Source organism: Phaseolus vulgaris, chromosome 5 (genome assembly GCF_000499845.2).
Source record: "Phaseolus vulgaris cultivar G19833 chromosome 5, P. vulgaris v2.0, whole genome shotgun sequence".
Lineage (NCBI taxonomy): Eukaryota > Viridiplantae > Streptophyta > Magnoliopsida > Fabales > Fabaceae > Phaseolus > Phaseolus vulgaris.
Window position 1 is genome coordinate 21,437,173 of NC_023755.2, and position 71,543 is coordinate 21,508,715.

At 36.3% G+C, this 71,543-nt stretch overlaps 5 protein-coding genes, 1 long non-coding RNA gene and 1 other non-coding gene across 9 annotated transcripts; all 7 read right to left on the reverse strand.

Moving 5' to 3' along the window:
* Positions 1-17,336: 17,336 nt before the first annotated feature.
* LOC137834121 (uncharacterized) lies at positions 17,337-18,944 on the reverse strand. Its single transcript, XM_068642184.1, has 2 exons — positions 18,453-18,944; positions 17,337-17,909 (listed from the first exon to the last, which is right to left on the reverse strand). The coding sequence occupies exons 1-2, from the start codon at positions 18,942-18,944 to the stop codon at positions 17,337-17,339; spliced, it is 1,065 nt and encodes a 354-aa protein (XP_068498285.1).
* A 1,128-nt stretch (positions 18,945-20,072) lies between these two features.
* On the reverse strand, positions 20,073-22,409 carry LOC137834122 (uncharacterized). Its single transcript, XM_068642185.1, has 2 exons — positions 21,764-22,409; positions 20,073-21,310 (listed from the first exon to the last, which is right to left on the reverse strand). Exons 1-2 carry the CDS (start codon positions 22,407-22,409, stop codon positions 20,073-20,075), a joined length of 1,884 nt encoding a protein of 627 aa, XP_068498286.1.
* A 603-nt stretch (positions 22,410-23,012) lies between these two features.
* LOC137835287 (nuclear/nucleolar GTPase 2-like) lies at positions 23,013-35,035 on the reverse strand. 2 transcript variants are annotated; one of them, XM_068643732.1, is made up of 8 exons: positions 34,281-35,035; positions 34,050-34,183; positions 33,820-33,949; positions 26,082-26,210; positions 25,765-25,905; positions 24,933-25,033; positions 24,595-24,652; positions 23,013-23,850 (listed from the first exon to the last, which is right to left on the reverse strand). In XM_068643732.1, the coding sequence occupies exons 3-8, from the start codon at positions 33,829-33,831 to the stop codon at positions 23,476-23,478; spliced, it is 816 nt and encodes a 271-aa protein (XP_068499833.1). In that variant the 5' UTR covers positions 33,832-33,949; positions 34,050-34,183; positions 34,281-35,035; the 3' UTR covers positions 23,013-23,475. The 2 variants fall into 2 exon arrangements, with proteins under 2 accessions (XP_068499833.1, XP_068499832.1); XM_068643731.1 differs by lacking the exons at positions 33,820-33,949; positions 34,050-34,183; positions 34,281-35,035 and adding exons at positions 26,360-26,454; positions 26,549-28,402.
* LOC137834123 (nuclear/nucleolar GTPase 2-like) lies at positions 34,026-34,510 on the reverse strand. Its single transcript, XM_068642186.1, has 2 exons — positions 34,267-34,510; positions 34,026-34,183 (listed from the first exon to the last, which is right to left on the reverse strand). The coding sequence occupies exons 1-2, from the start codon at positions 34,508-34,510 to the stop codon at positions 34,026-34,028; spliced, it is 402 nt and encodes a 133-aa protein (XP_068498287.1).
* A 20,522-nt stretch (positions 35,036-55,557) lies between the features above and the next one.
* Positions 55,558-55,631, reverse strand: TRNAN-GUU (transfer RNA asparagine (anticodon GUU)). Its single transcript has one exon. It is a non-coding gene; the product is annotated as a tRNA-Asn (tRNA).
* Positions 55,632-55,897: 266 nt separating this feature from the next.
* LOC137835285 (uncharacterized) lies at positions 55,898-56,376 on the reverse strand. Its single transcript, XR_011085061.1, has 2 exons — positions 56,243-56,376; positions 55,898-56,136 (listed from the first exon to the last, which is right to left on the reverse strand). It is a non-coding gene; the product is annotated as an uncharacterized lncRNA (long non-coding RNA).
* A 349-nt stretch (positions 56,377-56,725) lies between these two features.
* On the reverse strand, positions 56,726-59,998 carry LOC137835284 (beta-glucosidase 18-like). Of its 2 annotated transcripts, none has more exons than XM_068643727.1 (12): positions 59,756-59,998; positions 59,502-59,568; positions 59,329-59,387; positions 59,169-59,244; positions 59,010-59,084; positions 58,698-58,785; positions 58,266-58,518; positions 58,072-58,187; positions 57,730-57,982; positions 57,513-57,615; positions 57,197-57,305; positions 56,726-57,104 (listed from the first exon to the last, which is right to left on the reverse strand). In XM_068643727.1, the coding sequence occupies exons 1-12, from the start codon at positions 59,900-59,902 to the stop codon at positions 56,858-56,860; spliced, it is 1,593 nt and encodes a 530-aa protein (XP_068499828.1). In that variant the 5' UTR covers positions 59,903-59,998; the 3' UTR covers positions 56,726-56,857. The 2 variants fall into 2 exon arrangements, with proteins under 2 accessions (XP_068499828.1, XP_068499829.1); XM_068643728.1 differs by having other exon boundaries at positions 59,502-59,637; positions 59,756-59,897.
* Between the last annotated feature and the right edge of the window lie 11,545 nt (positions 59,999-71,543).

Sequence of the window (71,543 nt, forward strand, 5' to 3'; positions counted from 1 at the left end):
CTTTTGGGACTTGTTACGATGCTTACCAAACTAACGTTTCACATGAGTCTTTTCCTTTCATGGTGCTCAACCCACCTCTTGTGAAACTCACCAATTAGGGTGTTGATTTTCATTTTTGATTGCAGTTCTAGTATTCTCTACTTGTTGCCTTGCCTCATTTTTTTTAGATATTGTGAATTGAATTGACTTTTTAGCATGGCAAAAAACTTCTTCGATGATGGTCACAATTCCAAATCTCTCTATAAAATCCTAAAATGATTATCTCTTATCATGTCAAATACTCATAAGAGCCACAAAAGTGAGATCATGGAGTTGATTTGTTATGAACTGGGTGGCGAATCTGATATTCAATATGATGAAGATGTCAATGGATTTTGTTAGTAACTATGCAATCAATTGAGGGTCAAACCTTTCAATGAGATGGGAAAAACTTGGCATGTGATGACCTCGCTCATAATGTCTCACATAGATCACATAAATGTGTGCTTGTTTAGGTCGATAAGGTCATCATAATATTAGAACTTTTCTATCTTTGGAATAAGAGAACTTTCATGATTTTTTTTAATTAGTACAATCACACTCATTCAAGAAGTTATGAGTTTGCACAAAAGGCTTATAAATTGACCTATGGCATGATGGTTTTGGTCTTATAGTTTTTGGCTTCCTTGTTGATCATATGGGGCACCTAGAAATGTACCTCATATGACCAACATTTGTAGTGACTTTAAATAGTAGTGTTTTATCTCTTTAGGATTATAACTCTTAAACTTTTTTTTTTTTTGTATTTTCTCAAGTTCCCCTCTCTTCTCTAAGATGGTTGAAGAGGGGTCGGTTGACATCTTTGTCGATTGGTGATTTAACAAAAGGGATCTTTATATCTCTACATTTGGTTTGAGACTTTATAATAGATGTTGATAGTTTATTCTTGATTGACATTCATGGTTCTGGTTAGAGTCATTGTATTGTTTGGTGGAAGATCGTTTAGTCTATATTGGATACCAAATATACTTATATAAAGTATAATATCTTTCCCTTTGTTATCCATCCACATGTTAATGTTTTGAAAGGTGATAATTGGATGTAGCATATGGATATATTAAATGCTCATAAATAATTCATATTGTTTGGATTGATGTCTATTTGTAGCTTTTGAGTTGGACTTGGAATGATGGTGAATAATAATATCTTTTGATTATATTTAAAGAAAAAATAATTCTTATTTATGCCTTAACGTTCTTAGTTAACACTTTTCATGACTTAGATGATACACTATGCTTTAATTAAATAAATTTTATTCCTAATTTCACTAAACAAATATTTTATTTTCATTTTTTTTATATTTAAAATCACTATATTTTATTCCTAACAGTTACTTTTAAAATAACAGTTATTTCTTAAATTTGATTTGTTTTAAATATCATATGTTAACATTATATTATCTACATCTTTGTGGTAATAATTTGACTTTTCATTAAAAAAATACAAAAATTAAAAAATTATATAATACTAAATATGAAAAGTAATAAGAATTTTATTTTAAAAAAATTGAAAACAAAGAAGAAAAAATCTTCCAAACACGAAATTTAAAATTCATTTATTTTACTTAAAAACATATTTAAATCTATATAATTTATGTAATATTCTTTTATTATTTTTTTAATTTTGTATAAAAAACAATTAAGCTTTAATAAATTAAAATTATATAAGTTTTATTTTAATATTTTTATAGAAAAGTGGGGAAATTTTAAGGAAAATAATTAAAAGTTAGAGCATTGTTGTTATTGTTATTATATCAAGCTTTCAATTTTCTAATGAAGAATTTTTTTTTATCAGCATTCTAATGAAGAATGTATAACATGTTTGAACCTAAGTGCATATCAAATATCACAATAACTTTTATTATTACTTCGATTGTAATGATTTGAATCCCCGTCGCATTAAAGGATTTATTTATTTTTACAAAGTACTAAATACTTAGTATTTTTATAATTAAATATAACTATTAAATTATGCAATATTATATGAATAATTATACATAAAAATTAAATATGCATAAATATATTATATGATAATTTTATTTTTTTAGGGTTTAGGTTTAGATAATTTTATTTTTTTTATATTCTATAAAGTTCATCAGACATGAAAATGATGTTTAGATAAAAAAATTAATTATTTTTTAAATTACATAAATTTATATGCGTAACTACTGAATCAAAATTATTAAAATTTAATATTCATAAAAAAAATTAAGTGAATTATATTCATTTCCCTAAAGTGTTTCTAGAATGCTATATAATATAGTGATTTTTATCATTTACAACAATGCACCAAACATTATTATATTTTTAAAAACATAAGAAAATATTAATGTAATGCATAAATACCAAATCTAATCTATAACTAGTATCAGTAATTGTAACATCCCTAAATTTTTACCCATATTTAATAACCATAATTTATTTAAAATATCAAAATAAATATATAAACATAATATAAATATCTCTACAATTCTTTTATATAATGTTTCAAAATATATTTCTTTTCATAGAACTTTAAATATATACATAAATTTAAGACATTCAAAAGAAAATAAAATTTTTCATCATCAATCTTCTCACCGAGAAACTCAATCACATGTAACATCATCTGCTCCCGTGTAAATAGACGATCATCACAGATAAAGAAACAAACACAAACAAATAACAGGCTAAGCTATCTATATATATAAAAAATTCTATATAATTTCAATTTCAAATTAATAAATATAAATCATCAAGTTTCATACAATTTCTCAAATCACCAAGTGTCTATTAAAATTTAATATTCATTTTTCATATGTCAGACTTCCACTACTTTACTTCCGGAAGACTCGTGCATTGACTTAAACTCAGATATTTGCAATTGTCATAACTATATCCCTGTGAAATCCACTCAGCTATGCACATAAATAATCTTAATATCATCTCTCTTCTAGTATGACATGGTTAACTCATATTGATGGAGGAGGACCAAGCACATCTAGCCATGAAAGCCAAAGCCCAACATTAGACCATGAAGAGCGTCTAGACCATGATGAACGTCTAGCTAGAAGGATGGAGCGTCTAGGACGTGAAGAGGAAAGGCTACCCATGGAGCGTCTAGGAGGAGACCTAGACCGTCTAGGACCTATCACAAGGTCAATGGCTAAGCATATTCAAGCCCAATTGAATGAAGCCACGGATGGAAGAGAGAAAGCTTTGTACATGTTGCATAAAGGCCCATTAGGGGTGCTTAGTAATTAGAGTAGTGTAGAAAGCATATTTGAGTGAAACATTCTAGAATGTGTTTTGCTTGGCCGGTCACGAGCATGTGCCATGTGCCTTGTCATTCTTGCATTTCATTTGGCTTTCATTTCATTAGACATTAGCTTAGTTTTTACGGTTCTATAGCCTATAAATAGGAAGGCTATCTCTTGTATTTTCCAAGTTTATTGTGAGTAAAGTTATGCTGCCATTTTGTGCCAAGCTTTGCTTCTCCCTAGAATTCTAGGCTCTAAACTTCATCTCCTTCACCTCTCCTTGGGTTGGCCGAACCTCCCTAGCTTCATACACATCATGCACCTTCAAGATCAACACCACTCTTAGGAGGATCTTGCTCACACACCTTCATAGCTTCCGCACCACTTTTTCTTACATGATTCAAGAAGACCTTCATGAAATGCCATCATTTGGTATCATGAGCTATGGTTCTTCAAGATGAGTTGCTTTTGGTCTTTCATTTTTAGTTCTTCTTTACTTTCATGTTGTTCATCTTATTTTCCATAATTGTCTTGCTGTTTTTTACATTTTAATTGTTTTGGTGTGCTTTGTGGAAGATCCAACCGAAGCACTTTTGTTCAATTGATCTTGAACAAGTTCTTGTGCAAATTGTGATAGGATTCCATACACCTTTGAGTTGCTATTTTCTTTTAGGCTTTTGAGTCTTTATTGCTTTCTTATTTGGTTCATATTATGCTTTTGAGTCTTTAATTTCTGAATCTTATATGTTTTGTCAAGTCATGTTCATCCACAATGTCAACAATTCTTAGTAGTCCTTTATTTGGCTTGATTGTTTCTTGATTTTGGGTATCTTTAATTGCTTTGAATCTGCTGTTCTTTGATCTTTTGGTGCCTTTTTAATTTTAGTTTGAGTTCATATTGTGTTTAGATCCTACACAATTCTATTTCACAAATTTCCATTGTGTCTAAACTTTGGTATCTTGCTGTTTTTGTTTCCAGTTTCCAGAATCCCCTGTCAGATTTTCTGTGCTGACTGTTTTGATCCAGAAAAATATTTTCACTCATAGGAAAATTTTGATTCTCTGGAATTTGCAAGTTTGAAGTGTTATAGAAAGGACAAAAAAAGAATTAGTCCAAAAGAATCAACAGAAAAACAATGATAAATCTTTTAAAATCAGTGTGCAAATCTGAGGCGCTACAGCTGGCGTAACTAAACACCAAAATTGCAAAATTTATTAAAACAAATTGGTGCATGCGTTTTGAGTGATTCCAAAGCCAGATTTTAGCTAAGATCTTGAATATCTTGCATATCAAATTTCAGAATCATATCATAAAAACACAGCTCAGCATAAATTGGGGAAAAACACGTTTCTGGCCCACAACATTTTCCAGTGGTGCTGTTTTTTTATTTGGTCATCTAATTCTAGTGCCATTCTTAGGATTCTTTTGTGTGCCTACCTTTATTTTGGTACCTTTTATTTGCTTGCTGAATATTTCTTGGACCTCTTTCTAGTTGTCATAATCTAACTCCTTTTGGTGGTACTGTTTTATTCAATTAAATTGTTTCTTGCTTTTGTTCTTTGACCTCTAATTTGGGTGCTGGAATTTATTCTCCTTTGGTGCTTATGTGAATGGAAACTTGACTTGGTTAAGGTTTAGCCCTTTGATAGGTGCTGGAAATTGGAGAATCAAGACCTTCATTCTAAGGGGAAGACAAAGACAAAGCCGAAGCAAACTTTCTCAAAACACTACACACATTTGGAGGGCTAACAAGCAAAAACAACAAGAGGGAGTATCACTAGCAAAAAGAGTTTCAACAAAGGGGGTTTTTCTTAATTTCCTTACAACTTAATTTGTGTTAATTACCTCTTAATTATGTTTTAGACGGTGAGTGTGTCTTCAAGGGCTCAAAGTGTCCAAGAAGCCTCACCTAGGACCGACTAGTATAGAATTCTTAATTAGCAATTGTTGATTGTTTGTAATTGCCTTTTCTTTTGCTTAGTAGTGACGCTTTGCATGCTTATTTTGTGTTAAACCGACTAGCTTTGTTAAATTAGTTAGCATACATTGTTTTCTTGCATTGAAAAACAAGTTTTGATTTCTCAACTTAATTGTGTTCTAAGTAGTTTACTAAGAGGAAGTTTTGTGTGGAGACATTGAGGGATAGTTTTTGGCTAAGGCAAAGGCTTGGTACTTAAGTAGTCCTTTGTGACTCACCTCCCTTACCTGGAAAACTACCTTTTTTGACTTTCCTAAATTTCCTCAAGGTAAAACACTTATATATACAAAAAAACTTTAGCCATGTCTTCTACTCCTCACTCTCCAAAGTCTATAGAAAGTGAAGTCAAATCTATAAAATCTCTTTTAAAAGAAGTTTCACAAGCTGTACAAATGATTTCCTTTAGACAATTGGAGAATGAGAATAAAATCAATGAATTGGCTAAAGCCCAAGAGGAGAAATCCCAAAAATCACAAAAATAAAAAAAAACTCATACTCATGCATCTAGGAGTAATGAGTCTCTAAGGGAGGGAAGCCTTAGAATTAATGACTACTACCAACCACCCCCTAGAAGGAATAGGCAAAGGGAGCAAGAGGTGCCAAGGGAAACTAGAGTAGACCTACCTCATTTTCATGGAAAGGAAAATGTAGAAATCTATCTAGATTGGGAGATGAAGGTAGAACAACTCTTTGCTTGCCATAGGGTAAGTGAGGAACGTAAAGTACCCTTATCCGCCCTTAGCTTCCAAGGGAACGCCATGTATTGGTGGACCTCTCTCGAAAGAGAAAGGCGTCTTCATAGGGAACCTCCCATTACATATTGGAATGACCTTAGGGGAGCCCTAAGACGCCGACACATACCTTCCTACTACCATAGGGAGTTGATGGACAAGCTCCAAAGACTCCAACAAAAAAACATGAGTGTGGAAGAGTATAGACAAAAAATGGAGCTCTACATGATGAGAGCCTCCATTAGAGAAGAGGAGGATACCACAATAGCTAGGTTCCTTAGTGGCCTATCACTTGAGATAAGAGATAGAGTGGAGCTCTTACCTTATCAAGACTTGAATGATTTGGTTCAACTTTGCATTAAAGTTGAGTAACAAATTTTACGCAAAACATCAAGTCAAAAGGTGAGCCCTTACTCTAACTTTTATCCCAAGAAAGAGTTTAGAAGGGAGGGTAGTACATCAAAGGAAAAACCAAAAGAACCTACCAAACCTTTTACCAAAGAAACCTCCACCCCACCCATCCGAGCTAGAGATGTCAAGTGTTTTAAGTGCTATGGTAGAGGGCATGTGCAAGCACAATGTCCAAACCAAAGGACTTTGTTTCTTAAGGGTGTAGACGAGTACACTAGTGGTGAGGATGAGCCTAGTGAGAGAGAGGAGGGGGGAGAGGATGAGAGGGTAGCTCCACTAGAGGGAGAATTGCTTATGATTAGGAGAACCCTCAACAATCACCCTAGCACATCCATTGAAACACAAAGAGAGAACATATTTCATACAAGATGCAATGTTTTAGAAAACATATGCTCTCTCATTGTGGATAGTGGATCTAGTTGCAATTGTTGTAGTGCTAGGATGGTGGAAAAGCTTAAGCTACAAGTAGTTCCTCACCCAAAACCTTATAAACTTCAATGGCTTAATGAAAATGGGGAACTACATGTAGACAAGCAAGTGGAAATCAAGTTTTCCATAGGGAACTACAAAGATAAGGTTTTATGTGATGTAGTACCTATGGAAGCTTGTCATATTTTATTAGGGAGACCATGGCAATTTGATAAGAAAACCTTGCATGATGGTCTCACTAACGAAATTTCCTTCACCCACAAGTATAAAAAGTTTGTACTTAGTCCCTTACCACATTCTCAAGTGGTAAAAGACCAAATACAAATGAAGCAAAAGAGGGATGAGGAAAACAAAAAAAAAAAAGAGCGCTAGAAAAAGAGAAAATCCTTAGGGATAGGAAGGCGTGGGAGAAGAGTGTTCCTTCCCACAAGGTTGGTCAACAAAAAAAGCCTCTTGAAAACGTTTTTGAAAATTTGCTTCTTGTTGAACAACCAAGCCTTATCTTTTGTAAAGGAGCACTTACATGCACTGCCACTAGTAGTGAACTTATGAATTTACCTCCTCAAATAGAAAACCTTTTAAGTGAATTTGAAGATCTATTCTCCCATGAGGGGCCCATTGGGCTTCCTCCTCTTAGGGGGATAGAACATCAAATTGACTTCATTCCGGGGGCAAGCCTACCAAATAGGCCTGCTTATAGAACCAACCCCGAGGAAACAAAGGAGATAGAATCACAAGTTCAAGACTTGTTGGAGAAGGGTTGGGTTCAAAAGAGCCTAAGCCCTTGTGCTGTACCTGTCTTGTTGGTGCCCAAAAAGGATGGAAAATGGCGCATGTGTTGTGATTGTCGAGCAATCAACAACATCACCATCAAGTATAGGCATCCAATCCCAAGGCTTGATATGCTTGATGAATTGCATGGGTCAACTCTATTCTCCAAAATTGACCTTAAAAGTGGATATCACCAAATTCAAATCAAGGAGGGTGATGAGTGGAAAACCGCTTTTAAGACCAAATTTGGATTATATGAGTGGTTGGTGATGCCCTTTGGGCTTACTAATGCCCCAAGTACATTCATGAGGCTTATGAATCACACCTTGAGGGATTGTATAGGTAAATACGTAGTAGTTTATTTTGATGATATCTTAGTATATAGTAAAACCCTAGAAGACCATCTAAGTCACCTTAGGGAAGTTCTTCTAGTGCTTAGGAAAAATAGTCTTTTTGCAAATAGGGATAAGTGTACCTTTTGTGTAGATAGTGTAGTTTTCTTAGGCTTCATAGTAAACAAAAAGGGGGTGCATGTAGATCCCGAGAAAATCAAAGCCATCCGCGAGTGGCCAACTCCACAAAATGTAAGTGATGTAAGAAGTTTTCATGGGTTAGCTAGCTTCTATAGAAGGTTTGTGCCTAATTTTTCTAGTCTAGCTTCTCCTTTGAATGAACTTGTTAAAAAAGATGTTGCATTTTGTTGGAATGAAAAGCATGAGCAAGCCTTTCAAAGGCTAAAAGCTCAACTCACCAATGCACCCATTCTATCTCTCCCAAATTTTTCCAAAACTTTTGAGATAGAGTGTGATGCATCGGGGGTAGGCATAGGTGCGGTTTTGTTGCAAGGTGGACACCCCATTGCTTATTTTAGTGAAAAACTCCATGGTGCCACCCTCAACTACCCCACCTATGACAAAGAGCTCTATGCTCTTGTGCGAGCCCTAAAGACTTGGGAACACTACCTTGTGTCCAAAGAATTTGTAATCCATAGTGATCACGAGTCTTTAAAATATTTAAAGGGCCAACACAAGCTCAACAAGAGACATGCTAAATGGATGGAATTTCTTGAACAATTTCCTTATGTAATCAAATACAAGAAAGGAAGCACCAATATAGTGGCCGATGCTCTTTCAAGACGGCATACACTCTTTTCAAAATTGGGTGCACAAATTCTTGGATTTGACCACATAAGACAGCTTTACCAAGAAGATCAAGAACTCTCATCCATCTATGCCCAATGTCTACATAGAGCGCAAGGAGGTTACTATGTGTCCGATGGATATCTTTTTAAAGAGGGAAAACTTTGCATTCCCCAAGGAACACATAGGAAACTCCTTGTCAAAGAATCACATGAGGGGGGACTCATGGGCCATTTTGGAGTTGATAAGACTCTAGATCTTTTAAAAGCAAAATTTTGTTGGCCACACATGAGGAAAGATGTCCAACGACATTGTTCTAGAGGCATCTCATGTTTAAAAGCAAAGTCTAGAACAATGTCGCATGGACTCTACACCCCTTTGCCGATTGCAAATGCTCCTTGGGAAGACATTAGCATGGATTTCATTTTAGGACTTCCTAGGACTGCAAGAGGCCATGACTCTATCTTTGTGGTAGTGGACCGTTTTAGCAAAATGTCCCATTTTATTCCATGCCACAAAGTAGATGATGCTCAAAATATTTCTAAACTCTTCTTTAGAGAAGTGGTGAGACTCCATGGTCTCCCTAGAAGTATAGTGTCCGATAGAGATCCCAAGTTTATAAGCCACTTTTGGAAAACTCTTTGGGGTAAACTTGGAACAAGACTACAATTTTCAACTTCTTGTCATCCTCAAACGGATGGGCAAACTGAAGTAGTTAATAGATCTCTTGGAACTATGCTTAGGGCTATCATGAAGGGCAGCCACAAATCTTGGGATGAGTACCTTCCCCACATTGAATTTGCTTACAATCGAGTAGTTCACAAGACTACTAATGCTTCTCCTTTTGAAGTAGTATATGGTTTTAATCCTCTCATACCCATGGATTTGATACCCCTTCCTAATCCACAAGATTTTGTGCATAAGGAAGGAGTAATCAAAGCTGACTTTGTAAAGAAAATGCATGAGAAGATTAAACTCCAAATACAACAACAAAATGAGAAGTACACAAAATACAACAATAAAGGGAAGAGAGAAATAATTTTTTAGGAAGGAGACTTAGTTTGGCTTCACCTTCGCAAAGATAGATTTCCAACTCAAAGGAAGTCCAAACTAAGTCCCCGAGGAGATGGACCCTTTCAAGTCCTCAAGCGAGTCAACAATAATGCATATAAATTGGACCTACCTCTTGAATATGGAGTACATGACACTTTTAATGTGATTGACCTTTCTCCATTTGTAGGTACCAATGACGATGACGAGTTGGATTTGAGGACAAATCCTTTCCAAGGGGGAGAGGATGATGGAGGAGGGCCAAGCACATCTAGCCATGAAAGCCAAAGCCCAACACTAGACCATGAAGAGCGTCTAGACCATGATGAGCGTCTAGCTAGAAGGATGGAGCGTCTAGGACGTGAAAAGGAAAGGCTACCCATGGAGCGTCTAGGACCTATCACAAGGTCAATGGCTAAGCATATTCAAGCCCAATTGAATGAAGCCACGGATGGAAGAGAGAAAGCTTTGTACATGTTGCATAAAGGCCCATTAGGGGTGCTTAGTAATTAGAGTAGTGTAGAAAGCATATTTGAGTGAAACATTCTAGAATGTGTTTTGTTTGGCCGGTCATGAGCATGTGCCATGTGCCTTGTCATTCTTGCATTTCATTTGGCTTTCATTTCATTAGACATTAGCTTAGTTTTTACGGTTTTATAGCCTATAAATAGGAAGACTATCTCTTGTATTTTCCAAGTTTATTGTGAGTAAAGTTATGCTGCCATTTTGTGCCAAGCTTTGCTTCTCCCTAGAATAGGCTCTAAACTTCATCTCCTTCACCTCTCCTTGGGTTGGCCGAACCTCCCTAGCTTCATACACATCATGCACCTTCAAGATCAACACCACTCTTAGGAGGATCTTGCTCACACACCTTCATAGCTTCCGCACCACTTTTTCTTACATGATTCAAGAAGACCTTCATGAAATGCCATCACATATAACATGTCAAGTTAGTTATCTTTCAAACAACTTACCCATTCATATGAACCTCCTGCGACTCTCATCACCTGAATAACTTCATCTATATGATTTCATTATCTCAGTAGAGTAAGAATATCTCCTTCTAGACGAATCTCTAGTCAATGCACATCCTAAACAATCTTACACGGTATTTTCTTTCCTGAAAATACTATGTCTTGATTAAAATTCATATTTTGAACCTCACAAAATCCAACATCAAACAATCAAATCATACCAAATTTTATAATTTCCAAAACACAACACAATTCATCTACTAATCATATAAATATCTAATTAAAGAAATTTTCAATTAAATATACATGAAATAAAAGTTTACATAATTTATAAGTAAAATTATACAAAAATATATAAACCAACCTTTTAAAGGAAAAAGTAAAATTTTAGTTTTTTTTTTACAGAGATTCTAGCTTGAGAAAGAATTTCTCGCTTGAGCGAGAATGAGTCTCGCTCAAGCGAAAATTCTCTCACTTGAGTGGAAATCTAGCCTAGAGCACCCAAAATTTCATCTCTGGTCTCGCTTGAGCGAGAAAAGACCCGAGAGCACCATTTTTTTTTCATTTTATTCTCGCCTAGGCGAGATATGCAGAAAAATATGCATAGTTCTGCCTAATTTCACCATTCAGAGTCAAACAAAAACAATTTCAACAACTCATTCATTTCAAAAGTAACTTGCACTAATCAACTATACAAATCAACTAAATTTTCATATTCAAACCAAATCTTCTACCATAAATCATCTATATCAAAATCAACATTTTTCACATTTTATTTCAAATAATACCACATTACTCATAAACAATAATTCCTGCAAACCAAAATTAAAATTGGTGACCACGTCACCCCACATCCAGATCTTTTAGCCTAAGGTTGTATTGAAAATTTAAACTAGCTTCCCTTACCTGAACTAGAGCAGATGCTCCCTAAGAAATCCAAACTACCAAAAGCTCAAGGGTAGCCTAATTCTATCAGAGATTCTGATCGGGCAGTCTTGTAGATCTCGCTGCCAGGAGTTTAATGACGGACTCTGATCGTCAAAATGACGAGCGAGGATGTTAGAATCTTAGAGAGAAGAGAGAGAAAAGGAAAAAGGAACTTCTAAAGAGATGGTAGTTCTTTTGAAATGAAACCTGAATAACTGAATTTTATATTTATATGTTCTTTTTATTTTAATAATAAAATATTCAGGTGTCATTTAAAATATATCACTTCTACTCTAAGGTAATTTTCTAGATCCTTGCAGTAATATTTTCAAAAGATTAAAAAAGAGTTAACTTGAGAACATAAACAAATCTTTTGTATATGACTAGAATGTCCATAGAGAAAAAGTGAAGATAATTTAGTTGTTGTTGAGGATCTTACATCGATTAGAAATACATAAATTATATAGTATATAAACATATGCGAATCTCATCTTATAAACTGGTTATATAATATTGAATAAGACTTAAATTCTATTAAATAAGTAAAACTTCACCTTATAAATTGATTTTATAAAATTTAAATTTAAAGTTTACTTCGTTTATAGTTGTAAGAAAAAGTGAAGATAATTTAGTTGTTGTTGAGGATCTTACATCGATTAGAAATACATAAATTATATAGTATATAAACATATGCGAATCTCATCTTATAAACTGGTTATATAATATTGAATAAGACTTAAATTCTATTAAATAAGTAAAACTTCACCTTATAAATTGATTTTATAAAATTTAAATTTAAAGTTTACTTCGTTTATAGTTGTAAAAGAAGACTCGTTTAACCTAATATTTACTTGATGAATATCCGTTTAAGGAGGTGAAAAAGCTCGACCTATAAAAGCTTGCATTTGTATGAGTAAGCAATCATGAAAGTCAGTTCTTATAATTTTGTGAGTATGAAGGAAGATGGAGTGTGCATTCATGTTTGTCCTTTTTGAATAGCAATGAACAGCTTGAAGAAGATTGGATGGATCAATGGATGAATAGGGTGATGGTTATCTTCACCAACCTTTTCTAGCCAGGCTGTTCAAAGCTTGGGTGTACATTTTTGAATTATTGGAACCCTGTTAAATGTTAGGAGCAGCCACTCTTTTCGGCTTCTACCCAATACTTACTACATAACTACATAAATCACATCAAAAGGTTGCTACCAAATGTCAACTCATTAGACCAATTTTGAACCAAGACAACATCTGGCCAACTTTTGGGCACACAACGTGGGATTTTCGCAATTTTAGGTGCATCAGTTGGCATGCAGGGACACTGTATTTATTTGGGACAAAGACACCAAATTCACAGGATTTCTGTTTTTACTTTTTCATCAATTTTTATAAAAAAAAAAAACTTATATATTTCAATTTTAGAATGAAAATGAATTTCAAAGAAACCTTATGAAGTTATCCACTTTGAGTGTCTTACTTTTATTTATCATATTCAATACATGTTTCCTATTTAACTTTTTTGTTTTCATTATTTTAAAATAGACCTAACAAATTCTATACAAATAAAGACTACATGAATTTAGATATAACTTATAGCTCTATTTTATGAGTTCTGTTTTATCTATTTTTAGTTAAAAAAATTTACATTGAAAAATCTATATTAATTGTATCCTAACTTTACTATTCCATGCAAAATTATTATCACAATTAGAAAATGAGAATTCACGGTTCACCATTCAGCTTTTAATAACATTCCCTATCACTAGTTTCATAATTTTCCTACGTATACTTGAACACGAGAAAAGTCAATAACCAAAAAGATGCTAATATACGTCGTAAGAGGTTGCTTGGTGGGAAATTCACAGTATATACCACATTTTTTCACATTTAAATTAGAAGTTATGATAGGTTCATAACCCTCTCATTTTATACCATAATGTACCTGAGTGGAGAGATGGGGTCCAGGCACGGTCGGTTAACGTAGTATAATTGTTGACGTGTCGATCTTCTTCTCCTTCGGTCGGTCGCTCCTTCTTGGTGTCTCCTTCGATCGGGCGGGGGAGGGTACCTGCGAAGGCACTCCGACGCTCAAGTAAGTAAGAGATTCTAAGTGTGATTCAGTAAGTGGATGAAAACGTACCTTTCTCTGGCTTGAGCACAGTATTTATAGGATTGCCTAATGGGCTTTCTATCCCTTGGGCTCAGGGTGGTTATGGATAGGTCTTGCCAGTCGTGCTCCGGAATACCCGGGGAACATATCTTCTCTAAGCGTGTTCTCCTTATTTTTCGAAAGTGTATCTTAACTACTTTGGCTTGTTACATAAATGCCCTTGCATTTATTATGCATTCGGTCGGTCGGCCACGTCCGTCCGGTGTCTACTGGTACACTTGCCCCCCAGGCTCGAGGTGAATAAAAGTCGAAGAGTCGTAATGATTGTTGTGCCTTTCAAGGTGTCAGGCATTAAATGTAACGGAATGACGAGACGTTTGCTTTTGGTCGGAGGGGACAGAGATCGATCTGACGGTGGAGATCGAGTGACGGTTCGACTTCCGACTGGCTGAGGCCGTAGGATGAACGTGCATCTAACGGTTGAGGGAGGGGGGGGGGATGCTATAAATAGCGTTCGCATTTGGATTAATTTTACGTTTTTGTGAATTCGGCATCCGAGTCGCTCCGAGTGCCAAGTCTATATTGCGAGCGTGTGTTGCTGAACAAGCTGTAGGTGCCGACCGGCTTTTGTTTCGGCACGTTGAGGTTAGTTATGTCGTCTCAACTCTCCTCAAATAGAATAGTGAGTATAGAGTCGTCTGGGAGTGAGGGCTCTTCGTCCGGGAGTGGTGAAAGTACAAGTGGGTCGAGGGGTCCAACGTATGACTGGGTGGATGTTAGTGTTAAGAACCTCCCTACCATTCTTAGAAAATCGGACGACCTAGATAAGGTGATAGCGAGGGCACCGGTTGTGCGGTCGGGTTTACCCTCGGATATTCTAATAGCCGAAATATGTGGGTATACCGACCGGGTTTGTCATGGGAGGGAGAATGCGCCAATAGATTTTTTCTATGTTTATACCACATTATTTACTGATTTGAGAGTGACCTTGCCGTTCGACGATTTCACCACAGACGTGCTACGGATCCTTAACCTAACTCCGACACAGCTTCATCCGAATTCGTGGGCATGTTTACAAGCCTTCCGAATGGTGTGTCAACTTTTTGAGTTGACACCCATGGCGGAGGTGTTTTTGTTTTATTATAGCACATATCTGGTTAGTCCGGTAAGCTGGGTTTCCTTGGTGAGCCGCCCGGGGAGTGTGCGCTTTGCGGCGTTTACCACATCTTATAAGAACTTCAAGGAACGGTATTTTAAGATATTTGTGGAGCCGGATGGCCGGGAATACTTTTACAATGCTAAGGGTGGAACTAGGTTTCCATTTCATTGGACGCAAAATCCCGTTGCCCTTAATCCTAATTCACGTACGGTCGTGTCGGTGCTGGGTAAGGCTGTAATGGCGATATTCGACCAGCTCCCTCATAAGTTGCCGACAAGGGAAATAATTGCATTATATGCGTCGTCCGATCCTTGGGCGGATTTTATTGGTATGTGATTGCAAATTTGTTGTGATTGAATAACTTCATTAATAGTGTTTAATTCTTGTGTGTTTTGCAGAAATCATGACACGGACGGACACATCCCTGAATGAGTATATGAACAACTTGCGCCAACAGAGGAACCGACAGGCGGGTTCTCTTGAAACGAGTGGGGCGTTAGCCGCCCGACCGACCTCAGTGGTGCCTGCTGCGGAGACCACGGCCGCAGCGAAGAAAAGGGGTCGACCCCCTAAGGGAAATCAAGAAGGCCGACCGGGGCCCTCTCGAACGGTTGCTGAACCGTCTTTGTTAACGGCCGGCTTGGAAATAGCGGCCCATTTGCAAGCGGAGCTGACAGCAGAGGAGAACGAGGTGCTCTCCACCATCCCTACGACAAAATTGATGGTGGAAACATTAGAATTGCAAAATCGGGCTCTCGTGGCGAGCCGAACGGTGATCGAAGAGCTCGAGAGAGTTACGACCGTCACCGTTCCTCGTTTGAAGTAGGAAGTAACTGAAGCCAACCAAGCTTCAAAGGCGTCGGCCGAGATGGTCGAAAAGCTGAAGGGCCAACTAGAAGAGAAACAGGCGGCAATAAAAGCGCATGAACAGCAGAAGAAGGGCTTCGAGGCGCAGCTGAAGGAGGGGGTCAACCGGGAGGAGGCTCTGAAAGCTGAAGTGGCCAAGTGCCAAGATTTTATGCTTCGCATTAGCGAAGAGTACTTCAGGTTGGGCATTCAACAAGTGTCGTGCTTGCATGGGGCGCCACTGGAGGACGACCGGTACAACATAGAAAAAATAGTGGTTGATGGAAAGCTGGTATCGGCCAACCCCGATGACAACTTGAATGAGGAGGCCGAGGCGGAGACCCCTGGCCCACAGCCGGACGCCTCATTTGAAGAACTAATGAAGAATGTTCCGTAGAGAGTTGTTGGACCCGGCATGTGGGCATCGTACAATGGTTCTATTTTGTATATTTATTACATGTTTGTGGGGTGTGTATGACCGACTGAATAGGTACTGTTGGTAAACATTATTATTGTTATTGTTGAAAAACGCGTGGGTTGTAAGAGAAGTTATGTTTACTCACATACATGTTAAATGCCGAACGAGGCGTGGGCTGGTTGGATGACAAATTCTTAGGCGTGGTAAGAATTTTGATGCCGAGCGAGGCATGAATAAATGTAAGTAGGTAATAATCCAGATGTCGAACGAGGCATGAAAATAAATATTCGATTACGCTTAAGTAATAATTTCTTAGTTCTAAATAATGAGTCGAATGCCGATCAAGGCATGATAATAGATGAATTTCCGATTACGTCTAAGTAATAATTCAAGTGTCGAACGAGGCATGAAAATAAGTGAATTTTTTATTACGTTTAAGTAATAATTTGAGTGCCGAATGAGGCATAAATGAATTTCTGATTACGTTTAAGTAATGATTCGAGTGCCGAACGAGGCATGAATGAATTTCTGATTACGTTTAAGTAATGATTCGAGTGCCGAATGAGGCATGAATGAATTTATGATTACGTTTAAGTAATGATTCGAGTGCCGAACGAGGCATGAAAATAAATGAATGATGAACGAAGTAGAAAATAACGAAAGGTATGGAAGAGATGTCTTTTGTTTTATAGTGCCTCGTTAAAACCTGCTCGGTCGTAAACCCTCTTTTAGGGAGAAACCGACCGTGCGAGGAAAGAGTACACTTCTCTTATTATTTCAACTGTAGTAAAATTTGAGATGCATGGCATTCCACGTTCTCGGTATATCTTTTCCAGATAAATGTTGCAAGTAATAAGCTCCGCCAGCCGCTGTATCTGCTATCCGGAATGGTCCTTCCCAATTGCTAGAAAATTTCCCGCCTTCCTTCCGGGTGTCGCCTCGCATCCGCCAGACCAAATCACCTTTGTGGAACTGTCTTGGTTTAACTTTGGAATTGTACCGCCTGGCTGCCCTGATTTTGCATGCTTCCTCACGAATTCTACACTTGTCTCGAAGTTCGTTGATAAGATCTAGGCCAACAGAGAGACTTTCGTTGTTTAAGTCAAGATCAAGGGTTTATCGGCGGATAGAGGGTTCTCCGACTTTGACGGGGATCATGGCTTCAGTGCCATACGTTAGGCTGTATGGCGTTTCTTGTGTAGTCGTCTGAGGGGTACAACGATATGCCCATAAGACTTCTAAGAGTTCTTCAGTCCAGTTACCCTTGGCTGGGCCGAGACGTTTCTTTAGTTCGTTCAGAATGGCCTTCTTTGCAGCCTCTGCTTGGCCGTTTGTTTGCGGATGTTCGACCGATCTGGCAATATGTTTGATGTGGAGCTTCTCGTAAAATTCGGCTAACGTCCGATCGGTAAATTGTCGGCCGTTATCAGTGATGATAATCTGGGGAAGGCCGAAACGACAAACAATATTTTTCCATACGAAATTTTGGACATTGCGAGCGGTAATTGCAGTAAGAGGCTCAGCTTCAATCCATTTGATGAAATAATCAATGCCGACCAATAGAAACTTACATTGTCCTTTGCCGGGAGCGAAAGGGCCGATTATATCCATACCCCATTGGACGAACGGCCACGGTGAGAGCATATAGTGGAGTTCCTCTGGTTTTTGGTGAGACAAAGTGCCGAATTCCTGACATTTAAGGCACTTTCAGACGAAGTCAGTACAATCACCTTGGACGGTCGGTCAATAGTAGCCGGCTCAGAGTACTTTGGCAGCCATCGTTCGCGTACCAGAATGAGTGCCACAAATTCCTTCGTGCAATTCCCGGACGACATAGGAGGCCTGATCGGGTGTTAAACACTTGAGGAGCGGTCTGGTATATCCACGACCATAAAGATCGTCGCCTATCAGGATGAACCGGGCAGTTTTCTGCTTCATGGTTTTTTCAGACCTGGGACTACATGTACCATTAAGCAGATATTCTTTGATTGGGGTGATCCAGGTGTATTCCGAGTCGATCATTAGACATTCTTGTAGGTCGATGCTCGGCCGTGCAAGCGTTACATAGATTACCGACTCGTGTACTCCTTTACTTTTTGTGGTTGCCAACCGGGATAAGGCGTCCGCGCGAGTGTTGTGATCGCGTCGGACGTGTTGCAAGGATATTTCCGAAAAGGTATTCATCAACTGTTTGACGAAGTGGTAGTACTGCTACAGCAAGCTTTCCCGTACTTCGTACTCGTCATTGAGCTGACCGATGACGAGTCTGGAATCACTTTTACAAATTAATCTAGTGATTTCCAATTCTTGGGCTAAGTGTAAGCCGGCTATAAGGGCCTCGTACTCAGCTTGGTTGTTGGAAGTTTTGAATTCAAATTTCAAAGCTTGTTCAATAACAATCTCGCTGGGTCCTTCCAACACGACTCCAGCGCCGCACGACCGTTCATTGGAGGAGCCGTCAACGTGCAGAATCCAAGATGGATGTTCGTCCTTGGCCAAGAAAGGGGTGAGTTCGGCTGCGAAGTCGGCAAGGGCTTGCGACTTGATGGCCCCTCTTGGCTGGTACTGTATATGGAATTCTGATAATTCTATCGCCCAACTAATCATTTGTCCGGCTAAGTCTGGTTTGGCCAGAATCTTCATGATAAGGTAGTTCGTCCGAACAATAATGCGATGGTTTTGAAAATACATGCGCATTCGTCGGGCTCTAATGATTAGAGCCATGGCCACCTTTTCAATCGTCTGGTATCGAACCTCGGCGCCATGGAGGGCGCGACTGACGAAATAAACTGGACGTTCTTCGGAATTAATCTCTTGGACCAAGACCGAACTAACAGCTTCGTTTGAAATGGCTAGGTAGACTATAATCGGCTCTCGGGCGTCCGGTTTCTGGATGACCGGTGGGGAGGATAAAAAAGTTTTTAATTGAAGGAAGATTTCTTCACATTCGGTTGTCCAGTCGAAGCGAGATGCTTTTTCAATAATCGGGCTATGGGTCTCGTCTTTTCTGCGAGTTTAGGGACAAACCTCGACAGAGCGGTGAGCCGGCCAATGAGTCTCTGAATTTCTTTAATGGAACTGGGGCTCCTCATCTCGGAAATGGCTTGACATTTCTCTGGATTAGTTTCTATGCCACGGTGAGTAAGCATAAAACCTAAGAACTTTCCTCCCTCAACGTCGAACGCGCATTTGTCAGGATTGAGTCGCATTCGGTGCTGACGAAGAGCTTGGAAAACTTCTTTTAGGTCGGCGACATGTTGTTTACATGAGTCAGATTTGACAACAATATCATCAACGTAGACTTCGACATTCCGACCGATCATGTCGTGGAATACATGATCCATTAACCTTTGATAAGTGGCTCCCGCATTTTTGAGTCCGAAGGGCATAACTTCATAGTAGAAATTGTCGGAGTCGGTCATGAAGGCCGTCTTTTTTCGATCGGCCGGGTGCATTTGGATTTGATTGTAACCTGAGTAGGCATCAAGGAAACTGAGGATGTGATGTCCGGCCGCCCCATCGACTAGACGATCAATGGTAGGTAGAGGATAAGAGTCTTTTGGACATGCTTTATTGAGATCCGTGTAGTCAACGCACATTCGCCATTTTCCATTCGCTTTCTTTACCATAACTACATTGGCTAGCCATGTGGTGTAATGGGCTTTCCGAATGAATCCAGCTTGTAACAATTTATCAGCTTCGTTACGTGCGGCTTGGCGTCATTCCTCTCCTAGATTTCGTTTCTTTTGAGCTACCGGCCTAGCTTCTTTATACAGTGATAATCGGTGAGTGATGACCTGTGGGTCTACGCCAGGCATGTCAGCGGCCGTCCATGCGAAAAGATCAGCATTTTTAACAAGCGTCGTGTCGATGGCCACTCGCGTCCGACTTCAGTGAGGTGCCAATAAGTGTAGCGTGGCAATCATCGCGAAGTGGGAATGGATGCAAGTCTTCTCCTGCTTCCATACGGGGATCGTCCATACGAGGGTCGAGATCAACAAGGGCTATCATCTGACGACGGGACATGCGCATTTCGGAATACCGAGTCAGGGATCGTCCTCTTTTTTGCGGGAGTCGGTCGTCTGGATTGGTCGTGTAGAGCCGCCGAGTTGGCTCACTTTTCAAACTCGCGACATAACATTCTCTAGCGGTTTTTTGATCGACATGGATTGTTGCAATGTCGTCATTTGCCGAAGGGAACTTCATGGCTAAGTGTGGGGTGGAAACAATGGCTTTTAATCTGTTGATGGACGGACGGCCGAGCAGGATGTTGTAGGAAGTTTGGGCGTTAACCACAAGATACCGTACGTTTATTGTTTTATGGAGACCGTCTTCCTCACCAAAGGTTGTATACAAGTCTATATACCCCTTAGTGTCGACCCGTTCACCTGAGAACCCTACAATTTGTTCGTTATAGGGTTGAATATCTGCTTCTGGGATGCGCATTTTCTTGAAGATTTCCCAGTATAATATATCGACCGAGCTACCTTGGTCCACCAAAGTCTTGGCAATTGCGAACTTGTCAATTTCCACAGTGATTACCATAGGGTCGTCTTGGGCTGGATCTGTGGCTGTGAAGTCATCATCAGTGAAAGTGATCGGGGGTATGTGTGGGCGCCTTCTCGTAGTAGCATGAGCGGACTGAATGTCCCGGAGATGTTTCTTTCGGGCGGAATTTGAGCACCCGCCACCGGCAAAGCCTCCGGCTATGTAATTTGTTTCGTGGTTTGGTTCGCCCAAGGTAACGGGTTCAGCAATCATATTGATGACTTCGCGGACTTGTTGACGAGGGCGGGCGTTTCGGTCGGGACTTGTGTTGCGGGCGCGTGTACGCCGAACGGGGCTTTCACTGCGTTTCCGCGAAGCCTGGCTATGGTCAGTTCGGCGTTTGTAATCATTACGGTATGACCGGTCGTCACCACGGGATGAACGGTCGGTACTTCGTGGTGGGGATCTTGAATTCCTTGTCTTCTTGACGAACTGCCGCAGATGGCCAGCCTGGATGAGCTCTTCGATTTTGTCCTTCAACGCTTGAGATCCCTCGGTCGTGTGGCCGAAATTACGATGGTACTGGCAATGCTTAGCAGTATCTGCATTCGGTGGTGTTTGATATCGTTTTAGTGTCGGAATTAAATTCGTTTGTAGTGCTTCATCTAGGGCTCGTCCCCTCGGAACAGTTAAAGGGGTGTAACTGTTAAACCTGGGGATTCGACCTCCTCTGTTCCGTTCGGACCTTGGAGTGGTTCAGACAGTCCGTTCGGTCTCGATTTCTCTTTCTTTGCTCGGGGTTTGGTCTATGAGGACTCCGGATCCGACGGCTTTGAACCGTTGGTGATAGTCAATGTGTTCCTCGATTTGCATGAATTTGGTTGCTCAAGTTCGAAGGTCTTCCATGTCTTGAGGCGGCTTCTTGATGAGACTTTCGGTAAAACGGCTCGGCCGGATGGCCGAAACCAAATGGTGTAATGCAACTTCCTGTTTGAGCCCTCGGATATTCATACATGCTTTGTTGAACCTATCTAAAAAGGTTCTGAGAGATTCACCTTTTTCTTGTTGTACCGCTAGGAAAGACATGGAGGACATGTTATGCGGTCGGCTGGTGGCATATTGAGTAGAGAATTTTGCGGCTAAGACGTCAAAGTCATCAATGGAATTCGGAGGCAGCTCTGTAAACCAGGTAAGAGGTTCTCCCTGAAGCGACGTGGGGAATACTTTACACCACACATTGTTATCTGTGGTATACAAAGTCATTTGCGTCTTGTAAACATTTAAATGCTCGTCTGGGTCAGTCGAGCCGTCATAGAGTTTAATGGCGAAGCCTCTCCACTTGTCAGGAAGTGGTGTGGTGATGATTTCGTCTGTAAAAGGATGACCCCTTTTACTTAACTTTCTTTCGACTATTTCAGTTCTGGAAGCAGGATTGGTGTCGGTCGGTGTAGGTATGCGAGAGGTGGTTCGGTCGGCCGTATGGGATTGGCCTTCTCGTTCGGGATTATCAACCTGTCGCTGGAGTTGTGCATTCTGCTCTCTCAATAAGGCGATTTCTTCCTCTTGACGGCGTCTGTCCTCTTCGTGTTGGCGACTGTCTTCAATCCCCTTTTGCCGCAATTCCTCCATCTGAGTTTGGAGGGTTTGAATCATAGTCATCTGTTCTGCCATAGCGTCGTTGTTGTTCCTTGTTGCAACCATTATACCTCAAAAATTGAAATCTTGCCTCGGCCCCACGATGGGCGCCAATTGTACTTGAGTGGAGAGATGGGGCCCAGGCACGGTCGGTTGACGTAGTATAATTGCTGACGTGTCGATCTTCTTCTCCTTCGGTCGGTCGCTCCTTCTTGGTGTCTCCTTCGGTCGGGCGGGGGAGGGTACCTGCGAAGGCACTCCGACGCTCAAGTAAGTAAGAAATTCTAAGTGTGATTCAGTAAGTGGATGAAAACGTACCTTTCTCTGGCTTGAGCACAGTATTTATAGGATTGCCTAATGGGCTTTCTATCCCTTGGACTTAGGGTGGTTATGGATAGGTCTTGCCAGTCGTGCTCCAGAATACCCGGGGAACATATCTTCTCTAAGCGTGTTCTCCTTATTTTTCGAAAGTGTATCTTAACTACTTTGGCTTGTTACATAAATGCCCTTGCATTTATTATGCATTCGGTCGGTCGACCACGTCTATCCAGTGTGTACCGGTACACATAATATTACAACTGTCATTACATCTTATTAAATAATTATAGTTTAAATATTTTATTATTAGAAAGTTATAATCAAATATGTTAAAGGTAGAATATCTGCAAATGAATGGAAAAATATTGGCTTGGCATTAAATTAGAAAATGTTGCATCATCCACGTTTACAACTTTGAATCATACGATGGTATATTTAAAAAGTAAAACAAAATTTCAACTAAGGCACAAAGCTATATCGATAAAATTAATGCTTAAATTAGTAACTAAAAATAAAACCAATGCTCAACAAACTAAACCTTCTGCCTGTTCTTAAGATCTCCTTGCACATATCTCACGAATACAAACATCAGGTTAGCCAAAACAACATTCCCGAAAGAAAAATCGATGCATTTGACAACCATCTTTGTGAGGTAGATGAAGCTGGCCTCAGAAATGATGCGAAGGGAAAAGGAGCTGTTCTCTTCCAAGCTTTAGAGGATGGAAATAGAACCAACTTATAATTTACATACAATTTTCCTAAAAGCTATAACTCCAATGCAACCAAAATTTATGACTCAATGGTTGGGTCCAGTTCAGCAAAGAAGCGGCTCAGATGGAATCTTAGTAGGTGAATCCTGTTCAGATGTGTCACTATCAGAAGCTGGAATATCTTCTGCATTGTGGTTAGGAGCTTGGTCAGTCGCCTCCCCCTTCAACTCATTCTCACTATACAAATCTTTTTGAACAGGGACACTTATTTGCTGCTGAGACGAAAGAACATCTGCGATAGCCTTAATAGCAGCAGATGCTTCATTGCCATCAACTGCATCATCTATGTCAACCCCATTAACATTAGGTTCCTCAGACTCTTCTTCCTGCTTAGGAGGAGGAACAAAAAACGGAAGTCTACCCCTCTGCCAGTCATGAAGAACCATCTTTGCTCCAGTCATCAGGTCAGGTTCACCACCCTGAAACAACCAATATAGGAAACAGTCACACAGAAGTACGATATCCTATCTCGCCCAGAGAGAGATAAACTAAAACAGAAGTCTCATTCCATTGGATGGGGTCAATTAAAAGGATCACAAGACACCATTCAGTTCAGTAGCGGAGCAAAAAGGTTAAAAAAAAAAACACCGAGCAGGTTGGATAAAAGAATCAAACAATTCATCTGATTTACACGTCTTAATGGGTCTTCTACTCTCCACATGCACAAAAAATAGCAGGTTGGATAAAAGAATCAAACAATTCATCTGATTTACACGTCTTAATGGGTCTTCTACTCTCCACATGCACAAAAAATAGCAGGTTGGATAAAAGAATCAAACAATTCATCTGATTTACACGTCTTAATGGGTCTTCTACTCTCCACATGCACAAAAAATTGAATGCAAGATTGCGGGTTTTACAGCCTCCCTGTAAACTCCCCCCCTAAAACTTGGCAAACTGCTGTCTTTGGGGGGGTTACTAAATTGCATCTCTCTCGTTTTATACAATAGAAGCAGACTATGAAGAGATGAAACGTGTTCCTTCGGTTCATTATTGGCTTTTGACTCTCAATAGGCATCCCATACTAAGAGTATACACATATCTAGTCTTTGCCGAATTCAGCAGAGCCAAAATACATTACCATAGCAGTTGCTTGCCTCGACAACAGTGCAATCATGAAATAACTTAGATATTAAACTAAGAATTCAGATTAACTAAAATACCTTCAGAAGTTTGCCACTTGATTTGCAAAGCTGCAGTAAGAAGTCATTTTCGTCATCCCTGGTGGCAACAAAAAAATCTTATGAGATGCCAGAAGAGAAAACAGGGTGAAAAGTTGCCATGATATATAATACTGTCAGTTTTCGTTTGCCTATAATTTTGCTTGTATACCATGGCATAAAAATGTTCTCTATCAACTACTACAGCTCCTTATCAGAGATGAAGAATGATCATATGATTGGCAAACTTAGGATATTTTCATCAAACAAACACATGAATACAAAAGGACACACTTAGTTAACCAGGTCGACACCATTAACTTCAGGAGACAGAGCCATACCACTCTTTTATTTTATATGCTCTCTCCAAATGTGTTTTCTTCACACGTTTCAAAACCTCACCTATATGGTCTGCAGCATCTTTCAAATTAGTTACACGCACCTGAAAGTAACATGTATTAGCATGACTGTATTGATTAATAGTAATAATATAATTACCAACTACAGCAAAATTAATTCCACTACTACAAGCAAAAGCAAGGAGTAAATTATCCACTGGACAAGAAAACAAGTATGAGTCCTAAAAATGACAATAGAATATCACGTGACCAAATAAAAGCTATGATGGTTCAGGAGATGCCAGGTTGAAACTAACTTCATCTCACTCAAGTATACTATCATATTTCACCAATGGATAGCCACCATTCTGACAAATCAACAAGGGAGAAACAAAACTAACCACCATCATATTTTAATGACATCAAAGTTTTTTAACAGAATAACTAGTGTGTCGTTACATGGATATAACACCAAATTAAGTAATATACTAGTCATTCAGCCTTTCAAAATAAAAGAATAGTTTCCTAGACTATGGCCCAACAAATCAAAACAAATAAACTAAAACAACCAAACAAAATAGATGATATCACAGGAGACAACTAGGTTGATTAGATTTCATTAACCCATGTCCCTAAACAGTTGCTCAACAATATTAGCAAATTACAACAATGAAACTATTCCTCACTTGGTGAAATTGCCTACAAGGATTAAAGGACTACATCTATTAATTAAATTAACTCTAATTAAATTACCACTAAAAAAATAGTCTAAAACAAAACATTCTTTATAAAAGCACATGACAACCAAAATTAGAGAAAGCAGAAGGTAACATACCACACCCTTTAACACAACATCTGTTTCAGAATCCTTGTTGTGGTAGACTACACCTGGACAATCAATCAAAAAGATTCTCTTTGTAAGTGTTATATACTGCCAGACTTTCGTTTCCCCTGGAATTGGAGCAACCTTGCAGACCTTTTATAACATATAATTGGATACACATTAGTCAATTTGTTAAAGTGATTATTCCACAACAATAATTTAAAACTAAACAAGATTAGTGATTCTATGCTTGCATTCATGTCCACATAAATGCACAAACAACAGCTTAAGCAAAAAATGAGAAGCATTAAAGGAGATAGAAGTATTACATTCTTTGTACGCAAAGTGTTGATTACTGATGACTTCCCAACATTTGGATATCCAAAAAATCCAACAGATATTGCTTGCTTATCCCGTTTCAAATGTGCAAATTGTCTAAGTACAGATAGAAGAGAACCCTACGCACAATAATGACAAATAAGAAAATAGCACATAGCAGGAGATGCAGAATAGCTATATCAAGTTTCAGTTATATTTCTTTCATAAATTAACAAAATTGGCACATAAAGCAAACAAATTAAATGAAGATCAGGCGTATCAGAAATACTTTTCCAAAGGACTTGTTAATGTTTGCATGGAATGCCAGAGTTGGAAATTCTTTAGACAAAACTCTAAGCCATCCCTTTGTTGCCCAAGCAGGAACTAGATCACATTGAAAAGGGGGAAATAAAATTAAGTTAGCTTTAAGTCACATAATAGCAATGTAGGGCACTTAACATTTCCATGTTTTACATACCTTGGTAATGATCAATTACCATCTCAATGTCCCAACGAAAGATCTATTGATGGAAGAGGCCCCAAATTACCATCTCAATGTCCCAACGAAAGATCTATTGATGGAAGAGGCCCCAGCACCCAAAAGAGCGTCTAGGACCACCCTTGCATGAAAGGCAACCAAGAGAGCGTCTAGGACCAACCTTGCATAGAGGGCACCCACAAGAAGCGTCTAGGCCACACAAGAAGCGAAAAAAGAGAATTGACATCCAAGAAGGTTGACGTCCAAGAAGGCCCAACAAAGTGTAGCTTAGTCTTAATTGTGGTGTAAATAGCATAGCCTTGTGAAACTTTGTTTAATTTCTGCAAATTAGGATTAAGGAGGAGTTAACCTAGATTAGCTACGGTTTCTAGAACCTCCCCACTAATCTAGGACCAGCCATGTGCAAGTTAGAAGGCCATGTGCACCCATGTGCCATGTGCTCCATGTGCCTCCATGTGCTCCTTCATTTGCATGTCATTTAGATTACATTTCATTTGTATTTGGCTCTTCAAATTCCAGCCCTCCAATCCTATATAAGGAGGTGCTTGGCTCTCATTTTGTAAGATTGAATACAGTATTGTTATGCTGTCAAATTTGTGTCATACACTACTCTTTGCCTAGCATCTAGGTTTTAATCTTCACTTCATCACCTTCAAAGGGGCTGGCCGAACCTCCCCAATTCCCCACTCTCATGCACCTTCAAGGCACCCATACTTCCTAGGAAGGCCTTGCTTCATCTCCTCCACAAGCTTACGCAAGTTCATCACCAAAACGCAAAGAAGAGCTCAAAGGAATGTCATCATTTGGTATCTAGAGCTATGGTTCTTCAAAGATGAGTATCTCTTTGCATTTTTCTTTTTGAGTTCTTCTTTCTCCAAGTTGTCTTGCTGTTTTTGTGTTTTAATATGATTTGAATGCTTGTTTATTCATTTCAATCTGTGGGTTTTGTTCAAAATTGTGCTTGAACATCTCTTTTCAATTGTGTAGGATTCTTGATATCTTTGTGTTGCTGTTTTTTATTTTTGGGTATTTGAGTGTTGCTTGAAATTTCATTTGGATCATATGATGTTCTTGAGTCTTTTCATTTTATGAATTCATAAGTTTTGTCTAAGTCACGTGTTTCCATATTTGTCAACAAATCCTAGTAGTACTCTTCTTGATTTATTTGTTTGAATGCTTGATCTGAAATCTGCTTTGTTTTGATCCTTTGGTGCTTTTTTTAATTGTAGTTTGAGTTCTTATTTGTGTGCTAGATCCACACAAATTCCATCACATTTTTTTTCCATTGTGTTTTTGTTGATATATCATTCTGTTTTTTATTCCAGATTTCAGAATCCCCTGTTTTCACAAATCTGTTTTGGCTGTTTTGCTTTATGAAAATTAAATACATCATAAGAAAATTATGAGCCTCTGGATTTCACTAAATTGAGGTGTTAGCAAAAGAACAAAAAAAGAATCAGTTGAAAAAAAGAAATAGAAAAAAAAGATAAATCTTACAAAAAGAGTGTGCAATCCTAACGCTACATCTGGCGGTTTTGAGCACTGATTTTAAAAAAATTATTAAAATTAATTGGTGCATGCGTTTGGAGTGAAACCAACGCCAAAAGTTTGTTAAGATCTTGATTTGTTTGTGTATCAATTTTCATAAGCAAATACAAAAGAGTCAGCTCAGCATAAATCTTTAAAAGTCACGCATTCTGGACCACAACATTTTTCAGTGGTGCTGTTTTTGGTTTTTAAATCAAATCTAGTGTTATTCCTTAGGTTCCTTTTGTGTGTCATCCATTATTTGAGTGTTTTTTTTATTTGCTTGTCCATTTCATTCTGAACTCCTTCTAGTTGTGTCAATATTAATTCCAATTGTAGTGGTGCTATTTTCAAATTTTATTTGTTTCTTGCTTTATTTTCTTGACCTCTAAGCTTTGTTGGTGGATTATTATTAATTGGTGCTTATTGAGTGGGATTTGACTTGAGGAGAGTCTAGCTTTACTTAATAGGTGTTGTATTGAAGAATCTAATTACCTAATTCCAAGAGGATCAAGGCAAGGGGCAGCAACAAACACCATATCAAAAATACACCATACACTTTTGAAGGTCACAAACAAGAAGATCAACAACAAGCCAAGGGAGTACACTTTAACTTGTGCAACTTAATTTCTTTGCAAATTACTTTTGTTAATTAGTAGCTTAATCACGCAATTAGACGGTGAGTGTGTCTTCAAAGGCTTCAAGTGTCTAAGAAGCCTCACCTAGGATCGCCTAGTTTAAACTTTCTAGCTTAGCATTTGTTAATTGTTTTAATTACGCCATTTGCTTTTGTTTAACTTCGCTTAATTGTAGTGTTGCTTCCCACAAGGTCATTCAACAAGAAGGAAAAGTTGAAAATACCTTTGAAAATATGTTTCTTGTTGAACAACCTCAAAGCCTTACCTTTTGTAAAGGAACACATGCAAGATTATTAGTAGATTATTTTGATTATGTGAAGGTCAAGTTATCTATAGGTATCTACGAAGATAAATTTTTATGTGAGGTAGAGCTTAAAGAAATTTGGCATGTCTTATTGAGACAACCATTGCAAAATGTTAAAATTTCCATGATCAATGGTCGTATCAACGAGACTACCTTCACACATAAAAGAGAAATTCTTCATGAAGGAGAACTCATGAGCCAAATTAGAGTTGATAAAACTCTAGAGCTTTTAAAAGGAAAATTCTTTTGATCACCCATGAGAAAAGATGTTCAAAGACATTACCCTAGATACATTTCTTGTTTTAAAAATACATTTAAGGCAATGTCTCATGAACTCTATACTCCTTTACCTTTTGTAAATGATCCATGGGAAAACATAAGCCTAGATTTTATATTAGAGTTTCCTAGGACAACAAAAGGTTTTGATTCCATTTTTATGGACATGGATAAACTCTTCTCTAGAGAAGTGATAAATCTTCATAGTTTATCTCCAAGCATAGTATTGAAAAGAGCTCCAAACTTTAAAAACCATTTTTTGAGGATACTTCTAGAAAAACTTGGAACTAAGTTGTACTCTTCAAATTTTTATCATACTCATAAGAATGGTCAAAATGAAATTGAAAACATAGTTCTTTCTACTATGCTTATAGTAATCATAAAAGGCTAACATACAATAGAGTAGTCCACAAGACTACTAATATTTCTACATTTGAAGTTGTATGTAGACTTAATCCTCTTTTCCCTTTTGATTTGTTATCATTTCCTATTCCACAAAGATTTGTGCCTAAGGAAAAAGTAACAAAAACCGAATATTTTAAAATGCATAAGAGGATTAGAGAACACATACAACAACCAAAAGAGAAATATTGTAAAAAGTTGCCAAAAACAAAAGAAAAATAAAAATGGCAACTTCATAAAATTGATTTTTATACAACTGCTCAAACTAACTCATTTGCTTTGTTTGATGATTCCCATAGATGGACGTTTGATCCAGGAGGACGAGCTTAGTTGTCAACGCAAGAGGCTACTATCAGAGATCGACACTGTGGATCTGAGGATAGATTTTCTCAAGAAGGAGGAGATGATGGACACCATCCAGCCATATACATCCACCTACTTTTGACAAGGATGAAGCAATGGTTTTGAGGACAAATCCTTTTTTTCAAGAGGGAGGGAATGATGGAAGAGGCCTCAGCACCAACCCTCTGAGAGGCCACCAAAATGCTACATTAAGGCAATCACTAGAGTCATAGTCAAAGAGGGGTCAAGAGGATACATTTTACATGTCATAGACTCTAGTGTGTCATAGTTTTTCTTACTTTTCTAGTCAAAGTAGATTGTTTAAATCTTTTTGTAAATATGATGAAACATGCAAAGTGGTACTTAAAAGGCTAAACTTAAATTTAATTAGAAATATCCATTTTTAAGTAAACTTAGGACCGGTCCAATTATCTAGACCTAATGGGCGTAAGTTCTAGACCAACCACACAAGGAAGGATTCTAGAACCTACCTCCATTTAGGTGTCACATTTCTCATGTGCTCCCATGTGCTCACATTTCTCATGTGCTTCTATGTGTTCACATTTGCATGTAATTTGGTTAGCATTTCCTCTTCATTTACATTTGCATTTCAAGTCCTCCAAAGCTATTTAAGGAGGAGCATACCTCATGTTTTGATAAGATTAATTTGAGTAATGAAATGCTGCCAAAATCTGTCATTTTTACTCCCTTACCTAAAATCTCTCTAGATTTAGGTCTTTAATCTTCAACCCTTTCACCTACCAAAGAGAGTTGGTCGAACTTCTCTCACTCTCCTACTCTTCATGCACCTCCAAGACTACCACAACTCTTAGGAGAGCCTTGTTCCACCTACAACCCATTGAACTTCCGCAAACCACCACAAAAACCGTAAAAGAGAAGAGCTCAAGGCTATCAGAGGCTTCTTAGACACTTTGAGCCTTTGAAGACACACTCACCGTCTAATTCGTGATTAATCTACTAATTATCAAAAGTGAAGTGTAATTACAACTTAAAAAATGCAAAGAAATTAAATTGCACAAATTAAATTTCAGCTGGCTAGGCTATACACTCCTTTAACTTGTTGTTACTCTTCTTTGTTGTGTCCTTCAAAGTGTATGGTGTATTTTGGTATTTGTATTTGTTGTTATCCCTTGCCTTGATCCTCTTATGATTTAAGCAATTAAATTCTCCAAAACAGTACCTACTAAGTAAAGCTAGACTCTTTTCAAGTCAATTTTTCACTCAACAAGCACCAATTGAAATTTATCCACCAACAATATAGAGGTCAAGAAAAGAAAGCAAGAAACAATTAAATTTTAAAAACAGCACCACTGCAATTGGATTTAAAGATATGACACAACTAGAAAGAGTTCAGAATGAAATTGGATAATCAAATAAAAATAGGCACACAAAAGGAACCTAAAGATTGACACTAGATTTGATTTGAAAAACCAAAACAGCACTACTGAAAATATTGTGGTTCAGAAAGCGTGACTTCAATGATTTATGCTGAGTTGGATATTTTGTATTTGCTTCTGAAAATTTAAACACCAACAATTCAATTTCTTAACAAACTTTTGGCGTTGGTTTCACACAAAGCACATGCACTAATTAATTGTGATAATTTTTCCAAAAACAATGTCCAATTACCGCCAGTTTCTAGCACCAGAATGCACTTTTTTTTGTGTGATTTATCTTTTTTTTTCTATTTCTCTTTTTCAACTGATTCTTTTTTTTGTCTTTTGCTAACGCTTCAAACCACTGAAATCCAGAATCTCATAATTTTCTTTTAACGTATTTAATTTTCATAAAACAAAACAGCCATAACAGAATTTGTTAAAGCAGAGGAATCTAAATCTGGAATTAAAAAACCGAATGAGATACTTCAAAAACACAATGGAATGAATGTGATAGAATTTGTATGGATCTAACATACAAATATGAACTCAAACTAAAAGGAAAAATGCACCAAAGGATCAAATCAATTCAGAATTCAAATTAAACACTCAAATCAAAACAAGAAACAAATGAATCAAGAAAAGTACTACTAAGATTTGTTTACAATTTTGGAATTACATGACTAGACAAAACTTATAGATCCAAAAAATAAAATGACTCAAACACATCATATGAACCGAACAGAAATTCAAGCAAGACTCAAATATCCTAAAATCAAAACAGCAACACAATTCACCATAGAATCCTACACAAAATTGAAAATAAGGTGCTCAAGAACAAATTGAACAATTTCTACCGATTGAAATGCTTAGAATAGCATCTAAATCATATTTAAAAACGTAAAAACAGCAAGACAACATGAACAAAAAGATGAACAACATGAAGATAAGAAGAACTCAAGCAGAAAAATGTAAAGAGACACTTATCTCTTGAAAACCATAGCTCTAGATACAAATGATGGCATTGAGCTCTTCTCTTTTACGGTTTTTGTGGTGGTTTGCGGAAGCTTCAATGGGTTGTAGGTGGAACAAGGATCTCCTAAGAGTTGTGGCAGCCTTGGGAGGTACATGAAGAGTAGGAGAGTCAAAAAGGTTCGGCCAACTCTCTTTGGTAGATGAAAGGGTTGAAGATTAAAGACCTAAATCTAGAGAGATTTTAGGCAAGGGAGTAAGAATGACACATTTTGGCAGCATTTCATTACTCAAATTAATCTTATCAAAACATGAGGTATGCTCCTCCTTAAATAGCCTTGGAGGACCTGAAATGCAAATGTAAATGAAGAGGAAATGCTAGCCAAATTACATGCAAATGTGAGCACATGGGAGCACATGGGAAATGTGGCACCTAAATGGAGGTAGGTTATAGAATCCTTCCTTATGTGGTTGATCTATAACTTACACCCATTAGGTCTAGATAATTGAGCCGGTCCTAAGTTTACTTAGAAATGGATATTTCTAATTAAACTTAGGTTTAGCCTTTTAAGTACCACTTTGCATGTTTCATCATATTTACAAAAAGATTTAAACAATGCTACTTTGACTAGAAAAGTAAGAAAAACTATGACACACTAGAGTCTATGACATGTAAAATGTATCCTCTTGACCCCTCTTTGACTATGACTCTAGTGATTGACTTAATGTAACATTTTGGTGGCCTCTCAAAGGGTTGGTGTTGGGGTCTCTTTCATCATCCATCCCCATCATCAACTTCTCCAGATGCACTAGAACTACGCTTCTGTTCAAAAACATATGCAAAGTACCATAACAAAGAAGGAATGATAAATAATCTCACACTAAGTAAAGCACAATTAATTTGTAGAAAGAAACTACAGATCACATAAAACAAGAATTCCCGCAAAATAAACAAAAAAGTTACTATTCAGTTTCAATTAAGTGAATCTGTTAAGTGCACCATCATAAAACAAGTAATAGACCAAGGGGTGCTTTAGATAAGAAACAAAATCTCAATTTAATAATATAACTTCTTGAGCTATTATTTCTAACTTCTACAAAAACATTTCCCATCTCCTGTTTTCTTAAGTGATCTGGTGAAATGTAGGACAAATAACTTTTAGAATAGTAAACTACTTTAGAAAAAGAGTTAACAAGACATAACTAAATAAACTTCTTTGTTCTTGAGATTTACTTCGTCGGAGAAACTTATGTAACCTTTATGAATTTTTTCACCCAGAAATAGTTTTTCTCAGAACATACACACCAGCAAACAGGTCCTAAACTTTTAAAGATAACAACACAACCCCGTTGCTCACCCAACCTACAAATTCACAGAGAAACCATCCTTACCTTGAGAACCATCAGCTTTCTTCAGCAAGGACTCGTAGTCAGCAGCCAAGAGGCTGGGGCGCTTTCTTTTGGTCTTAGGTCCAAAAGCATCTTGAAAAGGCTCTCTATCAAGCAGATGAACTCTAACTTGCTACATTCAAAATCCAAAACCATTACTAAATTAATTCTCATTTTTATATTAAAAACGCGCACAACTCTTTCACCAATCACGCAGAGCTTAACAAACAAACCTTCTGGTGATCATTGAGCAATGACAGCGGCAGTTTCTTCTCTTTAAGAATCACATTGTAATTACTCGACATGCGACTCTGCAGCTCTTCACGAAAGAACTCGAGCTCCTTCTGATTCACAACACGCGTATTCCCTGCGGATTGTAATATTCACAAGTTCAAGTTGATGAAACGCGATTATTGTTTTAAAATTAAGCATTTAAATGATTGTTGTTACGAAATTGGACATACCGAACCATCGGCGATAAGGTTGAATTCGTGTCAGGAAGATCCTTGGACTGAAACTCGTTGGAGAGGACTTTTCCTTTTCGATCGCGAACGGGCCTGGTCTTGTACATCTTGAGGCGGCGCACGGTGGCGGCGGAGCGCCTCTCCTTCTTCGAGTCATTGCTGCGGTTAACGTCGAGAGAGTGCTTCGGTTTGCCGGAGACGTTCACCTTCTTCTCTTGCTTCTTCGCCATTGCAGTCCATCTATAGAGAGATTCGAGTTGGTTTGTTACCACTGAGTTCTGTTGTATTACACACTTTTTTTTACGCTCTCCACGTGGTCGGAATTGCTAATGTGGCAAAGGGTGTGGTTGTAAATGTTATATATATATATATGATATGTAGCAAAGGACACTTTCGTAATGTGATATAATATTTGAATATTTTGTAGAGAAAGGTTTTCGAGCAGAGTTAGAATTTGGGTTTGAGAGAGAAAGACGGAGAAACTTAGGTTTGAGAATGGTGTGAAAAGTTGGATTTCTCAATGTGGAGGGAGAATCGGGTGGTTGTAGGTGGCGGCGATATTGGAATCAGGCGGTTGTTGGTGGCGGTGGTGTTAGAATCGAGTCGAGCGGAGGAATGAGGGTAAGCGACGATGTTAGAAATCGAGCGGAGGGTAAGTGGCGTTCGTCAGACGGTGAGCAGCGTTCTGGTATTTGGTTGTGCGAGAACCCACGAAGGGTTTAGAGAAATTAGGATTTTGAGAAATTTGGGATAGTAATAAAATTAGGAATAAGAAAGTCAAGTTGTTAATTGAATTTATAAATTATTTCTAATAAAGCCAATTTTTAACGAGTTGAATGAGTGATTGTCCTGTAATAGGAAATATAGTATATCCATGGATTTCTTTTTGTAATTTCGCAGAAATTCATTATAGGGGAAATTATTGAAGGATTTCAAACTATTTACCTTATATTGCATACACATCAATTACATTATGATTATTTTTTTCATCACTTTGGGTCCTAATTAATACCTTTTACAGGAATATGATCTACAAAATTACAATAGAAGTTTACATATAAAGGATTAATTATTCATTTTTTATTATGTTCTCTATTATGAACCTAGAATGTTGTTGAACCTAGAATGTTGTTGAACCAAGAGGTGTTCAAGCTTTGAAGAATCCAAATCCTTTAAAGGATGTTGAAGCCTCTGCTGTGCTTGATGTTGTTGTGCTGGTTTAAGCCTTATTCTGGGGTAGTTTATATGTTGTAATCCACCCTATGATTAAATCTAAAGCATTAGCATTCTCAATCTTTGTGAAAACAAAATGATTTCAAACTAAGTAAAAACAACCGATTGTTTTGTCGAAACAACCGATTGTTTGTACTTACGTGTTTTGAGAAAAAGTTTGAAAACTGTTTTGAATGGTTAAACTGTTAAGTACCAAAACAACCGATTGATTCGAGGAAACAACCGATTGTTTGTTTTGGGACCATAACAGAAAAACTATTTTCTTTGACTGAACTTTAAATGATTTAACTGTTTACGCTCCAGTCATTAAATGCTTTGACCAATCTTTTAATGCAATTTAAGAGTTTGTTAAGATTTGATAACAAACTACATCTCTGAATATATTCAGAAAAACAGATTTAAGAATTAAGAATCTTTGACAAAGTTTTTCTAAGAGAGATTTTCAAAGTGTTGAGATTGCTAAGTTGCTTGTGATTGATCAAAGTGCTGGAATAGGATTATACTTGTATTGATTTTAGATTATCTTCTGTAACAAGTGTAATCCTTGTACTCTGTTGAACAATTTCGTTTCTGTGTTTGCTGAGATTGGCTGTGTGTTCTTGAGGTGTTCAAGATCAACAATCTTAGTGTTGGCCAAGGAGAGTGTGTTTCTTGAGGTGTTAAAGGTCATTCTCTTGGTTGTTGTGTAAGTGATCAAGTGGTGATTGCTTAGTGGATATCCTCAGGGTTTCTGAGAAGACTGGATGTAGCTCTGGATTTGGAGTGAACCAGTATAAACAACTGTGTACAATTTCTCTATCCCTATCTCTTTAAATTCAGTTTTGTCAATTAAAAACTGGTATAAACAACCGATTGTTTCGGTAAAACAACTGATTGTTTTTCCAGTATTGTGCTTTTGCTTTATGTTTTGAAAAACTGAATTCTTAATCAAGGTTTTCTTGAAGTATTTTTCATTCTAAGCTTATAAGTTTACGAAAATCCTTCTTAAACAATTCACCCCCCCCCCCTCTCGTTTAAGGCCATATATTCTAGCAATTGGCATCAAGATCTTGGTTCTTGAAAGTTATTCAAGTTGATCAAAAAAAATTTCTATCTTTTCAGGAAGGTGCTTCAATCTACAAACCACCTTTATTCTGTGGATTGAATTATGAGTTTTGGGAAGCAAGAATGAAAATCTTTATTGAATCTATTGATCAAAGAATTTGGGACTCAATTGAGAATGGTCCTTACATTCCAAAGTTCAAAAAGGATAATTCTTTCATTGCAAAACCTTTGTCCAAATGGACAAATGATGAATGTAAGATGGCCCAGCTTGATCGGTCTGCTCAAAACATTATAGCTTCTGCACTAGATACCAATGAATTTTTCAGGATATCAAAGTGCAAAATTGCTAAGGAAATGTGTGAGACACTCAAGGCTGCTCATGAACCAAAGGAAGCAATGACAAAGAGTCAAGCAAGAAGGAAGAGAAGGCAAAATAAGAAAAGCCTCAATCTTTGCTTAATGGCTAGAAGGGAGGATGACTCAAGTAGTGTAAGTTCATCAAACTCCTCAAACTTTGAAATTATGGTCAATTACTTCAAGCCTTTCAAGAAACGCATGAAGAAGCCAACCGATTGGCTCTCTTGAACAATCGGTTAAAAGAAAAGAACAGCTAGCTTGAAAACAGAGTAAAGGCACTGGAAGAGGATTTAGAACATTCAAAAACAGATTTTGAAAATCTGGAAATCATTTACAAAAACTCCTCTTGCAAGTGTGATACTCTAGTTTGTGAAAATTGCGAAAATCTTGAAAAGAAGGTCCACTATCTTGTTAAAACAGTGGATAAGCTTTCTAAAGGCCAATCCAACTTTGAGAGTGTGCTAGCATCTCAAAATTATGTTTTTGGAAAATCTGGATTGGGTTTTAATCCACAAAACAAACAAGATAGATTTTCAAAATCATTTTCAAAAATGCCAGAAAAACAATCGATTGGACCATCGAAACAACCGATTGTTACATGCTTCTATTGCATGAAAAGAGGTCATTCTGTGAGGTTCTGTAAAATCAGAAAACATGCTGTTCCTAAAGGGCTTATGAAGTGGATTCCTAAGGGAAATAAAACTTTACTTGATAAATATAAACAAGATGGACCCACATTCATAAGGGGACCAAATCTTTGTACTTGAAAATCTCTTTTGTAGGAAATCTTGGAAGAGAGCAAGCAATTGTGGTACTTGGACAGTGGATGCTCCAAGCATATGACAGTGGACAAATCAAAGTTCCTGAGAATATCCTTTAAGCAAGAGGGTCATGTCACCTATGGAGACAACAACAAAGGAAGAATCCTTGGGAGAGGATCCATAGGAGATGAGAGCATCTTGGTGATTCATGATGTGCTCTTTGTTGAAGGCCTAAAGCATAATCTGCTAAGCATTAGCCAACTTTGTGACAACGGATATCAAGTGATGTTCAAGTCAAACACATGTGAAATCTGTCTACCCAACACCAAAGAGGTAATGTTGGTAGGTAAGAGAGTTAACAATGTGTATCTTCTAGATATCTCTTCACCATGTTCAATTGGATGTCTTCTATCCAAGCAAGATGAATCTTAGCTTTGGCATAGAAGAATTGCTCATATTCACATGAATCATTTGAACAAGCTAATATCAAAAGATCTTGTGATTGGGCTGCCAAAACTCAAGTTTGAGAGGGATCACATTTGTGAAGCATGCCAAAAGGGGAAACAAGTGAAAAGTTCTTTTAATACCAAAAATGTTGTCTCTTCTTTGAGAACTCTTGAACTTCTTCACATGGATCTCTTTGGACCCTCTAAAACTATGAGTCTTGGTGGAAATTATTATGCTCTTGTTATTGTTGATGATTTCTCTAGGTACACTTGGACTTTGTTCTTGGAATCAAAGAGTGATGCCTTTGCTGCATTCAAAAAGCTAGCAAGAAGACTTCAAAACACAAGAGCAGCAACATAGGTTCTATAAGGAGTGATCATGGAAGAGAATTCCAGAATGAGAAGTTTGGCAAATTCTGTGAGAAGTTGGGGATTCTGCACAATTTCTCTGCACCAAGAACACCACAGCAAAATGGAGTTGTAGAAAGGAAGAACAGGTCTCTTGAAGAGCTTGCAAGAACAATGCTTAGTGAATCATCACTTCCTAAGTATTTTTGGGCAGATGCAGTGAGCACTTCTTGTTATGTGATGAATAGGGTGCTTATAAGGCCCATTTTGAAGAAAACTCCATATGAACTTTTCAATGGAAGGAAGCCTAACATCAGTCACCTCAAAGTCTTTGGCTGCATTTGTTTCGTTCTTAACAATGGAAAGGAAAGCTTGGGAAAGTTTGATGAGAAAGCGGACCTTGGTATATTCATTGGTTATTCACTTACAAGTCATGCATATAGAGTCTACAACAAGAGGTTGATGACTGTAGAAGAATCAGTTCACGTGGTCTTTGATGAGGTAGATCGCAAAATCAGTCAGATCCCAAAGACCAGTGCTGAGGAAGATGAACAGAGCATCAGTTTGGAAAAGCTGGAAATCTGTGCAGAAAAACAACCGGTTGATTCACATAAACAACCGATTGAAATTCTGCAACAGAGTGAGCTGCCCAAAGAGTGGAGGATTCCTAGAGATCTGTCAGTGGACAACGTTATAGGGCAGATAAAGGAAGGTGTCTCCACACGTAGCTCCATCTCAAACTTCTGCAGGCACACAACTTTTGTCTCTCAAATTGAACCAAAGTCAATTGAGGAAGCTCTCAAGGATGAGAAGTGGGTTGAAGCTATGCATGAAGAGCTAAATCAGTTTGAAAGGAATGAGGTATGGTTTCTTGTCCCTAAAACTAATGAAATGAATATTATTGGTTCGAAATGGGTTTTCAGGAACAAGCTAGATGAGGATGGTGTGCTCACAAGGAACAAAGCAAGTCTAGTTGCCAAAGGCTACAATCAAGAAGAGGGCATAGACTATGGTGAAACCTTTGCTCCTGTTGCTAGATTGGAGGTTGTGAGGCTGCTGCTGGCTTTTGCATGTATGAGTGGTTTCAAACTCTTTCAAATGGATGTAAAGAGTGCTTTCTTGAATGGCTACATCAATGAGGAAGTCTATGTAGATCAACCACCGGGCTTTGAAGATCACAAATATCCCAACCATGTCTTCAAGTTGAAGAAAGCTTTGTATGGACTGAAACAAGCTCCAAGGCAGTGGTATGAGAGGCTTAGCAACGTTTTGCTATCTCATGGTTATGAAAGAGGAATGGTAGACAAGACTCTCTTCATCAAGAAGTCAAATGCAGAAATAATTCTTGTGCAAATCTATGTTGATGATATCATCTTTGGTGCTACACAAGATAGATTGTGTGAAGAATTTGTGGCTGTAATGAAAGGTGAGTTTGAAATGTCTATAATGGGATAACTATCTTTCTTTCTTGGATTGCAGGTTAAGCAAACAAAGGATGAGATCTTCTTAAGTCAATCAAAGTATTGCAAGGAGATTCTCAAGAAATTTGAAATGGAGAATTGCAAAGAAGCAAACACTCCAATGCCATCAAGCTGTTACATGGATGCTGATGCTGCTGGAAAGAGTATAGATCAAACAAAATACAGAGGTTTGATTGGATCTTTGCTATATTTAACAGCTAGTAGGCCGGACATCATGTTTGCAGTGTGTCTATGTGCAAGATATCAAGCAAATCCTAAAGAGTCACACTTCAAAGCTGCAAAAAGAATTCTGAAATATCTCAAAGGAACATCATCTGTAGGATTATGGTATCCTTCTCACTTTCCAATACATTTAACTGGTTATTCAGATTCTGACTTTGCAGGTTGCAAGCTAGATAGAAAGAGCACAAGTGGCACTTGTCACCTTCTTGGCTCAAGCCTAATATCATGGCATAGCAAGAAGCAAGCATGTGTTGCTCTCTCTACTGCTGAGGCTGAATATATAGTTGCTGGTAGCTGTTGTGCACAGATTCTATGGCTCAAGCAACAACTTGCAGATTTTGGTTTACAAATTAGCAAGGTTCCCTTGATGTGTGATAACACAAGTGTCATCAATCTTACCAAAAATCAGATTCAGCACTCAAGGACCAAACATATTGAGATAAGACATCATTTCATCAGGGATCATGTACAAAATGGGAACTGTGAAGTGAAGTTTGTGGAAACCAAACTGCAGCTAGCTGACATTTTCACAAAGCCTTTACCAAAAGAGAGGTTTTTCTTCTTAAGAAATGAGTTAGGTATTCTTGATCCTAATAATCTCTCTTAAATCTGTTTTTGATACATGCTAAAGTCTATTTGTGAAGACAAATAGGGGGAGAATTTTTTGGTTCTTGTATATCTTTGTCTAATACTGCATAAAATGTTAAAATCTCTGATATGAAAGTGTTTTCTGTTGCTGCTGATAGAAACAACCGATTGTTTCGTGTAAACAACCGATTGTTTATTATGTGTCATGCTTTAAAAGAGTAATAAACTGACTTGATGCTGTAAGAAGCTTTGGATAGTATAAATGCTTTTTCTGCAGGAACTGCTTCAGATTTAATCAGATCAAACACAAGCACCAAGGATTTGTCTTCATCAAATAAGGGGAGATTGTTGAACCAAGTGGTGTTCAAGCTTTGAAGAATCCAAATCCTTTAAAGGATGTTGAAGCCTCTGTTGTGCTTGATGTTGTTGTGCTGGTTTAAGCCTTGTTCTGGGGTAGTTTATATGTTGTAATCCACCCTATGATTAAATCTAAAGCATTAGCATTCTCAATCTTTGTGAAAACAAAATGATTTCAAACTAAGTAAAAACAACCGATTGTTTTTACGAAACAACCGATTGTTTGTACTTAGGTGTTTTGAGAAAAAGTTTGAAAACTGTTTTGAATGGTTAAACTGTTAAGTACCAAAACAACCGATTGATTCGAAGAAACAACCGATTGTTTGTTTTGGGACCATAACAGAAAAACTATTTTCTTTGACTGAACTTTAAATGATTTAACTGTTTACACTCCAGTCATTAAATGCTTTGACCAATCTTTTAATGCAATTTAAGAGTTTGTTAAGATTTGATAACAAACTACATCTTTGAATATATTCAGAAAAACAGATTTAAGAATTAAGAATCTTTGACAAAGTTTTTCTAAGAGAGTTTTTCAAAGTGTTGAGATTGCTAAGTTGCTTGTGATTGATCAAAGTGCTGGAATAGGATTATACTTGTATTGATTTTAGATTATCTTCTGTAACAAGTGTAATCCTTGTACTCTGTTGAACAATTTCGTTTCTGTGTTTGCTGAGATTGGCTGTGTGTTCTTGAGGTGTTCAAGATCAACAATCTTAGTGTTGGCCAAGGAGAGTGTGTTTCTTGAGGTGTTAAAGGTCATTCTCTTGGTTGTTGTGTAAGTGATCAAGTGGTGATTGCTTAGTGGATATCCTCAGGGTTTATGAGAAGACTGGATGTAGCTCTGGATTTGGAGTGAACCAGTATAAACAACTGTGTACAATTTCTCTATCCCTATCTCTTTAAATTCAGCTTTGTCAATTAAAAACTGGTATAAACAACCGATTATTTTTCCAGTATTGTGCTTTTGCTTTATGTTTTGAAAAACTGAATTCTTAATCAAGGATTTCTTGAAGTATTTTTCATTCTAAGCTTAAAAGTTTACGAAAATCCTTCTTAAACAATTCACCCCCCTCTCGTTTAAGGCCATATATTTTAACAAATGTAACTACCAATCATGTAAATTTGGAATTGAATACGTACCAAAATTTCACAATGACACATGTTTAAGAAATGAAACCAATATGATGGTAATGAAGATGGGACGTAGAAAACTATTGAAGTCTTCGTCTCCTTCCTTCTCGCCTTTGTGCTTCTCCTTTGGCACTCGGTCTCGGGCGAATACCGAATGGGGGGTACCTGCGGAAGACACTCTGACGCTCAAGTCAATAAAGCGGGTGATCAGTATTCGAGTAGGTGCACAGTAATAAATGACGTACCTTTCTCTTTGGGATATATGCTATTTATATTATTTTAATGGGCTTACCTTATTGGACCTGATTAGTGGAGCAGATCTCACTTATGGGTGTATTACCTAATCCTTAATGACAGATTAGCTACACTGACCTTGATTTGAGCGTTAATAGATGTATGGGTCGGCCGGCCAGGCCAGCCGTGGCGATTTCTCTCGTCTCTGTCACGTTCCTGAGGTCTCAGCCGGGTTCCACTTGTCTCGGTCAGGGTGACCGGATCTTCGGTCTTGTCCATACCAGTACACTTGCCCCCAGGCTCGAGGACGGTTATGTCCGAGGAGTCTTAAATGGTGGGTGTCGGTCGGTCCCCCTGGTCGTGCAGTTGTCTCTTTCCTCGAGGTGTGACGTGACCTCAGGCGACATGACATGACTGACATTAATGAGGGGTTTTTCGGGCAGGAAGTGTTGTGGACCGTTGGATCCAAGAGATCTAACGATTGAGATTGATCCGTCGTTTCGAAATCCGAGGCACATGGGCCCTATAAATAGGGGTCCCAACAGTGTCGAGACCTTGTGCTTTTCCTTTGCGAGTTTGTCTGATAGCCGAGCATTCTCCCGCCTATAGCTCTGAGAACCGAGTGACCTCTCGCCCCTTTTCGCAAGACTCAACCTCGCCTTTTTTTTTCTTTCTTCCACAAGGTTAGTTATGTCGACGCCATCTCGGCCGACATCTTCTTCTTCAGGCACTCAATGTGGCTCCCACTCAGGTTCATCCGAACACTTGGGCGTCCCTTCACGCCTTTCGCCTGTTGTGTGACGTTATGCATTTTCACCCCACCCCCTCTTGTTTTCTTTCCTATTATACCTCTCACCCTACCAAAAGGGCCTCTTGGCATTCTTTGGTTGGTTGGTCGGGCAGCGTGTTGTTTGACTCCTTCGCCTTCTCTTATAAGCGGTTTGTGAAGGTTATGATTCGGCCCTAGGCGATGACCTGTTTTTTGGACTCGGTCGATCGCTCGAGGTTTCCTCTTTATTGGACTTGCCAACCTTGCAATTTTAAGGTGTGGCCGAGGCAGACAGAGGGTGATGATGAGCTGGAGGTCCTCTTCCTATTTGATTCCCTCCCGAGGAAGCTTCCATGCCGGAGGCTGAACAGTGCATATACCGAGGCGGCGCGATGGGGGCCGTTAGGGGTATGGGTCTTCGTTTTGGCTCTGTCGGTTGATCATTCTTGTGATTCAGTCGGTCTTACGGCGTTTCTAACTTGTTTATTTTTTGTTGTTTTGCAGAGATCATGGTGCAAGAACAACCGACCGCTCTCAGTGCTCTTGACAAGCATAGGCAATGGGCGGCTGAGTGTAAGGGTCATCGCAACATCGAGGTGTTCCCGCCGACAAGGACTGGCAAGGGATCGACTGACCCTTCCCAAAAGTCCAAGAAATGCCCGAGAGACGGTGGGAACATCGCCACTACCACTCGCTCTCTCAGGTCCATGCCGACACCTGCACCTCGCCGAGAGGTAGCCGAGGTGGCGCTGCCCTCGCCCAGGCACGTAGAGCGTGCGGCTGGCCCATCCTAGGTCGGTGCCGGAGCCTCGCCCTCGCCCTTCGATCTTCTGGGGGTGGGTTTCAGTTCACGCGAAGGGTTCGCGTGGCCTTCCCATATGAGACTCGGGAGTCCATCCCAGGCGTCTCTCCCTCGGACCTGTTAAGGAGTGGCTTGGAGCTGATGTGCCGCTCCATTGTTCTTGTCCAAAATGGAATTCAAGGGCGAGACCGTCATGCCGAGGACGTCTCTTAACTGGAGCATCAGTTGGCTGAGGCCACTGAAGATTTGAAGCAGTCTTTGGCTGCCAATAATGAGTTGTCAGCCAGGATTGCTCAGGAGGCGGCCGAGAGGGAGTTGGCGGAGAAGGACGTTGCCGAGGCAAGGTAGCGTTTGGCGGGGAGGGAGGCCGAGACATTGAGGGCGGCAACAGAGATTACCGAGCTGAAGAAGATGGTCAAGGAGAGGGATGAGAAACTCTCGTCCTCGGCTACTGAGTTGGCCGCCCTCCAAGTTGCAAAGGATCAGGCCGAAGCTGAGCTTGATCAAAACTACGAGGAGTCGGAGGAATTGCTGAAGCAATGCTTCGACCGAGCCGTGCGCCAAGCCCATGTGCTTTATGGGGGGTCGCCGACCACTAGTGAGTTCGACATTGATTGTGAAGTTCACCAGGGTCGGCTGGTCCCAAGTGCCGAGGTGGGTGCTTTGGCAGCACAAAAGGCTCGAGGCTGAGGAGAGCGAGTGCATTGAAGTTTAAGATTAGGTTTGCCTTTGGTCGGGCTGTGGCCTTTTCTTGTTGTCTTTTTGTTTCCTCCAAGGTCGGGGTGTGGCTTCCTCCCTTTGCAGCTTTTAATATATCGCCCAACTTCTTTTTAATCGATCTATTTGATTTTGTAGAAACAATTTGCACAAGTTAAAAGTGTCGGTCTTTATTTAAATGGGCAGTCGGCAATTGGTTTGAGATTAAATCGAACAAGTTAAAATGGGCGGTCGGCCATTAATTGTGATTCCTTAATCGAACAAGTTGAAATGGGCAGTCGACCATTAATTATGATTGCTTAATCGAACAAGTTGAAATGGTGGTCGGCCATGTGATTGCTTAATCGAACAAGTTGAAATGGGCGGTCGGCCATTAATTGTGATTGTTTAATCGAACAAGTTAAAATTGGCAGTCGGCCATTAATTGTGATTGCTTAATCGAACAAGTTGAAATGGGGCGGTCGGCCATTAACGTGTGAGTTTGGGTGTGTGTCAATCGGTCTTGGCCGGGGTGTGCCGGTTGAGGCTTCGACCAGGCCGAGCCGAGAGAGAGGTGTTGACAGGGTATGCCTGTTGAGGCTTCATCCAGACCAAACCTGATAGGTCGACCTCGACAGGGTATGCCGATTAAGGCTTCATCCAGACCGAGCCGAGAGAGGTGTTGGCAGGGTATGTCGGTTGGTCGCGAACTGGGTTTCAAACTTTGCCACGAGTGTGGCAAAGCTGTCAATGGAGTTGGGTGAAAGCTTGGTGAACCAACTAAGGGTTGCTCCCTTCAAGGACGTAGGAAACACTCGGCATAATACAGCGTCATCCGAGGTGTAGAGGCTCATATGGGTGGTGTAAGCATCCATATGCTCATCCGGGTCGGTAGACCCGTCATATCGGTTTCGGTTGAAACCCTTCCACTTCTCAGGTAGTGGGACTTCAATGATGGTGTTAGTAAAAGGATGTCGGCGGGTCGAATCGGCCGTCACGGTCGTCCGGGCGGACCTGACTAGGCATGACTTGTCGTCCATCTCGGTCTCCCGGGGTGGGACCTTGTCTCTCGTCCCCTCGGCCTGTCTTGGGCTGGGGGAGAGGTGTAGGACCTGCCGACAACATTGGTCGGTATAGCGGAGGGTCCTCCCTCACCAAGCTTCTTTTTCATCTCTTTGTTCTTCCTACGGAGAACCTGCAGCTCCTGCTCGTTCTTCTGAGCAGTCTCCTTGGTCTTTCTCTTCATCTCGACCATCTCTCTCTAGAGAGACAACAACAGCATCGTCTAGTCAGCTTCAGTTATCCTCTCCATACTTCTGGTTGAGACTATCTACTTTCTTTCTTCAGCTAGTTTCTCTCGGCCCCACGATGGGCGTCAATTGTTCCTGCTAGGGAGATGAGACCTAGAGAACTATTGAAGTCTTCGTCTCCTTCATTCGGTTGGGCAGGTTGTTGGGTGATGAACTGGGGTCCTTCTCGCCTTCGTGCTTCTCCTTCGGCACTCGGTCTCGGGCGAATACCAAATGGGGGGTATCTGCGGAAGGCACTCCGACGCTCAAGTCAGTAAAGCGGGTGATCAGTATTCGGGTAGGTGCACAGTAATAAATGACGTACCTTTCTCCTTGGGATGTGTGCTATTTATATTATTTTAATAGATTTACCTTATTGGGCCTGATTAGTGGAGTGGATCTCACTTATGGGTGTATTACCTAATCCTTAATGACGGGTTAGCTTCACTAACTTTGGTTTGAACGTTAATGGATGTATGGGTCGGTCGACCGTGGCGATTTCTCTCGTCTCAGTCAAGTTCCCGAGGTCTCGGCCGGGTTCCACTTGTCTCGGTCAGGGTGACCGGATCTTCAGTCTCGTCCATACCAGTACATTACTCATTTATTTTGATTGTATAAATTACGTGTTATTGAAGGAATATACTGCTATAAGTAATTGTGGAAATGTTGTATATAGTACTTATATAAATTGGTAGTTTATTAAATTACCTGAGGTGTCTTATTTATCACCTTTTGTTATCTCGGCTCATTTTCTCCCATTTTGCAGTTACTTGGTCTTCTAGATTTTCTGTCTTATTTATCACCTTTTGTTATCTCGGCTCATTTTCTCCTATTTTGCAGTTACTTGGTCTTCTAGATTTTCTATTACTTTGCCGAAATGAAGTTTTCTATGCATCTTCTTTTCATTCAACTAATTATTATTTTTATTTGGGAATTAATTCTAAAATTGGAAAACAATTGCCCCTAGCTGCAGAAATTGTACCATGAATTAGATGCTTGGGATAAACTTCAACAAGATTTTCAGCGTGTGAGTTGGAGGATCAAAGAGGGATTTGTTCAATGCTATCAATGGGCCATAGCATAATATTCATCTTGTCTTTGTAGCAATTTTTAATCTTAAATCTGAAGCTCTTAGAGACTTAATTTAAAGTGAAGAATAATTTGGCATTAATGTTATTGTTGTTGAAAACATAGCCATCACGTAGTGTTGGCTGAAGGCCTAAATGATTGTTTATTATATATATTGCACATGTTTGAAGAAAAAGTCACTTTGATTCAAAAAAAAAAATTACCTTTCAATATATTAAGTTGTATTTATGTATTCCCTATGATATAGGTCATGGCCTTGCAGTCATGAAGGCAGAAATTAAAAGTGAAAAGAGGCAAATTAGTCACTTAAAGAAAAGATCACTTCGGGCTAGAAGTTTGGAGGTAACATCTTATTGTCTCCAAAAGTATGTTTATATTGTCGCTCAGTATTGTCCTCCTTGTTTGTTTTATCCTCAATTAAATTTTCATTCCATCCGATCTATGTATAATGCCAAATATACTGTAGAAAAATCATTTTTTTCATTCACATATGTGGGTTCATCTTGTGCATATCATGAATAGAGAACCTGCAAATGTTAAATATAATTCAGAATCTAATCTAATGTATTACAGGTTAGGGAGAAACCTGTAGATATTGTCCTTTTTTTGCATTTGGAGATAATCAATGTCTTTGGTAATACAGGTTTGCTAGTGGTTCAAATTAAATAAAAGTTATATAATTAATTAATCTCATTTTTTAATCAATAAATTTTACTAATAACTATATGACTTTTGAATAAATTTTAATAAATAATAAAAATACATTAAAAACATATTATCAACATGTTTAATAAAAAGCATTTCATCACTCAAAACACTTAATATGGATTTCCTTATATTTGTATTCATATTTTTATTATATTAATATATATATATATATATATATATATATAATTTTATAAAGCAATCCGAGAGATACATAATTTGAAGGGAGACATGGACAATTCCAACTGTAAAGATGATAATGATATTTGAAGCAAAGTAAGCACTTGCTAGGCATACAACTTTAACTGGTTACAACAAATAAAACAAGTTTCAATTCTCAATTCACATATTTCATAATTAACTGAAAATGTTTTAGATTATCTGTATGTATTTATCAATGAAGTTAAAAGTACAACCACTCTTGCTCCTACCCTTTGTATAGGTTTAATTAATACAATTTAGATTTTGTACTGCCCTTTTATAATAAGTTTTTCCTCTATAAATACATCTTATTTTAAACATGATGATACCAAACTGAATATAAAATTAGACTTAAAATCTTAAATGGAAGAAAAACAATAAAATAATAATGTATTTTTTATCAAGTGATACCATATATCAAAGCTATATTTGTCAATGGTAGAAGGAACTAAACTAACAGAAGAAAAGGAGTGTTAAAGCACTAGATAACTATAATACCAAAGAATGAGATAGTAATTGGAATTTACTGCACAAATAAAAAATGTTTAACAAGTTTGAGCAAGAGACGAGAGAACCAACATATTCACTAACCCCTTCTGCAATATGTTGTCATCCATTGTAAGAATGTGATGTGCACAAGAATACAAGATTCTATTACATAGGCACTGTCCACAAATAGCACCAGCTCCCAAAAGGATAAGACAACAGACAATACTAACATAGGAAGGCCTTAGTAAAACTGTATACATCAAGATAAAACAAGTGATTGTTCTTACTGACCAAAAGGTTAATTCGAAATGTTTTACTGAGATTCCAAGTTGCTGCAATGAAGGTATAATGCTCATGGTCATACTAACCCCAATGAGAATCTGTTGTGAATGTCGTACAATAATTAAAATATATAGGAATCTTCATGGTTATGTAACTCTAGAATAAGAAGTAAAACGATGAATCCTTCCGTCTCCATAAGGATGTTAAGACAATAGGTATAAAAGAAAGAAGAAAGCTTTTTCATTTATTTATTTATTTCATAACTTAGTTAACCTTAAAATGAATATTAGTTGTTGGATCAGTCACCAGTGAAATTACTTTGAACACGTTAAATATACAATGTTCCAAAGCCAAAAAAATCAAATATTAAAACATATTCAGTATATCATTACAAATTAGCACTGAAATAATTAAGGATATTGATACTCTTAATTCCACGATGAAGGCTCAATCATAGTTGTGAACAATACAAATTAAGGTTAGTATGAGGTTATATATGTGAAAAATATGAATTAAGGTTAGTATGAGCATAAATGAGGTAACTTTTGCAAGATTTATCAGGATCTTTTTTTCAACATATGTGATAATTGAAAATCATGGTCTGTAAAAAGAAAAGGTAGGTGAACTTGGTAAGAATAATTGGGTGAGTGTTGTTTATGAATATTTGGTAGGTTGTTTGTGTTGAGCTTTGATTTGTATCAACCAAGGACATTCATCACAATTGTATGTTGTGGGTTGTGTTTTCTTGTTGTAGGTAAGTTCCAAAGTGTGATATATAAGTAATTTGTAGAATATTTTTATAATTAGTCTATATTTTTATGATGACTTTCAAATTTGATTTTAATGATATAGATTTGGGTTATGGAGCATGCATTATTGTCAAACACCTTGGACTATGTATTTGAGAAAAAATGGAAGCGATGTTAGTTTTAAAGGTGAAGTTTGTATTCTATTACTTCCTTAGTAATATTTGCATTGTATTTTGAACAATAATGCATGGTATGTTGTTAGGAATATTTAGGAATTAACAACAGGTAATCACTCTTAATTTGTTAGACTAGAAATATGGTAATCTTGATATTTAAAGTGTTTTTGTGTAAACTAGGCACTTTATTTTTTTGTTTTGCAATGTAAATGACAACATTGAGTGAGGTGACTGATTGATTTTTTGTTGTGCAGGGTGCATGCTATGATGTCGATGGTGTAATTTCGTTTTGGTTTTTTTTATACTTGGATAACAAATTTGATATAGATGTTGTTATTTTTAGACTTTGAGGAAAACAATACTTGATAACGGTAAATTGAAAAAGGAATAGAAGACTGTTGTCATATTGTAATTACAAAATTTGAGAAATGTTGTATTCATCATTTAAGAACTTATTATTTATGTTTGTTTTTGGAGTGTGTTTACTTTCGTGTTATAAATCATTAAGGATATATGTTGACTTTTTCTTTGTTTGAAATACAATATTGGTGACCAACCTTTGTTTGTATAAGAATGCCTAACAATGATTCCTTTTTCATAATCATTTTTATTTATAATAATAGAATTCGGTTTTATTTATAACAATAGAATCTTGATATGTTTTTAATTATATTGTACAACAATCCACTACCAATGAGATTACAATTATAAAGAAACACCATAAAAAGGTAGATCATGTTCCTTATTGTTGCGCTTGATCTTGAGGGTTGGTATTATGAAATGTTATAATTGTACAAAAAGTTACACTCAAGTCACTAAATATACAAACTAGGGTAACCACTTATAACTAGACAAACTAGTATAATACTCAACAAATTTCTTGATATATGGTGACAATGAATTCATTACAATACATAAGGAATTACATTATTTACATCCCAAATAACAATTGTCAATGACGAATCCATGAACTTCAACGATATATGGTTGAATTTGTCCCATTAATTCAAAAAAGTGCACCATCGAGTAAAATGCTAACTTAATTCATATTTCTGACATTTTAATATTTGAGTAAGAACACAATTAAAAGGCTACTAAAGTGCATATTGTTCAATTATTTATAATCCAACAAATTAAAGGTATATGTGACTAACATACACTAAACAAACAACTGCCACCTTACCTATCATCCTCCCTGACCCTATGGATAAGACATTGAATTACAATTGTACAAAAACTTACACCAAGATAACCACTTATTTCTTACTTCATAACTTAAATTTTTAACATTCCTAAGTTGGTGGCTTTCATTTCGATTAAGGTCTTAGTACAAAACCAAATGAAATGAAAATGTAATGAGTGCAGATAACAAACAAAATTGGTGAAGTTTTTGGTGATTGTGCACATGAGCCAGGATTGTTCATAAACTTATACGCAGGTGTCCACATAATTGAATCAAGGTAACCACTTATTTTTTACTACATGACTTAAGTTTAGAACATTCCTAAGTTGGTGGCTTTTGCTTCCATTAACACCTTAGTACATAACCAAATGAAATGAAAATGCATTGAGTGAAGATAACAAATAAAGTTAGTGAACTTTTTGGTGATTGTGCACAAGTCAGGATAGTTCAAAATCTCATATGCAAGTGTTCACTTAATAGAATCAAGGTAACCACTTATTTTTTATTGCATAACTTAAGTTTTAAACATTCCTTAGTTGGTGGTTTTTGCTTCCATAAACACCTTAGTACATAACCAAATGAAATGCAATGTATTGAGTGAAGATAATACAGAAAGTTGGTTGAGTTTTTGGTGATTGTGCACATGAGTCAAGATTGTTCATAAACTCATACGCAGGTGTCCACTTAATAGAACCAAGGTAACCACTTATTTTTTATTGCATAACGAACATTCCTAACTTGGTGGTTTTTGCTTCCATTAACACCTTAGTACATAACCAAATGAAATGCAAATGTATTGAGTGAAGATAATAAATAAAGTTGGTGGAGTTTTTGGTGATTATGCACATAAGTCAGGATTGTTCATAAACTCATATGCAGGTGTCCACTTAATAGAACCAAGGTAACCACTTTTTTCTTATTGCATAACTTACGTTTAGAACATTCCTAACTTGGTGGTTTTTGCTTCATTAACACCTTAGTACATAACCAAATGAAATGCAAATGTATTGAGTGAAGATAATAAATAAAATTGGTGGAGTTTTTGTTGATTATGCACATTAGTCAGGATTGTTCTAACATTCTTACGTAGGTGCCCATTTAATAGAACCAAGGTAACCACTTATTTTTTTAATGCATAACTTAAGTTTTAAACATTCCTTAGTTGGTGGCTTTTGCTTCCATTAACACCTTAGCACACAACCAAATGAAATATAAAATGTATTAAGTGAAGATAAGAAACAAAATTGATGGAGTTCTTGGTGATTGTGCAGGAGCCAGGATTGTTTCAAAACCAATACGCAAGTGTCCACTTAATAGAACTAAGGTAACCACTTAATTCTTTAGGTTTAGAACATTCCTAAGTTGGTGGTTTTTGTTTCTATTAAAACCTTAGTAACTGTAAATGTACATGAGCCGAAATTGGTGGAGTTGTTCGTGATTATGTACATGAGCCGAAATTGTTCAAAAACTCATACGCAGGTGACCACATAATTGAACTAAGGTAACCAGTTAATTCTTGTTGCATAACTTTAAATTTAAAACATTCCTAAGTTGGTGGGTTTTTCTTCCATTTACACCTTAGTACAAAACCAAATGAAATGCAAATGTATTTAGTGAAGATAACAAACAAAATTGGTGGAGTTGTTGGTGATTATGCACATGAGTCAAAATTATTCAAAAACTCATGTCTACATAATTGAACCATGGTAACCAGGTAATCCTTGTTGCATAACTTTAAATTTAAACATTATCATGTTCGTGGGTTTTGCTTCCATTAACGCCTTAATATATTACCAAATGAAATGCAAATGTTTTGAGTGAAGATAACAAACAAAATTTGTAGTGTTGTTAGTCATTTTGATGAATCACGATATATTCAAAATCTCGTACATAGGTGTTCGCATAATTGAACCAAGGTAACCAATTAACTTTATGGTTACTTATACATAATGTTCTACACATTCATCTTTTTTGTGGCTACTATGATGATAAGTAAAATCAAATCACTTAATTTTTTTATGGAGTGTAAGTTTAGTTTTTCTATAGATATTTCTAAAGCAGTTTTTCAAAGTTATCAATAAATTATTATCAATTTTATATGATTCGTCTTGTGTAAAATGTGATATCCAACAATCTAAGATAGGCTCTGTCAAAGGAACTAAGGAATCATCACGATTGGGTGGTTCCAGTACTGTAATTTTTAATTTGTATAGAACAATGATGAATAAATTGTATCTTTTTTCTTACTAATTTTAGTGAAGCATTGAGAGGGAAGAAAATAAACATATGAACTAACATTACTCGTGCTTAACTTCAGTATACTTACAACAGTAGGTCGACACATACATGGTGTAAAAATGAGATGATTCATTACAATACCATGAACACTAATAAAATAGGTAGATCAGATAACTTAAAACACAAAACTTTTAGTTTCAAGTACATTGTACTTTTGTCCATTAATTTTTATTTATACCTTGATCATCCATTATAAAATTATAGTTTTAGGATAAATATGTCCAACTCTACCAAATGTAAGTAAAGTCGCCTTTGAAAGAAATCTTATCACCACATATTCATTGATGGTAGTGATTATATTTTCAAAAGACCATAGATAACTATTGTGTTAACAAAGACAAATTATATCATATTCATCCTGCAACACCAATGGAATGTTTTAGTTAGTGTAGACATCAAAACATTTAAAATGCTTTAAATATCAAATTTGAATATGAAAAATTCAAATAAAAAAAACCTCCTAAAATTTTAAATTTTCAAATATACCATAAATGCCAACACATTTGTCCACTAGTTAGACTAGATATGATAAAACATTTAATATAAGGAAAGATTATATAATCCCATAAATGACAAACATATACAAACAACAAGTCTTTCACAACTTTCTAATCTCCAATGTCTCAGCGAACAACCCTTGCAATAACCACCCCGGCCCATCACCCAAGGCCAACACACAAACCTATACACTAGTGGGAAGACAGTCACCACATGCAGAGCGGGCCAACGAACAGTTATACACCACACGACCACATGACCCTGACACCACACACAATGACAACAAAGAATAGCAAAAGAACGACATCAAAGAACAACAAAAGAATAGTAAGATAAGAGCAAAAGCAAGAGCAAGAGAACTAAAAGACGGAAACGCAGGCGGGAATGAAAAGTCTCTCTTCAAATTTCGATTTTTGATTGTAGTTGCCACATCATTCTACTTAAGCCACGTAATTCTACTACTGACGCGTCATGCCATGAAGGACTTTGTCAAATGTGTGTGGTTGACAGAGGTGTCAACATATCAGAACTCTTTTATTTTATGCTAAGAGGAACAATGAGAACATTTTTTTGGCGACAATGATTAAATTAGAGGCCCAACAAAGTTAGTAAATGGGCCTAAAAGCCCAATTAAAGAAAATACAAATATTTTTGGAAGTTTCTTTCTGCACCTCTACATTTTTCTTCCTACACCCTTATATTTTTTGAAATACCAAAATTACCCATTCACAGTTTTGAGTATTTTGGAATATTGGTTATGTAAGAAAAAATTTCCGAAATAGAGATTCCGTAAGCAAAGGGAGCTTCCAAAATGGAAAATACGGAAGATAAAAAATCATTCTGAAATATTCATTATGGAACACATTTTTTTATTTTTTTTATTTTTAGATTGGTAAATTCATAATTAATAAAATATGTTCCAGAAAATATATTTCAAAAATATTTCAGAAAGAACATTTTTAAAAGGGGTAAACAATCTTCTTCGAAAATAATGAAATGCAATTTGTTAGGTGCAGGAAGAAATAACCAATATTTTTTAAAATAACAAAATTAAATTCATCAATTTAAAAATATAAAGACGCATATTTTAAAAAAATAGACTTATATAATTTATTAAAAAAAAACCCTAATTAGTTTATTTTAAAAAAATAACTTGAATTTAAAATTTTGAATTATAAATAATTTTTTAGTGTATAAACTTTAAACAGTAAAATAAATTCTTTAAATAAAATTTATTATCATATTAAAAAATATACCTCCTCTTTTAGAACTCGAAATCGTCGAGTCATCATTTCAGTCCTCACATAGAGAGGGTTCAACAATTAAGTAAAATATACCTTTTTCATATAACATATAATTTCAATCTTAATATTTCAGTATAATAACAAGTATTCATACAGTAACTATAACATTAACATAATCATTAATTATTAAGTATTCTATTTGAGTTTTAATTATATCTATTGACAATATGTTAAGTATGAACATTAACATAAGCATTATGGCGTAAAAAAGATTTATAGTGTATTAATCTATTATTATTTTTTTCATATCAATAAACATTGTCTATTAATGCAAATCGACTTATGTTAGTCAAAATATTGTATTAAAATAGGTGTTGATACAATTTTCAAATACTCGCTTCACAATAAACTTATCAAAACATTTCCCATTTGTTTTGGTTTACATAAAAGGAAATAGAAAAGAGAATGAAATAAAAATAACTATATTTTCAAAAATAATTCGTTAAGAAAAAAGTTTTTGAATTATAACAAAATTGTTTTGTGTACAATTACTTGGCTGAACCATAACCATTAAACGAAAAAATAAAATGGTATAAAAAAAACGCTAGAAGGAGGGCTTGAACCTCCGACCTTGTGGTTAACAGCCACACGCTCTAACCAACTGAGCTATTCCAGCTTGATGTTATCAATATGTTTACAAATTATGATTTATGTTAGTTATTTTTTCGTACAAATTTAAGCCTTGTCTAGCATCTAAGAAGCCCTAATTAAGCCTTCTCTTCTTTCATGCATGTAAGTTCTTGGAGGTGAAGAAATACTGCTAGCCAAGAAAAAGACACCAAATTGTCTCAGAAAAATATGCATTTAGAAAATCCTTCCTACTTCAAAAAATAGCATTAATTTCTTTGGAATATAAGAGATTTCAAGCATATTGGTAAAAGATATTGAAAGTGTTTTAAAAATAAAAGTTGTGAAGGAGCTTGCAGTACATTGTCTAGGTTCAACAATGAATTCAAACATTTGCACTATGGTGGTTCAAATTTGTGAATTTGTCTCTCCTACAAGACCCTTTTTGCTTGCTAATGTTGTGGTTGTGGGTTCATAATTCTTCAACAAAACATGGTATAAACAGAAAGATGGCTAATTCTCCTTAGACTAGATCAATTGTGATCTGCACCCACCTGCACAAAAAATGTCTATTTTGCCCTTAACCTTCCGGTTATCTATGTCCACAACATAAATAAGGCAGTTCTGGATCTACAAGTTTGGAACTGAGATGTGCCTTACTGATATGAGTATCCGCATTCTTATTTGGACACAGACGTCAAGATATCTGCATCCATATGTCACTCTCTGAATCCTGATATTCGGTAACAACTTCGAACAATTTGCAGCTGCAACCACCACATGAAAGCGAAAATGCTTACCTGAAAAGGCAACTCTACCGCACCCAATAGTAATGCTTTGGCCTCCACCACCACCATAGCAAACCACTACACCACTACACCACTACCACCTCCACTCAAAACGCCTCCACCACAATAAAAGAGTTCCTCTGCAGTTATTTTTTTGAAATAAAGGTGATAAGGGCAGTTTAGGATTTTAAAATAAGTGTTGGGTGCAGACAAATAATCTGATGTAGGGAGAATTAGCCCAAAAAGATAAGTGCTACTCATAAGATTTTTCAAACATACTATCTGATATTGATCAAATATTTTTGTAGACTGTAAAATCACGAGTGACACTTGTAAAATTCTAAGTTCCAGAAAATTTTGAGAATTCCAACAAATTTTCAATCAACAATTAAATATGGTAAAGAGTATGTTGCTGGTATTCTAACATGAAAAATTATCTTAGTTTAGGTGTGGGTTCAAAGAGTAGCATCCATGCATTTCAGCTAGTTCAAATAACTTTGAAACCAAAAGTCATTGCATCTTTGCTCCTAACATATTGCTCACTCAAGTCTTGTTTGCTGGTGTTGATAGTGTTGTTGAGGAAACTAGAAAACCATTGAACAGAAAGTTTGGGAATCCGCTCAAGAGTGTCTCTATTCACATAATAAAGACCATATCTGATGCCATAGCCACTTGCCCATTCAAAGTTGTCCATCAATGACCATATCATATATCCTCTTACATCCGCACCTTTCCTGCACATAATAAAATCCCTCCTTGTAAACAAAGTAACTAAGAATAGGCCTTAAGCAATGTTGCTACTCCTATTCCATTCCCCATCACTCACCTTATGGCTCTAAGTAGAGCTGCAAGGTAAGCTTTATGAAAATCTACTCGTTTGAAATCTTGTAGTAGATCATTCACTGTCTCATCCGGTTTGGGTGGTGATGAATATCCTGAAACAATTTTCATGTGGTCATCCGTAAGTTATTAACTAATACCTTCACAAAAACAACCCTCAATAGTTAAGGTTCCTTGTCCCTTGATGCAAGGTAAAATGTTTGAGATTACATTACTCATTCATTGGTCAAGCAAGCAACAACCCAGGAAAATAAAAAAATGGGAGAAAATGAGATCATGAAAGGCATATAGTTTTAGCTCACCATTTTCTGTAATATACATGGGCCTGTTATGGTATCTTATCTTGATGTAGTCTACAATCTTCTCAAGGCCACTGGGAACCACAAAGAACCTTGGGTTTCCTGTCTACTTGAATAAAAGAAAATGTATCACAGATTATGTTGAATTTTTTTCCTTTATCAAACATTTAAGTAAACAGTATAACACAATGGTTTGAGCAGATGGAGGACACAGTAGAACCTGATCACCAATAGGAATGCCATCTCTTATTCCGGTTGTTTCTACAAAGCCTCTTATTGGACGATCTGCTCCTATAGGACAAGCAGAGAGGGAGCAGTCCTTGGCATAAAGAGTTCCATAGTTATTGATGCCAATGAAGTCAGAGCTTCCTTTTATGAGATTCTTCTCCTCATGAGAGAATTTTGGCAACTGGCTTCCAAGAATAGAGCGCATTTCAGCAGGGTACTCACCAAAAACCAAGGGATCTAAGCACCTACAAAATATCAGAATTTTCTTGTGCTGCTAATCTTTTCATTAATAAAGTACATAATAATTTATGATAGTACTTACTAACCAACTTACCAGGATACAACAAAAGACAATACTCTTTTCACAGCTTGTCTATCATATTCTTCGTCTCTAAGAGGTTCATACATGAAGGTATGAGCAACAATGCCAATGACTCCACCTTGCTTTTCCTGGATTAGTTTATCAATTAGAAGCCCATCTTAGCCTTTAATCCTTTCTCCCCTACTAGAAAATGTGACAACAAATACCTGAAAATGCTTCCGGTACAACTCAACAGCCTTGGCATGTGAAAGTAACATATTGTGCATGGCAATGAGAGGCTCAACATCAGAGTTACCAGCAGAGCAATTTCCAAAAGGTGGGGAGCAGTGACCAGGGGGATATGTTCCTCTTATAAAGGCAAAGTCTGCAATTAGGTTTGGTTCATTGATGGTAGTCCAGTACTTAATCCTGTCTCCAAAGCTCTTGAAACAAATTTCAGCAAAGTAAACAAAATCTCTCCTACAATAAAAGAATACACGATTTTCAAAGGTTTACAGTAAACTTAGCTTAAGTTTCAGGCTTCAGTTATGCTGAGGAATTCATCAGCTTAGAGGGCAATTTCTTAGAAAAAGTGGCAAATTTCCAAAATTTCTAGCATTTATATCATAGGGCTGAAATAGTAAGATCAGCGCATTTACTGTATCAGGGGACTAAGCCAACCACCATATTGTTCTTCCAGTTCTCGTGGCAAGTCATGATGGTGAATTGTCACAAATGGCTCAATCCCTGGAGTAAGCACACCATCTTCAGACTTAGGTACAACTTAGGATAATGTCATGCGGTTATAAACATAAATATTAAATATGAAGTTCCATAAAACAACTGTAGTTTTCTTTTCTAGGGAGAGTTAGTTCTTGTGTCTTGCCAAAAGTGAATGTCATCAATCTGAAGTCAAAACAAAGTAGCATTATTGTGGAATATAAAGAACAACGTGGGCAATTTTACTTCACCTCTAAGCAGCAGATTGTCTATGATTTTGTTGTAGAACTTTATTCCACTTGGATTTATGTCCCCATATATCCCTCCTGTTAATGAAGACCAAATTGATCAGAATATTTTTGATGAAAGATCAAAAGAACTATTTATGTGTATTATTGTTAATTACTTACTAGGTAGAATCCTTGTCCATGAAATAGAAAATCGATACACGTTAATCCCAAGAGAGGACATCAACTTGATGTCTTCCTGTCAGTAAGAAGGACACTGATTAAGTAAGTCAACGATGCTATATTATAACAAAGAAAGGTAAAATATGAAGCTGATATTTACCGAATATAGATGATAATGATCATCTGCAATGTCACCATTCTCATCATTGCTTATCTTTCCTGAAAATTTATCAAATTCCATGATGATCATTCAGGTTCATCATCATAATTTCATAACTTTATGCACAACAAGAAATGAAGATAGACTTTTCATATTCCACCGACACAATTTACCTGGAATATGACTAAAAACATCCCAGTTGCTTAACCCCTTTCCATCTTCAAGAGGTGCTCCCTCAATCTTTTATGTTCAGAAGAAAAAAATGAAAACCCCCATTATAAAAACAGCAACTTTTAAATATTTCAGAAACTGAAAAGGAAAAGTAAGGAACCTGTAACTCCAACAAAGTTGGTATATTTCAGGGAAAAAGTTTATAGAAACTCCAACGTTAATTTGAAGGCAGGGAAAGGTAAAGTAAAAGATTTACCTGGTAGGAGGAAGTGGATGCTCCGAAGAGGAACCCTTTTGGGAATTGAGATCTGCTGATTCCATCTTCTAACCCAAGACAATTTTGGACATGAGAAGAAACACTGCAAAGTAGTATCAACAAAAGAGCCAGTTGTTTTTCCAACATAATCGCTTTTGTCTGCTAGTGTTAGCCAAAATGTTGAAAAGATAACATAACTGAATCACGTGGCTCACCAAATTCTGTTGTTTAATAATGACATATCATATGATTCAGAAAACGTCTCTCTGCTAAATAATTCCCATAATTCTTTAACTACCATTATTATTTGCCGCCATTGTGGATGATTAGGAAGATGATTTAAGTGAGTGAATTTGTAGTGATTTAAGAGAAAAGTGGAAAGAAAGTGAGGTTGTTTGAATTAAGATATGTTAGATTATACTTGTGAGAAAAGTTGATTGAAGTTTATGAATAATATGATAGTCATTAAGAAATTAAGAAATTTTTATTGTTTTTAAAATGTATTAAGAAATTAAGAAATTTTTATTGTTTTTAAAATGTATAAAATATAAGCTTGTAAATTTACCTTTCTTTAAAAAATATTTAAATAATAAAATATGAATTTTTTTTTAAACTTGATTTAATTAAAATTTTATAAATACATATAAAATATATTTTTATAAAATAAAATTAAAATTAAAAATTAATTTTTATTATTGTTAATATTATTATTTAATAAATTTATTTTAATTATTATTAAATATGTAATTATATTTATATTTTTTTTATTATTGTTTATAATTTATTATTATTATTATTATTATAAAAATTATTTTAATTACTATTATTATTTATAATTTTTTTACTTTTTTTATATATTATTCCTATTTTAAATTTTAAATATATTATTATTATTTCATAGTTTTTACATTTTATACCGACCAGTCATCGGACCTCGAGAACTGGAATGGGGAGTCACGTAAGCTGGGTCCCACAAGCGGTATAAGCTAGCGTGTCGAATAGTCGTCAGACGTCGACCACAAAGGAGGGCCGAAGAGTCATTAGGTATACAGGAGGGCCGATGACTCCTCAGGCAGTGACACAACAAATGGGGTCGCGAGAGGTGGGTCCCAGAAGAACATATCAGTTATCAGTAAAAGCACCCAAAGATAAGGGGAAGCCCTAGGTCACGAAGAGTTCATGTGTGGTGTGAATAGTGCATTCAGGCGCAACACAAGTAAAGAACCACGGGAGGCGCTAAGGCCCATTAGGGTTATGATTTTCAGGGGTAGGTTGCATACATGGCACGTGAATACTTAGGGTACCCAAAGAACAGGGCCCCCAGGAGGGTTGGTGCATGATTTGGTACCTTGGTGGCCATCCTGTTAATTGTTGCACTCCAGTCAAGGGCAATCCTACGTGCTAGATTACGCTAAGACTGTGTAATAGCGGCGTGAGGACGTGACTCCAACAACCCTACTTATCACGTATATAAGGGTGTTGAAAACCCTAAGATGGTACAAAATTCTAAGTTTAGAATTATTACACACGCATACGGTTTTTGCTGCCCCAGTATTGACTTGAGCGTTGGAATGTAAACAGCCGCTAGGGCGTCCCCTTTGTCTTTGTAGGTACAAGGTGCTTCGATCTAAGAAAGCGCGAATCCGGGCGGGCGTAAGATCGTCGTTAGAGTCAACCGGCGAGAACACATTTATATTATTATTATTATATAAATATTTTTATTTTATTACTATTATATTATTATAATTAATTATTTTATTTATATTTATATTTTATAATACATATAAAATATTATTTTATACGTGCAAAAAAAATTAATTCAGGGTAATTTTAACATTTCAATGGTATGATGTAAATTTTTTTACTTTTTCATTCCCTTTCCTCGCTTGGCACAAGGGATGGATTTTTTCCCTCTCCCTCAAATCACTATTTTTCAATCCTCACAGTTGACTAGAAACAAATGAATTTTTGTTGTTGTTTTTTTATCCGAGTAAATAGTGTTAACTTGAATGCTAGTAGTATTGATTTGAGAGAAAAGTGTAAAGAAATTGAGGTTGTTTGGATTAAAGTAGGTTAAAATAGATTTGTGAGAAAAGTTTATTAAAGTTAAATGATATGATAGTTGTTAGGGGATTTTTATTTTTTTTAAATGTCTAAAATGTAAGTTTACAAATTTACCACTTCCTTAAAAAATATTTAAATAATAAAATATGAGATTATTTTCTGTAATTTTTAGTTAATTAAAATTTTATAAATACATATAAAATATATTTTTATAGAATCAAATCAAAATTAAAATAAATTTTTATTATTTTTAATATTATTATTTAGTAAATTTATTTTAATTATTATTAAATATGTAATTTATATTTATATTTATATTTATTATTATTGTTTATAATTTATTATTATTATTATAAAAATTTATTTTAGTTACTATTATTATTTATAATTTTATTACTTTTTATATATTATTCATATTTTAAGTTTTAAATATATTATTATTATTTCATAGTTTTTACATTTATATTAGTAATTTGTTTTTTTTACTATTACTATATAAATACATTTATATTATTATTATATAAATATGTTTATTTTATTACTATTATATTATTATAATTAATTATTTTATTTGTATTTATATTTTATAATACATATAAAATATTTTTTTATATGTGCATAAAAAATTTAATTGAGAGTAATTTTGACATTTTAATGGTATGATGTAAAAAAAGTAATCTTTCATTGCCTTTCCTGGCTTGGCACAAGGGATGGATTTTATCCCTCCCCCTCTAGGGCTTTTCAATCCTCCCAATTGAGCATAAACAAACAACTAATTTTTTTGTTATTTTAATATCAGTATGCGGATGCAAATAGAGCATTAGAGTGTGTTTGGATTAGGGAGAAAATGTGTGAGGATTTGAGGACGTGGATGTATGAGAATGTGAGAGGAAAGTTTGAAGAAAGTGATGGTGTTTGGATTGAAGTATATTAGAGTAGATGTGTGAGGAAAGTTTATAAAGTTTGTGAGTGATGTGATGGTTGTGATAGAATTTTGAATTATTTTCAAAGCTGTAAAATGTTACTATACAAATTTACCCTTACCTATTAAATTTTTTTAATAATGAAATGAGTTTTTTTGTTTAAAAATAAATAATTTTTCACATATTTATAAACTTAAAATTTATAATTAAAAAAATATATGTATTAAATGTAAATAGGTATAATTTAAAAATTATAATTAAAAAAAAATTATTCAACAAATTAAATAAAAATAATTTCTTAAAAATATTAAACATGTATAATAATTTATAAATTTCGAAAATAAATCAAATATTATATAAATAAATAAAAATATTATTTTTTAATATTAAAAACTCTGTAATCATGAAAAATTAAAAACACTAAAAAAAATAACGTAATTAACAATAGAAAATAATTTCATAAAAAAATATAATTAAATAAATTATAACTCATAAACATAATAATTATACACAAAAATATATTAATATAAACACAACAACAAATTAAATAAAAACATAAATTCTAAGTAATTTCTTAAAATATTAAAAATATATAGAAAATTATAAAATAAATCACATCTTATAAAAATAAAAAAATACTATTTTTTAATATTAAAAAGTCTTGCAGAAATGAAAAATAAAAGATAATAAAACAGGAGAATAAATGAGGATAAATTTAGAAATAATACACGCAGACGTGATTTTCTTTCTATATCTCTTCATTTTGAGAGAATAAGATATTTATTGTTCACATGTATATCATTTCATTTTCTTTCACATATAACCTTGAATCCAAATAGCCGAAATCCTCTCACTTCTTTACTACAGCCGAAATCCTCTCACTTCTTTACTACAGAGCAAATAAACCCTTTTAATGAAGATAAATTGTCCCTAGACTTTCCTTATCAACTTAACTTGTGGCAAATTTTTTTTTAAGTTTTAAAATAGATTTTTTTATGTTTTTAATATAATAACATTTTAGTATTTTATTTTTTTAATAAACTGAAGTATTTGGTTATCTTATATAATAATATAAAATATATTTTTTACTCAACTATAAATTTTCATATAAAAATACAAAAATGTTATATTTTTATGAGAACGCTGTTTAAAATGTAAAATTAAATAATTAATATAAAATATATGAATAAATTTAGTAAAATTATTATAATTACATATTTAATATTAGTATAAATTTAAAGAAAATGAGACACGAATGTTATCTTATAAAGGGAAAATAACTAATTAATTGTGTAAGAGGAGAAATGATACAACTAAGCTAATATAAATATTTGATTATTTAATTATAAAGCTTATAAAAAAATAATTTCAAAAAAATTACCATATTTTTATAACACTTTCTCTCTACTTTCTTTATCTTTTATCTAAACTTTTCAAAGATTTGTTTTATCTTATCGTAAATCAGAGTCCATCTTAGTGATTCTAGTGGAGAACAAGTAAATATGCCCGATCAGAATTTGTTTTAGAGTAAGTTCATCTTTGTCTATTTTTTTGAGTTGGTTTTGGAAAAAATTGATGTATAGGGACTAAGTGATGTGAGTTGATTTTAAATTTATCCATTTTAGATATGACACTTTGCTTAGGATTGAGATTTTTATCAATTATATGGTGAGAACCCAAAGAAGATCCTCACTGACACGAACTTAACCAAGTGGTTAAGTAAGTGTGAAGGTTCACTTCTAGAGGACAAAGGAAAAATACAAGTATATGGTGATTGAAGATGAAGGGTGGAAATTAAATGAACATGGAAGGAAACATAAAAGCATGATGGAAACCAAATTGAAAATGGAGGAAAATAAGAACATAAGAACACAAAGATAAATGGAGTAATGGAAAAATGGAAGAGATGAAGGAAGGAAATGCTTATGTGGTGGAAGAGAGTTGGACACGCCATTTGGAGTGTGTTTTTCTTTCAAGATAAGTGTTGATGTCTGCCACTTGAGAGCTCTCCAATCACTCAAGATGAGACCTAATGCTAAGAGGAAACAAGCCTCACAAACACCTAACACAAATTGTGCAAAGTAAATTTTCTATTCAAATTTAACATGTAAATACATGGAGTAAGGCACCATATTTATAGGAATGGGTGCCTTGGTGGGCAAGAAGGGAAAGGGTAGGGTGGTAAATGTGTGAGGGGGTTTCCTTTAGGGTTTGACTAAGTCAAAACCGCACCTTAGGCTTGTTCTTCTAGAAACTAAGTAAAAAAGCCTTCCTAAAGGGCTATAAACAAGCTAAAATGATAACTACACCCCTATTATGCTATAGGCACCTATTCTAGCCTATCTTTGCTATTTGGATCCCTAAAGTGAGCCCAACTTATTTACAACTTGTTTTATTCTTAAGAAGACCAACATGAAGAACAAAAGATGCTCTGGTTTGTGTCCATTTCTCCCTCTAAGCTAGTCACTAAGCTAGTCCAACCTTCCAGAAGGATGACCAGGAGCATGACATGGGACCCATGGCTAGGTCAAGATCATTCCATAGTCAGTGCCTCTGCCTCAGAGCCTATCATTCTCCAGAGGATCACCAGGAGTAGAGCCCACATAATTGGAGTTGAGCACCAGCTAGTTTCTTTATTTTTAATTTCAATAGATTATGGTGTACTTAGCATAACATGTGCGCCTAGGTTTTGAGTTTTTTAACCTACCTTCTAGTATCTATCCTAAAGGGTGCGACATTGACCTAGAGTCAACCCTAGCCGCCCCCCTTCTTCTCTCCTCTCACTCTTGCCCACCAAGGTGTTAGAATGTATGACCTTAAACAAGATGGGGGGTGAATTGTTTAAAGGGGGTTTTCGAAAAAATTTTAAGCTAGAATGAAATTCTTTGCAAGAAACCAGATTAGGAATTCAGTTAGCCAAGAAACAAAGCATAAAACAACAAAGCACCAGAAAAACAATCAATTGTTTCTTCGAAACAATCGGTTGTTTATACCAGCAAAACAACAACAACTGAATTTAAATGAGTTTAAATGAAGAAAGAGATACACAAACAATTTATATTGGTTCACTCTTAAACCAAGAGCTACATCCAGTCCCCAGAATTCACTGGGCAATCCAATAAGCAATCAATTACAGATTACACACAAAGCCACCAAAGAAGTGACCCTGATCCCCTCAAGAAACACACTTCCTTTGGCTCAGCACATACCAAGAATGTTGATCTTGACAACCTCAAGAGCACACAACCCTTCTTGGCTTTACAATACCAGAATTTACAAAGTATTCAGAACGAATTACACTTGTTACAGAATGAACTGAAATCAATACAGATGTAATCCTATTCCACTTTCTCTTGAGAAAACCAAAGCTGAAAAGTGAAATATCAAATCTTGAAAGCAAACTCTGAAAAACTCAAATCTATTTTTCTCTTTTCTTGTTTCTTATAAAACATTAACAAACTATTTATAGCTTTCAAATATTGGTCAAAGCATTTAAAACAGGAGCGCATTCAGTTTGAAAATCATTTAAAGCACACTCAACTAACAAAACAGATTCTGTTAGGATTTTCAAACAAACAATCGATTGTTTTGGTTTGACAGCAAGTCAACTAACCAAAATAGTTTTCAACCTTTTCAAAAACACCTAAGAGTAAAACAATTGGTTGTTTCGACAAAACAACAGGTTGTTTTTCACTTAGTTTGAAAAACACTTTAAACTTAGAAGATTTGAAAATGTTTTAGCTTTAGATTCAACAAAGAGTGGATTACACAGATAAACTACCCAGATCCTACTCTAAAACACAACAGTAACTTCAAGCAACTTCAACCTTCCATCAAACACTAGGATTTGGATTCTTCAAAGCTTTTGATCACACTTGATTCAACAATCTCCCCTATTTGATGAAGACAAATCCCTGGTTGCTTGTGTTGGACTTGTTTGAATCTAAAGCAATTCCTGCAAAACAAAGTTTAAGTAATATACAACATTTATGGCAGCAGATTAGAATAGCACATAGAGCTTGTGTTATGCTTAATCAATACAACAGAAAAAACCAGCTAAAAAAGGAAAACCAAAGCAAACCATAAAGCATCAGCAGCAACAACAAAAATATCAATCACTTAAACAGATAGAGTTTGCAGACGTTAAGACAACACAACATAAAATCTCCCACTATTTTTCTTCACAAATAGACTATAAGAAGAGATAAAATAGAAAATGTTCTAGATAAAACAGAATTTAAAAGAAATAGCAATTAAATTGTTACAGAGCAAAAACAATCGGTTGTTTCGAGCATTCAACCGGTTGGTTTTCTTCAGTCATCCTTGCCATATTGCAGCTCAAAGATTTGGTTCTGAACAACTTCAATTTTTTCATCTAGGGTCTGAAAGCGAGTGTCCATGCTCTGGAATTTATTGTCAAAGCTCTGGAAATTTGTCACACAAAGATCATGGAGATTTCTTTGATTTTCAGCAAAGCCATCAAGTCTATCCACCATGTATCTTTCAAAAGAAGATAGAAGGAATCTCACCCCCTTGATGTTTTGCACTTGTTCCAGCATCAAAGTTAGTTGCAGGTTGTTCTTCATTGTGGATATCCATATCAGTAGCTTGATCTTCTTCATCAAAATCAGCAGCTGCAGCACTAGAGGAACCACCATGATCACCATCTTTGCTCACCCATCTTCCATTTATCTTGGTGAATCCTATTTTGCTTAGTGAACCATTGTTCACTTCTTGTGTTGATTTAACCAACTCAGAGGTTTCATCTTCAAGATTCACTTCAAAATAGAGCAAAAATTTAGAGATTAAAACAACATATGGATAATGGTAATCACTTAACCTCATGGACTTTTGCATATGTTCTTTGATGATATGAATCCAGTTGATCTTGATCTTCTTTATGAAGCAGTAGATATAAACAAGATCTTCTTCTGTCAAAACAGAATGGTTGCTCCCCCTTGGAGTTAGGATCCAAGTGACAATGAGACCCAACACCCTTTAATCTAACTTTAACCCTCCAACATAACAAGTTCTCACTTGAGTTTGTTGATTCTTCAAACAACTTTTGTAGTATTGAACCTTGTTGAAATCTTCCACAACACCAAGATTACCTTTATTGATTCTAAGACCAGCATATTTCAATCCAATTACAGCAGCCTATACATCATGGGTAATTTCCATGTTTACACCTTTAACATGTGAAACAAGATTGTTTCCTTCAAACTTTAAGTTTGTGTAGAATACCCGAATTAAATCTGGATAAATGTTTCCCTTCATCTCCAAGAATCTTTTCAGCAACTGATCCTTGAGAAGCTTTCTCACATTGTCCAGCTTGTGGCTTTTCAACCAATCAAAGGAGACAACTTTTGGATTGTTGATCACTTTTGTGCTTGTCTCAAAGCGATACCTCTCAATAAGCTCATTATCCCCTGAAAACCAACCCCCAAGCCTTCCTCCTTACCTCACAACCCTTGTTTTGATCCTCTTTGATGTAGGTGAAGTGGACTCCATGACAACAAAAAAAGGAGACAAAGGCACACACTCAAGGAGAGAAAGAGATGTTGCAAGAGATGGCCCAATTGGTTGTTTTTGTGAAAGAAAACAGCTACAACAGATTTTATAGGAAATCAGATACTTTCTTTGATCCTTTGGTGATTGTGGGTTGCAATCTTCAAGATAAGAGACTGGTCCAAGCACTGCACAGAAAACGTCAGAAAAGAGCAGAAAAAAACATGGTCAACACATGTGATCTTTGACTAGACATAAAGGCTTTTGAATTTTCAAGATATGGAATATATTCCTTTATGACATCTTGTAACTTCCTCCAGAACATAATCAGGCTTTCAAGACTGGTTTATTGACTCAAGATCCTTTCATTATTGAGATCTGCAACAGACAGAAAGTATAGAGAAATTAATTCAATTCTTTCACAATGCTGTCAAAGAAGAAACAATCGGTTGTTTCGAGGAAACAATCGGTTGTTTTTCTGCCACATGTTGACAGATTGTGATTTTCAAGCATAGACTGAGAAAGGTTCAAAACAAATGTTAATGCTCATTTGAAAAAGAAATTTAAACATGAATCAGTAGTTAAAAACAAAGGCAAAGATAAGGAAAGTCTTATCCTTTTATGAAGTCCCTTCAATGAGTCATTGTTTGTGACCAAGAATGCTTCTTTTGGCTTTTGAAAAAGCTTGGACTCGTACACACCCTCAATTCAGTTCCAGTCTTAATCCTTTTCTTCCAAGAACCTGATCAGATGACTTCGAGCTTCATGTTCTTCTAGTATCCCTGCATGAAAATGAATTCAAGCAACAAGATTTGGTCCCCTTACAAATGTGGGTCCATTTGATTTATTTTTATCATTTGGTCCATTGAGACCAAGGTTTTTCAATGGAAGATCCATCTTTTTCAAATTTTGGAATAAAATGGTCATTTTCAATTGCATCCCAAATTCCTTTGTCAAGAGATTCAACAAAGATTTTCATTCTAACTTTCCAGAATTGATAATTCAAACCACAGAATAGGGGTGGTCTATTAATTGAAGCACCATTTCCAAAAGGCAGTTTTTCAGCCATTGAAAAAAGATTTTAGGATCAAACTTTTTCAAGTACCAAGTTCTTGATGCCAATTGTTAGAATGTATGATCTTAAACGAGATGAGGGGTGAATTGTTTAAAGGGGGTTTTTGAAAACTTTTTAAGCTAGAATGAAATTCTTTGCAAGAAACTATATTAGGAATTCAGTTAGCCAAGAAACAAAGCATAAAACAGCAAAGCACCAGAAAAACAATCAGTTGTTTCTTCGAAACAATCGGTTGTTTATACCAGCAAAACAACAACAACTGAATTTAAATGAGTTTAAGGGAAGAAAGAGATACACAAACAGTTTATACTGGTTCACTCTTAAACCAAGAGCTACATCCAGTCCCCATAATCCACTGGGCAATCCACTAAGCAATCAATTACAGATTACACACAAAACCACCAAAGAAGTGACCTTGATCCCCTCAAGAAACACACTTCCTTTGGCTCAACACACACACTAAGAATGTTGATCTTGACAACCTCAAGAGCACACAACCCTTCTTGGCTTTACAATACCAGAATTTACAAAGTATTCAGAACGAATTACACTTGTTACAGAATGAACTGAAATCAATACAGATGTAATCCTATTCCACTTTCTCTTGAGAAAACCAAAGCTGAAAAGTGAAATATCAAATCTTGAAAGCAAACTCTGAAAAACTCAAATCTATTTTTCTCTTTTCTTGTTTCTTATAAAACATTAACAAACTATTTATAGCTTTCAAATATTGGTCAAATCATTTAAAACAGGAGCGCATTCAGTTTGAAAATCATTTAAAGCACACTCAACTAAGAAAATAGATTCTGTTAGGATTTTCAAACAAATAATTGATTGATTGCACGAAACAATCGATTGTTTTGGTTTGACAGCAAGTCAACTAACCAAAATTGTTGAACCAAGTGGTGTTCAAGCTTTAAAGAATCCAAACCCTTTGAAGGATGATGAAGGCTGGCTATGCTTGCTGTTGCTGAGTTGTCCTTTAGATAGGTTCTGGGGTAGATTTAATATGTAACCCATTCTTGATTGAATCCAAAGCATAAGCATTCTCAATCCTTTTAAAAGAAAAGTGCTTTTCAAGCTAAGTGAAAAACAACCGATTGTTTTATACTTAGGTGTTTTTAGAAAAGGTTGAAAACTGATTTTATGGTTGACTTGCTGTCAAAACCAAAACAACCGATTGATTCATGGAAACAATCGATTGTTTGTTTTGGTACCATAACAGAAAAATGGTTTATGCTTTGACTGAGCATTAAATGATTTTCTAACTGTTTACACTCCAATTTTTAATGCTTTGACCAATCTTTAAATTCAATTAATAGTTTGTTAAGATTTGATAACAAACAACAACTTTGATATATACAGAAAAACAGATTTGATTTTTTCACTGATTTTGAGTTTTTGAAGAGTTGAGATTGCTTAGAGATTAAGATTGATCAAAGTGTGTGAGATAGGATTTTCTCTTGTATTGATTTCAAATTTGTTCTGTAAACAAGTGTAATCCTTGTATCTGTTAATAGAAACCTTGTGTGGTTGCTGAGAAGTGTTGTGTGTTCTTGAGGGGATCAAGATCAACATTCTTAGTGTTGGTGTGTTGACCAAGAGGAGTGTGTTTCTTGAGGGGATCAAGGTCACTTCTTTGGTTGTGGTGTAAGTGATCTAGGTTTGATTGCTTAGTGGAATTCCTCAGTGGTTTCTGAGAAGACTGGATGTAGCTCTGGGTTTAGAGTGAACCAGTATAAACATATGTGTGCATTCTCTCTATCCTTAATCTCTTTAAATTCAGTTTTAATATTTGCAAACTGGTATAAACAACCGATTGTTTCTGTGAAACAACCGATTGTTTTTCTGGTGCTGTTGTTTTTGCTTTGTGTTTTGGCAAATTGAATTTCTTATCATTTGTTTCTCGAAGAAATTTCATTCTTGGATTAAAAGTTTGTGAAAACCATCTTTAAACCATTCACCCCCCTCTAGTTTAAAGCCATCCTTTCTAACAATTGGTATCAAGAGCTTGGTTCTTGAAAGTTATTCAAGTTGATCCTAAAACTGTTTTTTAAATGGATGATAGACTACCTTTTGGGGAAGGTGCTTCAATCAACAGACCACCTCTGTTTTGTGGTTTGAACTACCAATTTTGGAAAATGAGAATGAAAATCTTTGTAGAATCACTTAACAAAGGAATTTGGGATGCAATTGAAAATGGGTCCTTTTGTCCCAA

Coding starts and splice junctions, on each gene's coding strand:
- LOC137834121 (XM_068642184.1), bottom strand. CDS start 18,944: ATGGCTCTAATCATTAGAGCCCGACGAATGCGCATGTATTTTCAAAAC. Junction 17,910..18,452: donor AGCTCAATGACGAGTACGAA/GTACGGGAAAGC, acceptor CTTAAATGTCAG/GAATTCGGCACTTTGTCTCA.
- LOC137834122 (XM_068642185.1), bottom strand. CDS start 22,409: ATGGTTGCAACAAGGAACAACAACGACGCTATGGCAGAACAGATGACT. Junction 21,311..21,763: donor AGCGGTACAACAAGAAAAAG/GTGAATCTCTCA, acceptor CACCGAATGCAG/ATACTGCTAAGCATTGCCAG.
- LOC137835284 (XM_068643727.1), bottom strand. CDS start 59,902: ATGTTGGAAAAACAACTGGCTCTTTTGTTGATACTACTTTGCAGTGTT. Junction 58,786..59,009: donor AGACAATCTGCTGCTTAGAG/GTGAAGTAAAAT, acceptor TGCTTACTCCAG/GGATTGAGCCATTTGTGACA. Junction 57,983..58,071: donor TTGTCTTTTGTTGTATCCTG/GTAAGTTGGTTA, acceptor GATATTTTGTAG/GTGCTTAGATCCCTTGGTTT.
- LOC137835287 (XM_068643731.1), bottom strand. CDS start 26,570: ATGGTAATTGATCATTACCAAG. Junction 26,455..26,548: donor GGTAATTGATCATTACCAAG/GTATGTAAAACA, acceptor AATGTGATCTAG/TTCCTGCTTGGGCAACAAAG. Junction 25,034..25,764: donor ATGTTGTGTTAAAGGGTGTG/GTATGTTACCTT, acceptor TGTTACTTTCAG/GTGCGTGTAACTAATTTGAA.
- LOC137834123 (XM_068642186.1), bottom strand. CDS start 34,510: ATGGCGAAGAAGCAAGAGAAGAAGGTGAACGTCTCCGGCAAACCGAAG. Junction 34,184..34,266: donor GGTTCGGTATGTCCAATTTC/GTAACAACAATC, acceptor TACAATCCGCAG/GGAATACGCGTGTTGTGAAT.